The 71,904-nt window shown below is 46.3% G+C and overlaps 1 protein-coding gene across 1 annotated transcript; it reads left to right on the forward strand.

Annotated features, from left to right (window-relative positions):
• The first annotated feature begins 3,177 nt into the window (after nucleotides 1–3,177).
• dag1 (dystroglycan 1) lies at nucleotides 3,178–58,327 on the forward strand. Its single transcript, XM_026166564.2, has 4 exons — nucleotides 3,178–3,666; nucleotides 31,958–32,643; nucleotides 54,063–54,524; nucleotides 54,720–58,327. Exons 2-4 carry the CDS (start codon nucleotides 32,236–32,238, stop codon nucleotides 56,559–56,561), a joined length of 2,712 nt encoding a protein of 903 aa, XP_026022349.2. The 5' UTR covers nucleotides 3,178–3,666; nucleotides 31,958–32,235; the 3' UTR covers nucleotides 56,562–58,327.
• The last annotated feature ends 13,577 nt before the right edge of the window (nucleotides 58,328–71,904 follow it).

Below are 71,904 nucleotides of genomic sequence, written 5' to 3' on the forward strand. Positions count from 1 at the left end.
CTCTGCAGGTGCCTTCACTCTGTCCATACAGCCAACACAAGCAATGCAGGCATGGAGACAAAGCCTCCGGCCCCACGCAGACGCAGTTTAAAGGGTTTTTTTTGAAAAGCAGCTCAGCTTCCTCTCTGAAAACATCTGCACAGATAATATTTATGCTGCAGAGAAGCTCTGAAATCACAGGGCTGCTTTATTCTCATTTCTTCGCCCCGACCGACCAGCAGAGCCTGGATCTGCTGCATGTTGCTTCCTGTTAAAAGAGAGTTCTTCCTCCTCACTCTCACCAGGTTCTTCTTATACACAAATCTCTCGTTAAGTTCTAATATATCGACTCTGTCTCTGCTTCAAACATTGGATGAGCTTCTTTGACTGTTCAGACATCATTCTCAGCCTCTGCATCTTTTTGTCAGCTCTGCTCATGTGCAGCAAATTGTTGAGTTAAAGTCTCAGGGTGCAGCCCAGGAGCTCCCGGTGTGCCCATCGCTTCAGTAAAGAGTCAGGCTGACTGAGATTGTCTCTGCCCTTCAGAGACCCTCAACATGAACTTTTACTGAGAACAGTTGACTCCTCATCCTCCAGCTTCCCTCTGCTAATGTGCTTCAGTTGTTTTCAATAAACTGCATGCTCAAAAAGATGTTTTGTGTCACTCCCATTTCTTCTTGTTGCATGTTGAAGCTCTACTCGGAACCTTGTTGAGATCCAACCATGCAAAATATGATTTTTTTTAGTTGCCATTTTTCAAGTGGTCTTAAACTTTGGATCTTTTCTATTAGCCTGGCCATAGCTCTGCAGCTAGCCACCAGCTACCTCATCACTTTACGTCAGCTGAGGTCAGGGTTCTCCCACCTGCTCTTCAGTTTTCTGTCTTTGTTTACGCCCAAAGTGTTGGCGGAGTGTGTGATTTATTTCTGATCAGATCATTTTCCTGGAGTGGGACTTGGAGCGTTTTTAGCTCTCTTTGGTGCCTCAGAGTTTGACTTATTTGGGAAATGGAGACGAGAAATGGTTAACAAACATCAGACAGGTGGGTATTGTCTGGATCTGTCATACAATAGAAAAATAAAAGAAGCTGAATTCAAAATATGAGAGGATTTGGTCAAAGTTAAATGTCAGATATTATCTTGTTCATTATGAGCTGTTAAGACTTAACTGCGTGCACAGATATCGACAAGCCCTGCACGATGATTATTCACATCCTGGATCAATGTCATAAGCGTCTCAGCTCACCGGAGGAGGCGTTGAGTCAACAAATTGATTATTTGCTCATGATTAGAGGGTGAACGCTTCACAGATAAAGACAGAGAACAGTGTGGAAGCTCACCTGAGGCTGCGCTGCAACAGGAGGGAGCCAGCCAGAGATCGAGCAGGACTCTCAGTTAGTTTAAAACTGTCACTCATCAATCAGCACGTTTCAAAGTTTAAATCCAGGGCTGTAAATAAAACTACAGTTTATCATACATGTATTTATTTCCAGCTGCAACATTGAAATGATGAACAGCTTAATGAATTCATGAATAATTATAAGGCAACAATATGCACATGATTCTAAATAATATATACTTTTACTTTAGGCGCTTTTAGTATATTTTGGTGCAAACAGCATCTCCACATCATTTACATTTAACTTCATATATGCAAGTGTGTGTAGTTTACTTGCTAATATTGACTTATGGCCTTTTCATCCACATCACGGAGGATATTTTTACATACATGTTTTAATAATTTGTTCTTGGTTTTTCTGAGTAAGGATCGTTTCTGCAACACCAACAGAAAGCCCTTCATGTTCTTTATGTAACATCGTAATCGTTTCAGTTATTGTCATGTTGGGATTGTGGTGGACGTGTGGCGTCGCTCTTACAGACCAACACGACTGAGACTCCCGCAGAGACTCCAGCGTTCATGTCGAAGAAAAACGAGATCTCTCAACGCAAAACAACAAGAAGGGAGGCCCACAACACGCCTGTGTGTGGGAACTGATGCATAACGGTGCGTTTCAATAATTATGAGATAGGCCATCAAAAGGGCGACAGTTTGAAGGATGACTGAAAGAAAGAAGAGTGCGTGGAAGAACAGTGATGATTGTAGGCAGAAAGTGAGAAGTAGGAAAGGTGAAGATGCATTTTTTAATATTAGCCTCTGACAAACAACCTCTGTGTGATAATAATTAAAATGAACGAACTAATGAAAACTAATGTAAAATCAGCAAAATCTGCTCCGGAGACCAGCTGGAGCGAAACTGGACTGCAGTGATGAATCTGAACAAACCAAACCTCAGCGTCTGATTCGCTCCTGCTCAGATTTCAGATACTGTTTATATGTTTGCTGATGACACACAGGTGTACTTATCAGTGCCTAAATCCGCTGCAACAAAAGACTGAAGTCCACCTGAAAACCAGAATCTCCAAATCAGGACCGAAATCCTGGAATAGTTGCGCGTCTGAGTTTCGTTTAGACGGAGGAAAACTCGCTCACGTGTTGGCGTTCAGCAGGTTCAACCACAGCAACGCGCACATTCACAAAGCTGTGTCGCCTTGCTGTGTTTCAAAGGACAGACTTGAAAATCCTTTCACTGGTTTAAAAAGCACGAGCAGACCAAGTTACGTTTCAGATGCGCTCGCACATTTCCGCAGGCTCAGTTTGCGCTCCCACGCTGAGAACCAGAATCAGCTTGTAGATCTTTGCGGTGTGAAACGAACTTCCTGAACACCTCACATCAGACTGTGGCTTTATTTGTTGTACATTTCTATTTTTTCTTGTTCTGTCCTATATTTGATATGTTTCCACGTTTTTAACTTTTGGATGTTTGAATTAAGTTCACTAGAATTTGGAGTCGCAGATCTTAATCTTATTTGGATGTTGTACTTCATCCTTTGACTGATTTGTAATTTTACTGATTAATAACTGTTTGAAAAATGAAATGCAAACAAACTTTTATATTTTGTATTTTATTTTGAAATCCAGTTCCTATCTGGTGTATTTGTCTGGTAGATTTGTGTTACACACACATTTGGCTTGAAAACTAAAGAACTAATTATAAAACACAGAATAATAATAATAAGTGCTGCCCCCGCGCGCAGGCCACTGGTGGAGAGGTGGCGGCGCTGAGGGGAGGGTGGGGGCAGCTTGGAGGGTGGAGTAATTCAGAGAATGCGAGACACTGCCCTCCCTCCCTCTCTCTTCACTCCTCCTCCTCCGGGTGGAAATTCATCCTTCAGGCTGGGTAGCGGACATTTGTGAAGAGGACGTCGGGAGTGCGGGACGCGGAGACTCGGAGACCCGCGGTGGCAGCAGAAGTTCTACCGCCGGGTTTGGTGCTCTGCGGCTTCTGAGCTCCGCGCACAGCGGCGTGATTTCCGTCTTGTGCTTTTCCGGTGGCTCTCAGCTCTTCTCGGTTCCTCGGATTTTTCCAGCTGCCGTGCCTCCCTCAGCTCCGGCGGTGTTCCACTCGGAGCTTTACGGACATCCGCCTCTGCTTCGTGTGCAACTTTGGAGATCTGACACCGACACACGGCCCGGTTCGTCCGCTGCACTCCGGAGTGAACAGGAAGGAGGTAACCGGAGCTCCCCGTCGCCTCCTCCGCCACCAGCTCCGGTGTGACCGCGGCGGCAGCAGCAGAGAGGGAAGCGGGATTAATGTCGGGAGGACCCGGACCCACAGCAGCGCTCACGGTCAGTGTGTTCTCGGCTCTGTGCGTCACCGCGCGGCGGCTCGGCTTCCCGCCGGTGCTTCCGGTGTGTTTAAGTGTGAATATCGGTGCGTTCGGAGCGCGTCGGCTCCAGCACGCCCCGGAGCCCTGCTTGTCCTCGGCTCGGGCTTCAGAACCGAACAGGTGCTTTTTAATTCGGGGGTTGGGGGGTGCCTCTTTCTAAAACGCCTCTCGGTCACAGTCGGGCTTATTTTAGGCGTCATGTGTGGAACTCTGCCCCTGACGCGGACACAGCGCGGCAGTCAGGGGCAGCGTTCCTCGGACACTCGGACGGAGGCTGAGCGGCTCGCTGACCCGCCGGCTCCCCTGCACCCTTCCCGGGCTCTCTCTCTCTCTGCTGGGCTGGAAGTTGGCCGAAGTGCACCAGGCGCGTGAAAACGTGCCGGGCGGCGTGGACGCAAACCTCCACCTCATCAGCAGCTCCTCGGGACTGCGGGGTGAGCAGCGGGGGGAGAGGTGAGGAAGGTGCGCACCGCAGGGTGTTTTCGCCCGACTCTTCTTCATTCCTCTCACGTCCTCTTCGCCATGGAGACGTTTGACAGTCTGCCGCGGCGCGGGGACGTCTCCTCTGACCGGGGGACGGCGGGGGGAGGGGGAGTGAGGGGGGCTCACACACTGCTCCGGTTCAGTGATGGTGTTGCTGGACTCATCAATCAGTCTGTTAATATTCACGTCGTTATGAAATAATCCTGATTTCGGTCATTTTTAAAGCAGAAATTTCCTCCTGAAAACTGAATATTTTCGCTTTATATCTAAAAAGTGGCGCTTCCATGACGTCATTTTCTCACCGGTGAACGGTCTTCTGGTCCAAGCTGATCGGTAGCTGCAGTTTTCGTGAATTGCGTGAGGCGTGCAGAGGTTTTAACCACGGGACGTGATTGGCTGCTTCACGCCAGCGGAGCAGGAACGCGTCCGTGTGCTGCTGCTGGACCCCGAGCGGCGCGGGCTCTGCACTCGGTGCACAGCGGGTTTATTTCAGACACTCTGCTGATCCAGGCTGACCTCAGCTCTGATCTGCTCCAGTTATCTGTTAAACTTCTTCACTCTCAGCTTGCTTTCTTCATGGTTTTTTTTTTTTGGTCCAGAGTAATGTGGCCCCTCTGCTTCACAGGCCCTACATAAATTAAGGGGCTGTGCTGTTCAGTAATGGGTAATTTGGAGGGTTTTGAGCGGTCCCGTGGGTGCTATTACTCTCTGTCTGAAGCGGGAGCAGGCCTGGAGGTCCACCTGTTTTCCTATTACCACCAATGGAAGTAGATCAATACCTCCTCAGTACATCACCATGGATTCTGTTCTCTTCTATTCTGTCGAGGCTTCAGTGACGCAAATCAGCCAGAGCTGCAGCTGAGCACACTGTGTGTGTGTGTGTGTGTGTGTGTGTGTGTGTGTGTGTGTGTGTGTGTGTGTGTGTGTGTGTGTGTGTCATGTTGATGGGGCTGGTGTGTTTTGTACACATGCCGACTTTAATCCTTCACACTGAGAACAATGTTTGTTTCCGTCTGAGAGCCGGAGCTGATCAGCGTCATGGTGGCGATGAGTGTGTGTGTGTTTCTACACCGGACTGTTAATTTGTTCACTGTGTGTGTGTGTGTGCTGACTCTGACGTCCAGCTGTGAAAGTGTGTATGTGCCCATCGTTTGCTGCTTTCCTTCCACGTGAGGCCGTTTTGTGGACACTGTGGATGAAAGTCGTTTTATTAGGCAATGATCAGATACATTTTTCAGAAGTCAATGTACAAAAATGAGGCATGCACTGATAGGTCGCCGTGCTAGTAAACAAAATGCATTTCCTGATGTGAGTGGGTGATGGGTTCTGCGGTGGGCCTGACTGTGGATGACGGCAGACTTTCAGCCTGTAAACGTGTCTGTTAGACGCTGACCGAGCTCACAGTCACATTTTTAAATGTCTTGTTTTGTTTAGCAGTTTAACACCTGCTCACGATCGTATTGGACAAAGAAAAGTCGGAATATTGAACGTTTCCTCTGTGAAAAGGCTTCAGTTGGATTTCTGTAGCACTGCAACACTACAGCGAGAGGGTTGTGCTGTGGGTCATGACTTCATCAGTTTAATACTTGATTTGTTTCCTCTTTCAAACATGAAGATGAAGTAGTGTGTAGAAACGTGGACATATCTGTGAAGATAGTTGCAGAAGCTGGCCGTGGTTCTCCACCTTCGAAGGGTGGAGTTCCTGTGTTTCTGGCCTGAGAACGCCTCCGTGTCTCCCCAGGAGAGCTGAGGGAGGGCGGGGTGTCTCTGATGCCCGTGAAACCCCGATGCAGTTTTTGTGGGAGTAACGTAGTTGCTTTGGTCCTGGGCTCTGGTTGTTTGGGATTTGCACCCCAGACTGTTTCTCCTGGCTCCAAGGAGCTCCACAGGCGTGTTTATCTGCATGAAGCTTATGTCAGCAGTTTTCCTTTGGGTGTGTGTGGCTGCCTGCCCGTGTTGCTCATGTAGGAGGGCAGTTGCTGGGGTTGGGTTATCAGTGATTCTGCTGCTGTCGGGTTTGGTTTAACTTCAAAAGAGGTCGTAGATGCTGGTTTCTTTCTTTTTTTCTCCATTTTTGCCAGTGACCTGCTGCTTGTTAGGTCCAGATGTGGACCTGTGGTGCTGAGTTGTTTCAAACGCAGTCAGATGTGAACATGTGAAAAAAAGGCAAACGTGTTCACCCAACTGTCCCCGAGCGAGAAAAGCTCTAAAAACCAGATCAGTGCATCCGGCAGCTGCAGTAAATAACCTGGTCTCCTCTTCTGATGAGACGCCACGCGCACTCTGAGCCGTCATCGGTTTGTCGGAGAGCTGCAGCGGCACGGCGAGGTGAGAAACGTTTTGACGTCTCTGTCTGCGTCGGGGGAAAGATGCCTTTTCCTGCTCTCCGGCTGCTCCTCATCACATTTTCTCTGCTTGTCCTGTAGTAGGCGTCTCTGCGCTGACCCGTAAGGGCGAGCGTTTGCTCTCGCCTCTGAAATGCCCCCCAGCCTTTGTTAGAGACGCTCTTCGGGCTTGAATGACCTCTCGGAGCTGCTCGTTGCAATGATGAGCCTAATAGATGTGGTGCAGGCTTCGTGTTTGGCCTGCTGTGTGCTGGCCCACTGAAACAAAGCCTGCTGGCCCGTCTTTGAGGTTTGGAAAGGAAACCCTGGAATTCCACTTTGGGTTTTGGGCTCTACCCCCCCTTACATGCTTACATAAGCAGTAATGTGCTGAGTAACTTCAGACCAAGGGGCAACCTCTGGAGCAGAGAAATGAAGGCAGTGTGCAAACTAATGTTCTCCTGCAGCGAGCCAGTCTCTGTGGACTCCCGTGTTAAAACGTCCGACTTTACAGGGGGAATAAACATGTTTACAGCCTGCTTCAGCCTCTCTGGATAGCTTCTCCTTCATAACAGCTCTGAGTGGGGCCATCTCTTATTTTTATTTATAAGTCGTCCACTGCAGGAGCTCCTGACTGCTTTACGACCCCCTCCTGCGTCGCAGCTGCCCGGCATGGCGGTGCACGGGGCGTTTATGCAAAGATAAACCTTGCAGGCTCATTTTTTTGTCTTTGTTTCTGTAAATCTGACAGCAGCAATGGTTCAGCCAAACAGTCAGTCACACTCCCCTTCCTCCTCTTCCCGCCTCTCTCGCAGCATTTCTTCTGTCTGAGCGAGTCCCCATCTCTGAAATCAATATCATCCAAAATAGGATCGAGTTCTCGTGTTATGAAAAGCCTTGTGCATTTACAGGATGATGAGTCTAATCTTTGGCTCCCTGCTTTTCAAACTTTTGGGTTACGAGAAGGAAAGGGAAGATTGGGTTATTTTTTTCTATTTTTGAAGCTTTGGGTTGAAGGTAAAGAAAACGTTCTGTGGAATAAGCCCGCTTTATCACGCCGGGAGATGAGCTTGAGATCCTTTAGGCGCTTTCCCTCCTCTCCTCCTGAGCTCTCGTGGGCTAAAATAGGGGGATGAGGCATCCCGAGTGTTACTGTGCCCACAGCTGACTACCCTTCTGTCGCTGTGAGTCATGCTCTCGCCACGACTCGAACACCACTTGTCGATGCGCGTTTGTCAGAACTCGAAAATAAAATGGTCATGAGATGTTTAAAGAGCCTCGCGGGCTTTAGGAGGCGTGGGACGGCGAGGGCTATTCTTAGCCTGAGATAACAACGGGGCTTTGGTTGGCGAGCAGATTGAGGGGTGCGAAGCGGGCGAGTGCTGCCGAAGCTGGTTTCAGACACCGGCCTGCAACCCAACAGGCCTGCTGCTTTGTCTCTAGCTGCTTCCTTTATCATTAACAGTCGCAGCTTTCATCCGGCGTAAGCGCTTCATCGGGCTTACAGCGTTCAATGCAGATCCCGTCAGTCTGTCAGGGCTCACGGGGAGTTTCCTCCGTCTTCAGCTGCTGTTCTTCCCACGGACGGAAGATCATTGTGGTTAATTTCAGTCGCAGAGTGAGAAATCGGTGCTGTGTCAGTGACTGTAAAAGTTCACAGCCATTAGAGTTGACTTAACACTTTTGGATATTTCCGAACGCTCGCTTGGAGTCACACCACACCACCAGAACACCCAAATCAACACCTGTCAGCTTTAAATAATCAGCACTGGAGTTGCTGGAGTTCAGAGGCTGGAAGTCATTTCAGGCCCAGCGCATTTTATTTCCTGCTTGCAGGATTAATTGATCCTGATGCCACTAATATCATCAGAGAGGAGCTGCAGTGGGGCGATGGTGGCAGGGGAACTCGTTTGTCCTTCCACGGCGAGCTCATCTGTGCGGATGCTCGCTGACTAATGTCACACATGCTTGAAGTGAGGGCCGTGTTGACCCGGCAACAGGAAGAATCCTCCACCGTCCTAAATAAGGAGGGGGAGGAGCTGCCCAAAGCTTGTGCTCATAGATCAGCGTAGGACTGCCTTCGCACTCTGCTCTCGCTTCGCCATGGCGCATTGCTACAGCAGAGATGCTGTAGATGCTTAAAGTCCTTCACTTGGGGCGGCCACTCCTCCTCCCACGCTACAACCACCACCTCGGCTTTGGAGGTGTTACCTCACATCGTAGTCAGGTCACACTTGGCTGGAAACCATACTGGTGAATTTTAAGTTCGATTACAGCAGAAATTCACAGTGACGATCTTGTTTCTGTTACTGTAGTCGCTTCACTTAAGCCCTGCATCCCCCTCCACGATCCTGCCACAGCTCACATTCATTTCCTGCTTTTCTTATTTGCTTTTGGTCGATTTGCAGTTTAAGTTCAAAGACATTTACAGAAAACAGCTGAGATCTAAATGCAGAGCAAAGCGTGGAATCGATGAGCCTTATCTTTCAGACCTTTACTTGTAAATGAGTGGCAGCGGCGCCGTCCACAGGTGAGTAAAATGTCCCCTGAAGCCTGTTTGTCACGTGCACGTGCGGCTCTGCGGATGCACGGTGGCAGCTTCTTGCAAATCTGACATCGGCTGCTGCAGAGGGAGACGGAAAGCAGAGCCGGTCATAATGAGCGATGCTCGGCGCGGCGCTCGGGCCTGTAGTTGCTGATATGGATCCATTTTAGAGCTCAGCAGGGGGCGGACGTCGATCTTGTAGTGCCGCCTCGGCGCTCGTACCTGTGGAGCGCTGTTGTGGCTCATATTTGTTTGGATCAGTTGCCGACGTGCCTCATGAACATCAGAGGTCAGAATCAGCTCCTTGTTACTTCCTTCTGTTTGCCCGGTTGCCGTGGCAGCAGCAGATATCCCAGTCCCCCCCCCCTCCCTGTGTGTGCTCACATGTCACACTTCTGATTTGGGAGGAGAGAAAACAGGGTGGCAGTTCAGTAATTAGTTCTGGAGCATTAACTGCTTATCAGTGGGCGCTTTTATTAGCCCCCCTGTTTTGGCTGGTTAGCCTTCTGGACATGGAGCCAAATGGCGCTCCAAGTTGTCCGGTCAACCATGGAGGAATTCCTCCGCCGTGCCAGAACCCTCGGTGCCGGGAGAGGACCTAATTGTGATTCGAAATCGGTGTCGACACAGCGGCCACACGCTGCTGCGTGATTTTCACCGCCGAGATGGAGTCTGATTAACTGAAATGCTTCCAGCAGCGAGCAGATAGAGCGATAGGACCGGAGCCTGGGTGGTGCCGTTTGATTTGCTGGGCCAAGCATTTTGTAACCATCAGGTCGACCCGTCTGGGGTTGGGGCTGCTTTTTGTTTCACAGAGCAGAAGATGTTAGATGTGAAATAAAGTCTGAAACACGATAGATTTGCTGTTTTTCTGGGTCCAAACTGATGAAAAGTCTTAAAGGCTGGGAGGATAATCGTACACAAGCCCTCGGTGGCTTGGATGTCAACAGGAAACACCAACTTAAATACCGGACAGTTTCACAGCGTGTTCATGTTGAGCAGATTTTAAATCCATAAAGAAAGAAGAGTGTGGGAGATGCGGACCTTTAGCCCACACAGGCCGAAGGTTAATGCTTCAATATTAACTGGACAGATGCTCATGGACTCAGAATTCATATGATATTGAATATTTGTGGGTCATCTCCTGTTTTCCCTCAGTGGTGACCCATCTGGAGTGTCCAATCCTTTCATAGGATGGATGGAATAATTTTATTTCCAACACAAGTGAAAAAACCCGAGAAAAGAAAAACTTAAAAACATCGAGTTTTCATGAAATACACAATGTTTAGCAGAAGTTTACACTTTTTCTGTTCCCACCCCCTTATTTTATATTCCAGTATTTACACATCAATATTCAGAATATGACATTATACAGTCCACACATGTTTACTATATACAGGCTACACTCATATATGCTACACTCATAAACTCAGCACCCTGTGGTTAACACCCACTATGTATAATGTTTGAGATGTAATCTGTGAAAGTCTCCTACTGTCGGGATTACAGTTCGGCTCGTCCAAACAGAAGCTTCCAGACGTTAAACCAGCACCAACCTGCGCTGCAGGTGTTCGGTCTGGTTTTAGCCTCATGCTAAATCGGCACGTGTTCAGAAACTAGAAGACCAGAAACGCTTTCATGGGAAACGTGAGAAGTTTAGCGTAGTTTGTGGTCTGTGTCCACTCGCCCTGATCGCAGGGGATCAGTTTAAGCTTCTCATTCAGGCTGGAAAACATCAGTGAAAACAGGGGATTGTAACCCAACCCAGTCATGGGCGGGACGCCACCTGGTGGATGTTTCCCCAGCACCGCTGTCCAACGATGAAAGTTCAGTTTAATAAAACCTGATTGTAAAAGTGTTTCTTCGTTTCTGCTCCTTCTTCTCTGCCGGTGATCTTCAGATTTTCTGTTTCTTGGAGCGGCATCGGTCAGGTTTCCATTCTCAGGCTGCTGTTTCATGACGTGCAGTAGATCTTAGTGAGGTGCTGGAAACAGGCTCGCATGTGTGGACATGTTGCTTCAGGAATTCAGCTTCAGCCATGGAGAACTGCCCGTTAGCTGGGGGAGCATAAAAGTGCCAAACAGACACAAATGTTTGCATGAACTCAGTTTTACTTTGTTGACGATGTCTGTGATAGCAACGTGCTGAAATAAAAAAAGATAAGCGCTTGTTTGCTTATCTCGTGTGTGGTGTTAAAAAAGAGACTGTTATCAGGCATGTGCTGCTGCTGCTGCTTTGGAGACGATTTGCATGCTTTATTATTAAAAATTAATGAGTGTGGTGCAAGTGTGAAAGAGGAACCAAAGAAATGACACATGAAGAGGAAAAGCAGCATTTTTCACATTTGTCTCCGGCGGTGGAAACACATTTCCTCTGATGGATTTATGCTTCTTCTGCTGCTCATTTTTTTTCTGCTGCACTCCCTCTCAGAGCATTTTTTTTTTGTATTAATATGAAAGCTGCACAAAATTAATATTTTGGACACAAAAGGAGATGGCCTGCTTTTATCAGCAGAGAGGGGAAACAAACGTCCAGTCATTGGACGGTCGCACAATTTCTCTTTTTCTTTGGGGGGGGTTGATTTTAAAAACAACGTCACAGCGTCACGCCGAGCTCTGACTGTGACGTGTTGCTCTACACCGATCAGGGATTCATTGATCAAACAACCAGGAGAGTCATCCATAATGGAAACGATCATTGGCTCCATCCCCGAATAAAGATTTAGAAATGAGCTCCACCTCTGCGAGTTACAGCAGTAAGATGCTGATTACACACTGATGCATGATTAATGATGAGCTAATGACACAACGCGACTCTCAGCGCGACTATTTTCCTTCATTGAGGTCGCTGACTTCAATTAAATTTGTCTGATTACACCTCAAATTTTGGCTTTAGTTTAAAAGGTGTGTGTGTGTGTGTGTGTGTGTGTGTGTGTGTGTGTGTGTGTGTGTGTGTGTGTGTGTGTGTGTGTTGTTGACTCAGGCAGACAGCTCGGCCCTTCCACCTGGCCCGGAGCTTTTAAAGCATCAGCGACAGACAAATACAGCCGGCCGAGGAAATGAGACGTGAGAGAAGCTGACATGTTAAATCTAACAGTCAAACACCACCCGGCCAGCTTCACACCTGCCCCTGTGTGTGTGTGTGTGTGTGTGTGTGTGTGTGTGTTGTGCAGTTGGTTTCTGAGTAGGTGACTTTACTGGCGTGAATTCAAATGTGTACACACTTGCATACATGCATGCACACACACAGGAGTAAAGACTCCAGACTGCAGAGATGCATTCTTGCAGGAGGAGAAGAAAGACGCAGCGTTTAAACGTCCGTTTGCGTGTTCGGCGATCAGTTCTTCAGTTCCAGTGACGTTTGGATGAACGTGTCAGTTAATTGGCTACAAACTCTCAGCAGAGAAAACTGAAAAAACATTTTTTCGCTGTTCATGAGATCTGTTGCTGGTTGTGTTCTTAATAATCACTTCAGCATTATTGCTATTAGTGCGTTAGTGCTGCAGTTAATGGTTATTATGCTTAAGACTCAATTATTTCTCTCAGATAATCAGATTAAGCTCCCGGAGCCTGAGATCCTGATGATGGCTTCTTCTCTCTGATCAACAATCACAGCAAAGTCAGATTTATTCTTGGCAACAATACCGGAGTTAAAAACACTCAGAGAGAACAAAAGCTCTCACAGCTCGGCTGCGCAAACAACAGCAGTGCAGGCTGCAGTCATTAGTGCGCATTAAACATCTTTAATATTCACAAATGAGGCTGATGTGAGGAAACCTGATGGCAGTTACCAGCATCAGCCACCAGCTTTTCTACTGATGGGTATCAAACACTGAGAAAAGATTATAACTAAAAGATAGGACGGTAAACTCACGCGGGCTGACTGCTCAGCCCGTCACAGGCATGATGGGTAATTCCTACTGTTTCCACAGATTGTATTAAACATCTGGACTGTGGTGTCAGTCTGCACCCCAACAGGTGTGTCCACGCTGCTGTCGGCTCTCTGCGCCCCTAAAAGCTTTAAAATATGCATCTGAACAATGAGAGGTACACGACGGTGCCACAGCCGGCCTGATGCCCTGCGATGTTAAAGTGTCATTTCTCTTAGCTGGTACAAGAACTGGTCAGCTGTGACGAGCTGTGGGTGGACACCAAAAGCAGAAGGTCGAAGTTAGAAGCATGAGCTTCCTCTGCAGGACGTCTGGGCTCGGCCTCTGAGGTGAGGAGGCTCCTCCTCCACATCAAACAGATCCAGCTGTGGTGGGTCAGCAGGACCTCCCAGGTGGGTCGTTTCGGGGATGTCTGACTGGGACCCTGAGGGCAGACTCAGGACCTGTGGATGGATTAACCAGGAAGGCGAACCCTCATCGCTCTTTAAGAATAGAAATGTTGCACATCGGCGTCCATCGCAGTTCCACCGTCACATGTGCGTGACACGGCGGCAGCCTGTGATGAATGACCAGGTGTTGGTCTGAAACCAGTGAATCAATGGCTTCAAAGTTTATCAGTAATATTTTTTGGCTAAATTGTCTTAACTTTATCAGGTTCGTCGATTTCTTTACAATCTGCTTTTGCGCGTCTCCGTCAGTGAACGCCGCCACCGCTGCAATAAAGCCTGATATTTCCTGGATAATCCACTTGTGTGATAAACATAAATTTGGCGACGACTGCAGAGACATTGAGTTTCAGATACATCCAGAAGCTTCCAGCTCTCTGTTAAAGGAGCTCGCATTTCTGCAGCAGGAAGTAAACATGAAATGTGTCACGGCGGATGAATGCTCATCTCCGAGCCTATTTGCAGATTTGTGTAACGGATCAGGATGTCATGACTCACCCATTCATCCAGTTATTCGCCCTCCTTTTCATCCACCCACCCTCCCATCTATCCACACACTCATCCACCCATCAAGCCGTTTATTCTCTCCACCCATTCATCCGTCAATCTGTCTTTTATGACAGGCAGTCATTCAGGGGACGAGCGCTGCCGTCTGCCAGCTCGCTCTGATGATTCACGTCCTGGAGACGCCACGGTGGCGGTGCATGCGCTCGGCGTGTTTGTTGGCGGGCGGCGGGGATGGAGGAGGAATTTGGGAATGACAGTGGATGTAGTAATGGGATGAGCTGATTTATTAGGACTGCAGAAAGGCACGGCAGAGGGTGAGACAGGGAGAGAAATGGGGTTAATAGAAAGCCGTGGCGTGAGAGCGGCAGAGAAAATGAGCACAGAGGTGGAGGATGGGTGGAGGTGGTGACAGCAGGAGGATGGGTGAGTCGAGGAAAATTACACGAGGGAGCAGATTATTGCCTTTGAGCATCCTTCCAGCGCTGCGGACCTCAGGAGGACGGTATTGTTGACGTCGCTGCCGCTTCAGAGCGTTGCACTCTGATTGGCCGATAGCCTTCAAGGGCAAACAGACTGCAGGTGGAGCTCACACCCAAACTCCCCGCTGTTCGCGATGTGGCGGTGGAGTCTTATCGACGCCACAAAATCTCGCCGCCTGCCGACTTTCAGAGAGAGTTTAAAGCAGTTTATCAGATCTAAGAATCATCTGAAGACTTTTATTGGAGGCTGAAACCTTTGCTGGAGTTCAAACTCAAATACCCTAACCCCTAGCACAAAGGTAAATGGTAAATGGCCTGTATTTATATAGCGCTTTACTAGTCCCTAAGGACCCCAAAGCGCTTTACATATCCAGTCATCCACCCATTCACACACACATTCACACACTGGTGATGGCAGCTACATTGTAGCCACAGCCACCCTGGGGCGCACTGACAGAGGCGAGGCTGCCGGACACTGGCGCCACCGGGCCCTCTGACCACCACCAGTAGGCAACAGGTGAAGTGTCTTGCCCAAGGACACAACGACCGAGACTGTCCGAGCCGGGGCTCGAACCGGCAACCTTCCGATTACAAGGCGAACTCCTAACTCTTGAGCCACGATCGCCCCAAGGTGAGCTTCAGGACGATGATCTCTGCTGACGACAGGAAATGAGGGCGGTCCAGCTGCTTGTAGATGGTTATGGTCTCTCTTTGTCTGTAAGGTTGGGTTTATGAAACCTGTTCTCCATCATGTGATGTGATTTTGGTGTTAAATGGTGCCTTTACTGTCAATCTGCATCTTCTCAACTTGTTTTTAATTGCCTGGAGTCACGACCTTTGTTCAGGATGAGATGTTTCTCGTCGTCCTTTTGGTTTCCTCCAGTTCAGAGAATCGCAGACTGAGCCAGTCGTATTTGGGAAGGAGTGTCCCACTCTAGGTGATAACATGTGTAGCCCTTTAAGTATGTGAAGTTATCGTGGCACTTATTAATCATTCAGAGTCTAAATACTCTGTTTGCTCAGAACACAGATGTCTCGACATTTATTGGTCCATTGTTTACGCTTTACTGCTCACGTTAACGATGTCGTATATAAAAGGATTGCTCTGAATTTTAAGAGTTATCTGTACTTATGAATTCAAATTTCACCTGTTTCCTTCTACACACCTACAAGAAGAAAGTTGACTGAAAGAGGTGGAGCTAAAACGCCTGCACTGACACTCAGTATAAACCAAAGAAGGATTATTTTGAATGGTGACTCATGCAAAGCTGCTCTAGGAGAGTCCAAGAATAAAAACGCGAAGCAGGAAATGAGCAGAACCGGTCCCATCCGGCTTCTGACACGTTTCTGCGTCAGGTTCAGACTCAATGTTTTTGTATCCTGGCGTCACCAGTGGTGGATACTCACAACCCAAAACAGTCCCTCTCATACCATCCCAGGAATATTATCCTGGGATGGTATTCCTATACTGAGGTAAACGACAGCTGTTGCTGGGGGGATGGAGCCGGTAACGATAAAACTGGTGAGGAGAAACATGAGTGTGAGAGTCTGTTTAGACCTCAGGATAACGGTGATATTTAGCGTCACGTAAAGCAGCGAGTGTTGTACATCCAACAATCGGCTGTCTGTGTGGAGGGATTGCCGGCAGCAGACGTACTGCTGCATGCAGAGATAGCTGCTCGCTCCTGCCCTAATGACTCCCCCTCTCTCTCTCTGCCGGCTGAAGTGGGTCTCTTGAAGTGCAGTCCTGTACATCCCGATAGCACAGAGCAAACAATGGATGTATTGGCCGTGCTAGTGAGGGTGTTAGCATCTCAGAATAACAACGAGTCGAGAGAGGACGCTCCGGTTGAATTACTGCACTTCAGAGAAAATCCTCGCCGTCTCTTCCTGCTCTATGAACAAACACGGCGCAGCCGAGCAGCCCGTCTTTGTCTTTACTTTTAAATTAAAGAGGGCAAAACAGATGCTGATTAGTTTTCTTTCCACTTGGTAAAATTAGATCTGCTCCAAGTGCCAGAACTTTATTCATGCATACATATCTGCTAAGTATGGCAAGCAAAAAGCAGGGGTTCATACAAACAAGCAGAACGTTTAAAAGTCTGTGTGGTTTCTTTGAGGGGGGGTTGCATGCTTCACTGTGCAGCCGTGAGGGGTGTGGAGCTCATCCTGAATGTTCAAACAGAATTCATATCATTCCAGCCGAGCTGTGCTGATTACAGGCCCGGCTCTGCAGAGGCTCAACACCTGGTTTGAGGTGAACTTAAATAGGAGCTCTGCCGTAAATCCACCTGATGTCTCAGGACTTAAACGCAGAGCAGATGACGGCAGAGCGCCTTCAAGTTTACTTTTTCCTGAGATCTTAAAGCACTTTGAAGGTTCCAGAAATGTCTCAGGTGATTGCTGGTGTGTTTTTTGGAGGTTTTACTGTTATTTTTGTGCCTTCGCTGGTAATCATATATATTTAGCCATTATCTAAATGTTCATTTTCTGGATTTTGCATAAAACAAAGTCAAATGGTTGGCGTAAAATCCTCGAGACGTGCCTTGTGTGTGCAGAGGACTTAAAGAAAGCCGAGCTGCAAAGACTCCATATCTCAGATCCTCCAAACTGTCACACTATAAGTAACTGAACCCAAATTACACTCCAATAACTTTGCAGACGGCACAAATTGCCGACTTTGAATGAAGCCAGCGTGAACGTCGTTGTTTTATGAAGCACTCTGCAGTTTTATGACTTGTTTTCTTCAAGCTGCAGGCAGCCGTCACCTACAGTTAAGAAACTCTTTGTGAAATTAGGTTTTTCCTTTTATTAAAAAGAGACGCATACAGCTCAGTTGGATTGGATTTAAAAAGGCTTCATTTTGTTGCTCACGTGGCAATCTGCAAACACAAACACCTGTAGTAAATACACGAGGGGAGGGGGGGATCAAACAAAATGAAGGCACAGATTTCAAACCCACCGACCGCACATTTTAAAATTACTCATTTCCACCTCCATGTTTTCTTCTTGGACTCTTCTAGAGCAACTTTGCATGATTCATAGTTCAACATAATCCTTCTTTATCCCGTCCTGGTCATTCAGCCAATCAGTTCATCCTCTGTCTGACCTTGTAAACATGCAAATATCCATCCTTGATGACATCATGCAGAGCCAATCGTAGAAAAAAAACTGCTAATCTGTCTGAAGGTGACGTGATTATTAGAAACTCTGGCTGTGTTTGAGCAGCAGGTATTTGACACGACCTCGTGTGTCTGAAATGTGAGAGTAGACCTCTGCATTTAGTCTGCCAGCAAACATGCCGAGCATCATTCACATCCTGAATTCTGCTCTGTAAAAACAAACTTTCTCTTATCATTCAAAGCTTAAAAAGAAAGAGCACCGCCCAAAAAATTAAGTCAAATGACTGCAAATTGCAGCTGGCTCCAGCTCGTATGTCTTTGAACTGAGGAAGTCATCGTTCGAGAGCCCGTTGCCGCTATGTTTGAGCTTGAACTCGAGCAAAGGTTCCAACCTGCGGTAAAGAATAGGTGAGCTTGAGCTCGGGGTCTTTAAATGGGAAATAAGAGATTCTTCCTGATTCGAAAGACAGACGAGGATTCATAGTGTTAGTCGAACCTTTGGTCTCAAAGTCTGTCCTCGTGCACCTGGAGCATTTAAAGTCCTGTTGTGCCTCTGCAATGGGCGTGTGATCCTTCAACTCGGTCATTACTTTTGGGCAGAAATGACAGATCTGGTGAGTCGGGCGGCCGGTGAGCTACGATTGTTTTAATGTGGCCAAAAAAACTAACGACATGGATTGTGGCACACATCTCGGTTCAGTCATTTCCTGCTGTTCTCCCTCAAGAAGCTCAGGACGTCACAGTAGATTAACCCAGTGTGTGACGGGAAACTCGCCCGGTAATGAATGTGAAAGCACTGATGTTGATAGACCTGCTCCCACGTTCTTCCTTTGGTACGCAGGAGATGCAGTGATTTAATTTCAAGACTCTGCGGCTCTTTGGAGTTTCTTGTTTTGACTCTTTCTTCGTGTTATTGTTACTGTTATTCCATCTTCTCCACGTCAGTCGGTCAGGCCTTCAGCTGCTGCCATTACAAACTCTGCCTTCTCCTTTTTTCTGCGGAGCATCTAAATCTCCTGATGTTCAGGCTCGAGCCTTCAACCTTTCAGTCAGTGCCAGGCGCTGCCTTCTCCGCGTCCTTCCCTTTAGTGTTATCAGTTTCTCCTGTTTGTGGGCACTTATTACTTTTTCTTTTTTGATAACACAAGTGCAACGTCACCTTCACAGAACCTTCTGCGGCACAGTGCTCTTAAATCAAAGCACGCCGAAAGTCTGCAGAGAAGATCACATTTTAATTGACTGATTAGCATCAAAGAGGCTTTTTTTCCACTTCACACAGAAGCTGCACAAAGGCCGAAGTTGTTGATGTGATCCAAAGACCAAAGTAGAGACAGGAGAGCAGAATAACCAAATTACCAACCTTGAATTGTCTCTTTTTAGTTTTTACCTGCACGTCCGAGTTTTGAGTCTTGAGCCTTTGTGTTGCAAGTCTCTGACCGTCTTTCTTTTCGGGCGTCTTCAGAGATGAGCTGTGCTCTCACACCTCCTCTAACCTGTTAGCGGCGTGCAGTCACGGCTGTATCAGCACCGATGGCGTGTTCTCGTCGGTAAAAAATAAGCCACGCTGTCGGCGACTCCGTGTTCTCTCACATGTTTTCATTTGCAACAGTTTAGAGGGATTTCAGGTTTGATTCCTCGTGACATTTACCTAAGTCCGTCTGCGGCGGAGCGTCCGTAACATCCGCCACTGAGAGGAAAAACAAAAATGGAGTGATAAATATCAGCTGGCCGTCTCGCTCCATTGGGCTGAGATACATTTAGTAGACGGGGGGCATCTTTAACCTGGCAAAAAAATAAAAATCCACACCGTGGTGCCTTTAAAACCCTGCCAGCCAGTTGGAGGTCACATTGCTCGGGCTGTAAGGCTATCAGCCGTGGCCCGCTATTATCATAGAGATAAAGAATGGGGCCTCGAAGCCGAGACGTCTGCAGTGACCGTGGAGGGAGCGAGGGGAAGGGAGGTAGACGAAGATACGGTCTGGCTGCAGTGAATTATGTCCTTTGGGAAAAAAAAAAAAAAATTACCGGCTGGCAGAAATGTGAGTTAGCAGGCGAGCGAGCGGCGCTCTGGCCGTATCGCTGAGAGTACAACGAGCTGCACTCGCGAGTGACTCAGTAACACGCTGGCAGGCTGGTGGAGTGAGTTACTGCTTCCAGCAGATTGAACAAATTAATAAATGTTATTGATCACCGACCTGCTGCCTTTGATTGACAGAAAAGTCGATTTTTGATTGATTTCTTGTTGTTTTTGGACTGAAACATTAAAACCACCTCCTTCATGTTGTCTAGAAACCGAACGAGCTCTAACCCGCTGGGCCGCAGAGGCAGGAGGGTTGGGTGGTTGGACAAATGTGCTTGCTATCTTTGTTTCCCAATAAATATTGTGAATAAGTGGATGAACTCCAGCTCCACCATCTTGGACTGCTGCTGGGAGCGCTGGTGACTTCTCCTAGCAGAAACAAGTCTCCACCTGTTAGAGGTTCTGGTTCGATTTGGCAGAACCGGGACTAATGTTGTCCACTGCAGTCCAAGACGGTGGAGCTGGAGTTTGTCCTGCAGTTGGACTTGAAACAGCTGAATGGCACTGAGGAGAGCACCGAACGGTGACCTGAACATAGGGAAGCATGATGGGAAGGATTGGTGCTAGCTGGCTTGCAGCTTTAAAAATAAGAAAAAGAGGATTTTACATTCAAGTCAAATCAAATAGTTCTTGTAATAATTTTAGCTCTTCATTCCCACGAGCTTTGGTGGAGGCTCTGTTGGGTAAGCCATCTGCATGTTGGCTCTTCTCCATCACTCTGATCATTAACAGCTTATGTTTTGTTTGCACATCAAGGGGCCTACAGGTGGACGGTGACACAGGTGGTCTGCTAGCTTCGCCTGAACTGGACCTCTGGTCTGTGTTTGTGCTGTTGGAGCATTTTTGATGACATCATCTGACCAATAATATGGCTGCTGTGAGATCACTGTACTAACAGGATCTGAGCTCCAGTTTTGGTGAATAAAATTCATATTTTTGGATGTTACTGAGCAGGTATCTGTAACATGGTCCTGGTATTTATGTGTATCCCACAAAGGTACTGCAATGCAACAAGAGAACCGATGCTTTGTCCTTCACCTGTCAGTGGCTGTTGGCAAAGAACTCTGTCCAAGTGACCTTAACTCTGGCGTCAACTGTGTCTGCAAACAGGAGCTGCTAGCAGAAACTGTTATTGTTGCCAATTTAACATAATGTAACCACGCACAGACAAAGAAAAGGGGAGGAGTTAAGCTGCAGAAACATCATTCTGCCTCTGTGCATGCCCTAAGTCATTATGGGAAGTGCAGAAGAGTAATAATAGGCGTGTCAAAGATCTGTTGATATAAAGTGACACGCTCTGCTCGCTGGTCAAACGCAGATGTTTTCCCTGCGTTTGCAGGTCTGTGTGGTAATAAAAGCAGATTTTTAAATTGTCTCTCGGTGCAAAAACGTGCAGCTCGTTCTGTAAGTAACAATGCACGGCACGCTTGGCTAATAATACTTGTGTAAATAAAGAGAGAGGAGGGGAACAGCCCGGGGGTTTACATGAGTGTGTATGCAGCAGGCTGGCTGTCTGCGCTGCTGCCTGTGTATTTATAACTCGGCAGTGGAAGCCAGATAGGACAGGCACGGAGATGAGAATTGATGACCTGCATCAGCTGGGGATGGGAGGAGATTCCTATCACTGCAAACTCATCGCACACTGATGCAGGTAACCACACAAACATGCTGTGTGAGCGGAAACCGACGGCGTACACACAGGAAACGCGATGGCTGCTGCAGTAAGAAGGTCACTGCGGTGTGTGTGGAAACGAGAGCTGTATCATCAGACGTGTACCTGCTCACAGCTGACCCAGATTAGGCCCGTTTTATGTTTGTGGAGGAGGAAGGAGACGTGTTTGCAGTGCGGAGCTAAATGGAGCCTGTCAGAGGCGTGAAGCACCCGAGGGCTCGTCAGTTTGGGAGTCCACCGTGTACCTGACCCGTTTTAACTAACCCAGAAAGAAAGTAGAGCCTCGTGCATTAAAGTATGTTTACAGGTAAATATGTTAATACCTCCTTTAGCTGGTCACCAGGTTTGACTAGCTGACAGCCACTGAACTTTCAAAATAAGAGCAAGAAGATCTTATTAATAATATTAATAATGATCACAAATTAATTTCTTTGACTTTCTCAAAGTAAACTTCAGTGCAATCACACGTTTTTTAATCATTTTGTTTGTTGCCTCGTTTCTCTGCAGATCCTGACCCTCAGCCGGAGGTTTCTTCCTGTTAAAAGGGAGTTTTTCCTTCCCACTGTCACCAAAGTGCTTGCTCATAGGGGGTCATATGATGGGTTTTTCTCTGTATGTATTATCGTAGCGTCTACCTTACAATATAAAGTGGTGGTGTTGTGATTTGAATTGAAAATAGATGTTAGATGACGTCAGCTGTTTAACGTCTGATCCGTAGAAACCAAAGAAAACGAGGTTGTTGTTGCTGACCTGCAGAGCTGTCGTCCCTCTGCAGTAAAAGCCTCGCCTCCGGGAGGCGTAGTGCGTCCAGTGAGTGCTTTTGTTTAGTCTGCGTGCAGAAGGAAAGTTTGTTTGTTATTACTTTAATGGTGCAATCTGTATGATTCCTCTGAAAAACAGATCGTTTGGCAAATTAGAGCAAATTAAGACCTGCTGGGTCGTGTGCTGTTTGCCTCTGTTTTCTTGTAGAAGAGCAGCCTGAGACGTTTACAGTCAGCCCTGGATGAATGACTCCCTCTAAAGGTTGCACTAAATTCATAATTCACAGCTCTTCTTAAATCAGTTTTCCTCAGACTTTTGGACGCATTAATCCGACGACTGTACGACAAATAACAGCTCTTTCTGGGAGTGCGAGTCGCACCGTTTCATCTGTGAGCGCGCGTTCCAGAACCTTCTCCTGTAACGTGATTCATCTCAGAAAAGTAAAGTGACGCGATTATTCATCCGACTAAAATAGCTGAGTGGATTGTTTTTCTGAATGACGAGTGAAGGTCAGACAGCTGGTCCACGGTAGTGCAGCGGTATTTAAAGTCGGCTGTTCCTGGAGTTTGTTTAACAGTGAAGAAGAAGAAGGAGAGCTTCCACACGGCTTCCTTTAACCTCTGACTCACTTTAAAGCTAAAAATAGTCGCCGTTGGCTTGTTTACTCGTGCCAGAGCTGTTGAAGGGAAAGAAAGCCCAGCGCGTTTGGAGGGAGCTGGATGGCACCTGGGAGGGAAAGTTCATGGATTGAAGCACGCCCTCGGATTAAAGAGTGCAGATTAGCCAGGGTGTGTGTGTGTGTGTGTGTGTGTGTGTGTGTGTGTGTGTGTGGCATATATAAAGTCTTGTGTTACCCAGCTGTCATTTTCAGTCAAGCTAGCAACAGTAGCCAGCTGTCTCACACACACAGAGCTGTCGGTGTATCTCAGCTCTTTGCTGGTGGTCTCAGCATGACCAGGAACACACACACACACACACACACACACACACACACACACGAGCTCCTGAACATTCAGGTTTTATTTCCTGTTTTAGCTTTAATGATGTTAAAATGATCCTCATCCTCTGGCTCGTTGGGGCTTGTCATTAAATCTCTCTGATGTTCTCCGAGGATTTCTGGTCCGTCTGACCTGCATCAGATTTTGTTTCCCCCTCGTGGATCAGTCGAGCTTCCTTCTCCACAGCTGTTATCACATGTTGCACTGCAGTCCTGAGTCTTTTCACAGTTAGGTTTCGCAGTCGGTGCCGCTCCAGATCCAGATTAGTTGGTACGTGTAAAAGCAGGGAGGCGAGCAGAAGCCCACAAACTGGAATGACCCCGCAGCTCTGATCCAGCAGCAGTGAATCTCCATCCATCAGGCAGGAGGGCGAGATCTGCAGGAGTGATCCCGACTCTTCGATTTATTTGTCTGTAAAAGTCGTACGAACACGTAAAACATTGAAATGCAGCTGCTGATTGTGGTTCACTCTGTCACTTCACATCTGAAACTGAAATTTGTGCCACTGCTGAACTTTGAGCCGTGAACACGTCTGATCAGATGTTCGATGGTCTTCACGCTGGACCGTGTTGCCAAAGCGACCCAGCTGAGCTCTGTCCAAGTAGCTCCCTCACCTGAACCACATGCAGTGTTTCCTGCAGCGTGACGCGGACGGTTTCCCGAAAAATACGCAAGTTTATGTGTGAAAATGGCTCAAATCCACCTTTAGGCTGTTCATAAGTTAATTATTAGAAACTTTGTTGGTGTCAAATGTGAACATCCAGCAGGAGCAGGCATGACAGGAAATCAGGACAGCAGGATGGATCTGCTTCAGAATCGCAGCAGAAACAGGCCGAATGATAACAAGAGAGGAAACACAACTCCAGAGGTGTAATGGGAGTGAAATGTAATTACTCTTCGTCCTACACATTCTTTAACAATGATTATATTTCCTACTCTGCCCGTCTTTCTCACTGATTGTTAATTCTTTCATATTCCATTTTGCAGCCATTGCAATGTTATAATTAGTTTACGGAGATGTGCAAAGCATTGCCGCATCTTCCCTTTATGAGCCGTTGGCCTCATCACACACACGCTCTCTCTCTCTCCGTCCAAAGCCTATGAGCTTTGTAAGCGGGCGAGCGAAAGCGCTGATGCTCCGGCGTTGCAAAAACACGACTCTAATCAAAGTGGACGTGTGTTTGGCTGCGTTCGCAAAAGAATTCCCAGGATTCTTCCCGCTGGGTTCCTTCTCAGTTATTTATTTATTTCCAGCTTCGCCTCAAATTAAATCCTCATTTTGACAAAGTTGAAGCACGCTGAGACCTCGGAGGGATGGGCGGGGGGGCGGTGTCGGCCCTCTGCATCATATGGACCCGATTCTCAGAGCCCGGGAAGCCGGCGTGGTCCTTTCATCCGGGCGAAGGTCACGCTGAGGTTTCATTTCTGTTCTGATGAGACCAGAAGGCGGATGTTTTGACGATAGGCGGTGGATGCTCTTGTTTTCCACGACAGGATCATCCACCGCCTATCGTCAATGTAGGAGGATCTTGTTGTTGGAGATAATAAATGGCGCTCCGCACGCTGCAGGTTGCCCGCCCACGTAACCCCAGAGGTTCCCTGGGTGTGTTTGTGGAGACCTGGGAGGTCCGGAAAAGCGGCCCCTCCCTCGGCTGTGCTGTTTTTTTGTACGACGTCCTTCGTGACATGAACGTTGGCACGAATCTGTTGAAGCTGTAAATTCTGCTTCAGCCGCAGTTTCCACTACACCCACGAACGACACATCGATTTCATGTTACCGGCTCCAGTTTCTTTTACATATGCATGCACATCTGTGCAGACATCTGCGCCCAGTGCGCTGGCTTCAGGTTGGATGGCGTTCGCGTCTGGCCCCGCCCGTCGCCTGCTGTTTTCTTGTCCTTCTGTCCTGTTGTTCCCGCTCGCTCTCAGAACTCTTGTTTTATGAGGCAGGTTCACATCTGCTTCCAACTGTCTGTCACACGTGGACATTCAGCGACTCACATATCAAAGCCGGTGTGGCCGAGGAGCGGCCGGAAATTGCCGTGGGGAGTTGTTATTCCTGTCGGTTGGATTTGTGCTTGTTCTTCTCATTTCTCAGAATTCAGTGTTTTTAAAAATCCGTTTGTTTGTTTGTTGAAACGGCGCTCTGACTCCCACAGCTCCGCTCTGATCTCCTCTGTGTCATGACACAAACTTATTTATTTATTGTGGAATTAATACGTTTAATTCATTCGCAGCTCTCAGTGGAGCAGTTGGGGGATCTTTGGTAAAGCTGCTTTATCATGTATAATCATTTCTTAAGTACTTTTTAACCTCTAACATCTGTTTTCTTAAACTCTGTACACACAACTCATTTAACAACAACAACAAAAAATGAAATCATCATAAAAGATTTTTAAAGGAAACCAACTCTGTGGGATTAGAGCTGCAGACACTCGAATGTTTCTCATTTCTTTGTCTTCAGGCACATTAAACTGAATTTTGGGGTTTTTTACTGAACACTGAAGCCTGTACTCAGCGTTTTTTCTTTTACTCTAAGTGGGACTTCCATGTTTCAACAAAAGACCCAAAACTACAGTGGCCCTGAGAGGTCAAATGGACTGAAACTTAAGAAAACACCAGCAGTAAGAAAAACACTGCAAAAGCACACAAAACACAACGGAAACAGGAAAAAAGAAAACAGAAATAGGAAAAAAATGATTTCCAAAAGCACAACCAAAATATGGTAATATTTAATAAATATGCAGGAACTGAATTGCGCTGGGAGTCACTTAAAATAAGTGGAGGATCTATCTAAAAAAACAAAAAAAAAACAAAAAACCAAACATGAGAGGTCAGTGTGTTAGCCTGACTGTTAGCCTAAAAATCTGTCATCAGTATTACATGAACCATGACATTAAAACACACTTACCAAGCATACTTTGGTTCCTGCAACTGCTCCGTCCGGTTATTGCCTCCCTAGAAACACTTACCTTGTGCTTTTGGAAATCAGTTTTTCCTGTTTCTGTTGTGTTTTGTGGTGTTTTTCTTATTTCTGGTGTTTTCTTAAGTTGCAGTCCATTTGGCCTCTCAGGACCACCATACAAAGCTCTCAGCTGAGACAGTAAACTCATCAGGAAAGTGTTGTTAAACTTGGAAAGTTCGGCTCTTTTTCTCATAGACTTTTATGCAATCACAGCTTTTTGCAACCAGCAGTGTCGCCCCCTGCTGGCCATTTGGAATAATGCAGGTCTATTCTAGCTTGCAGCATTGACCTTTGACATTCGGGTCATTCCATAGAAATCTGAACAATTTCCCCATCAGCTGACTGTTTCATACAGTAACTTCAATTTTTTTTAATGTAGCCATGCAAAGCTTCACCTTCATAGTTTTTTTTGTGTTATTTCTTTGCTTTAGCATTAAAGTATGAGGGATTTTAAAAACTTGAGTATAGGACCTGAATGGATCGATCAAGTCCAAAATATCATGCAAAAAATTATGACTACGGTACGTGAGCGTTTTGATAGTTAAGCACAGCTGTACCAGGATCTTCTCCTACATGCTAATGAAGGTTTACCCACAATGCACTTTTGTGAAGTTTTCTCCAGTGAATTATGAGAAATGGATCAAAGATCCGGGGAACCCGGTGGGTTTCTTCTCCTGGGTGGAGCATATTCAAACATCGACCGACCCCGTGATGCAGACGCTCACCACCGAGCACACGAGCAAAACTGTGCCGAGCAAACTCTGGTCTTTAGATCAAAGTGTTTGAAACTACTTCAAAAGTCACGAGGCTGTAAAAATGCTGGATAAATTAATACGTGTGAACTTTGACATACCGTGAATTAAATAAAGATGCTAATGTTATTGATACTCAGGTGATTCTGAGGGTTCAGGTGGCCTCTTGCTTTTCATGATTTGGACGTAGCTACGAGTCTCTGGTTCTGCAGCTGTGTTTTGTACACCCGTCATCCACCCCGACCACCTGCTGATGGAGTTTTGAATGCAGTCTTTCAGGCTTGCTGTGGAAGTTTGTTTTCTCACACTTTCTGTTGGTTTTGTGGGTTTGTTGGGAGAGTTTTCAGGCCGAGCTGGTCAGCGTTGGCACTGCACACAGACGCACTCCTCGCCGCCTTATGTTCTCGCAGATGGCCCATCGGCTCGCCTTTAGCAGCAGCTAATGGTGAAGCGGCCCGGAGGGTGGATTTGCATTTCTATTATTCTATAGCTGGAGCTTCTTCCTCTTGTTCCAGTTGGAGCCAAGCTAATTACAAATGTAATTACGAGTGGGAACGAGGATTAATTTGAATGCTTTTTACAGCAGATTTTAGAGGAAGTGCAGATTGTTGAGTCACCGAGGTCCCCGTTTGGCTCTCGATGCTTCTGCTTTTGAAACTCATCCATAAGTCACCAATAATGAGGCCTAAATTATCACAAAGACACACGCGTCCCCCTCTCTTTCTCCCCCACGCTGTAACAGAACAATGTGGACTCCTTACATCCTCACACCGGAAGAATAAGCTGCCTCTGTTTACACGCTGCAGATCAGGCTGGATGAAAGAAGCGCTTAAATAGCTGAAATGTGCCTAATCTCCGTGCTAAATATCCAAATCTCATTGTAAAGGTAAACCACGCCGTAATCCCGAGTTTCGCTGGGCGCAAACATAACCTGTAGTCTCGTCCCGAGGGAGCTCTATCCGCCGCTCGGTTTGTTGTATCAGTGGGATGCAGAGGCGGGGGGAGGGAGGTGGGGGGCGTTGAATGGTGGGAATATTTGCGTCCCGCAATGGCGTCAGTGTCACCTGTCAGTCTGGGAGCTTCCTTAGGAAGGTGACCATTTTTAGAGGCTCTCCCTCTCGTTCTGTTTATCACGCTGCTCTCGTCCTGTCTGTGCTAATAATAGAGGCATCAGCTGTGACTTTGGGGGATTGAAAGGTGACGGGAAGGAGGGAGGGAGGCAAATGGACATAGAATGAGGAAGAGACGGGAAGAATTTAAAGTGCCACTGAAGTGCTAATGTTTCACCGCAGCTAAGACGCCCGGCTCTCCGATTAGCTGCCACAGAGGGATGCCTTTCCTCTAATTGGCCCCTGTGTGGCGTTTCTGTGTGCTCATTGGTTGCTCTGAGGATTTCCAATGAAGGAATGTCCTCTCAGGTTCAAACAGGCGCTGCTCCACGTTAAGACTTCATGTTTGGAGGCGATTCAAAGTACGAGCCACAGTCGGTTTTATTAATGAGGACCGTATGAAGACAACCGGTGCAGGTTCACATCTTTTTACAGCAGATTGATACAAATTAGTGGCTCTTGTTTTCAGTTCTTCCTTTCATTTTTATTTGAATACTGCCTAACCCTCCCACCCAGCCATAACCTTAACATGCAATGACACTGCGATCATCCTGGCGCCGACACTGGTGGGAAAACAAACTCAAACACAATAGATGTCGTAAAATGTGCAAAACGGAAGCTTCGGGATTCCAATAAAGAAGACAGCCCTGTTGAGAAGCTGTTTGAGACCTCCGGCTGTTACCATGGGCACGCCAAAGCCGGGCCATGACCCGGAGACGCAAACGGCATCAAGCAATCCACATAACATCCTCACCAGGTTCCCTCCACACCTCAAAGAACAGCTTCAAGTAAATCTGAAAGACTAAAATAGCACATCTGTGTGTGTAGCCGTGGTTACAGGAGCCACTGACTTTATTTTGAAAGCACTTTCCAAGATCCACGTTCCAAAGTGCTTCATCTGAATTTCAAAATAAAACAAGCTTTGATAAAAGTTACAGGAAGTGAAGATCCGGTGAAATCAGGACTGCTTTCTCGAAAAGTTTGATGTGAAAGAAGCGCCGGACTCGACCGACCTGGTTTCCAAAGGCAGATTGTCTGAGAACCTGCAGGCTCTGTTTGGAGCTAATAGGTCAGCTGTAGTAAGAGCAAGGCTTTAAATCTGAGTCGAGTTGTACAAATGGTGCTGGGTACTGAAAGTACTACCCCACCTCCTCTTAGAGATGAAAGCTTCTCCCTGATCTGGACCTTAAACGTTCAGTAATCAGTGACGAGGAGTTTTAAGGCAGCTCGTTTCAGTGACGTCCCTGTTTATCAGACAGAGCAGCACAGGAGCCATGTCTTCGTAAAGAGGTGATGACGTCAGATATTTTGTGGTTAGACTCAAGCCGTCTCTGCCCATGGAGTCCCTCCCCGCTCTTCGCGTGAGGAAGAAGAGCGGGGAGGGACACCCACCTTTTTATTAACGTCGGGCTCTCCAAGTTTAGACTTTACTGGCAGCATTTCACATTTTGTTCTCAAACCGATGATGAATCATCTGCCAGACCTCTCAAACGTCCCACTCCCGCTCTGCTTTTAGTTCTGCATCCCACCCCTCACCAGTCCTCACCCTCTTACTCTGTTACCCCCGCCCCCACGACTGTCACTGCCGCTCAGAAGAGCAGCAGCAAGTGTCCGGTTAGCCGTTTATTTATAATAGCGGGAGATGGAGCCAGGTCTGGATGCTTATTCTGGCCCCTGAGCAGCGGCGGGCCGGATGTCGGGCTATGTTTCGGTAAATGAGTGTTTGTTTTATTGCAGTTAGTTTAAAAACGACCAAAGAAGCAGAAAACTTGTGCTTTGATATTCTGATCATCGTCTCCGGACCTCCAGGTCGGTGCGTTGGGTAAACATTACACCGAAAACCTCATCGACTGCAGGAAAAACCCAAAATGTTTCTGGATAAATGTCTGGGCTTTGGGCTTGTAGTGTCGGTTCCACGTTTGCTTTTTAAAAGTGGATTTACTTTGACATCCCTCTTAGAGATGCGCCCGCATTCCTCAGCAGCCGGCTGTCATTACGCTTGCATTAGTTTGGCTGGTTTTGCACAGTGTTGCCTCATTTCTTTACATCCTGCAGCTGCTGTGGTTTTACAAGGAAATAAATTCACCTTCAGGATTCTTTGTTCTGTTTTCAGGAAAATCAGCAGCTTACATAAAGACAGAAAGGCTTTCGTGTTGAACTCTGATTTATGAAAGCACGCAGCAAGCGCTGGAGCGACACCATCTCCGGTTCAGTCGGTCCGACCCCGATGAACCCTGGTTCAAGTTACATGGTTATTTGGAGTAAATAAAACAATTTGCCCAACATATAGATGATGTGGAGGGGAGGCTTCTCTTTGATGGTTTTGACCAATCAGGAAGCACCAGGTTCTCAGTCTGAATCCAGATTTAAACCCGAGATGCTGAAACCAAGAGCTGCCGTTTCCTTCCCTTCTTGGCTGTCTTTGCCCACCTTCCTGCCCACCTGTGCTACAACGCCGGGAGGTGGGTGGAGCATGTTTGGGGGGCGGTGTTGTAGGTGTTGAGGTAATGGCAGCTTTCTGTCCCGCTCAGAGTCAAAGACTTCTCTCTGTGCCCTTCGTGTCTACGTGCCTCTCTTTCTGTGCGCTGACAGCTTCTCTTCATCCAGCTCGCCGGCGCTTTCACAGCGACGCTCCCCCGCCATCGTCAGCCCCATTGTCATGCGATGAATAGAAAGGCTGTGTTTTTGATAGGTGAGTGAGCGCCAGGAGGGAAAAGAAGAAGAAGAAAAATGGTCTTGAAGGTTTTGGAGATGTGAGAAAAGGCGTGGCGTAGCTTAATGCTCTGGAGGGAGGACAGGAAGTGTTTGAGATGAAGAAAGGCGTGTGAGGACAAAATGTAAAACAAAAAACATCCTGAAACAGACAAAAGCAGCGAAGGCAATCAGACGAAGAGAAACCGATGACAGATTGAACAGCACAGAAAAGCAATAAGGAGGAAGAGGAAGCGGGAGGGATGTTGCCTCTGGCGCTGCAGTTGAAGGGACCCTATGTGAAAGCGAGGGGGGGGGGTTATCCACGGTGGCCATCTTGGACTACTTTCAAGAAGCCTCAGTAAAACTTTAACGCACCAGAAGTAATTCCAAGGAGCTTCAGTGGAAATGAAAACATTTAAAAGTAGAAAAAGCAACTCGACTTTGACAAAGGAAATGTCGAAATTCCAGTGATTTTTCCTTCCCTCGCTCCGGATGTTGACTCGTTGTAGAAAAGCTTGAGCAGCGGGGGGAACGACACCGTGGCGCTCCTGATTAAAAACAAAGTTTTGTCCAAAGGTGATGCACGCCGAGGGCGAGGCGGCGACAACAAAGGGTCCTTTGAGCTGGTTGAAAAGCTACCTGGGAGGCCGGGTGTTGTTGTTGCCGGGGAAGTCCTGCGGTGATTTCACTCTCTCCAGCGGGCATCTGCTACGGGGCAAAGTGGAGTCACGGCGGGGGTCCCTCTTTCTCATTCTCGCCCTCTTTCTGTCTAATGAAAGCACTCGGGGGAAATCATTTGTGTTGTCACAAACACACACACACACACGCTCAGGAGGGGATCCTCTCCGCCATGAAAGAGCTGTATGAATAACAACCTCTGAGTTCACCCTCCACGCTCACAATGGACACACACACACACCTACACACACACTCAGTCTGACCCTGCACACAATAGAGAAGGCATGCATTCATTAGGAATTCCAAGAAGGCTTTGACTGGTTTGGCATTGTTGGCTAATCCAAGGTCCCACCGTATATCACCTTCACCTCCCCCTCTTGGTTTATCCATCTCAGCCTCCTCTCCCTCCTTTCTCTCAGCGCTTTCATACTCCTGACTCGACTCGTTGGATAACTCAGCAATGAGTGATTCAAGTGTGTGTGTGTGTCTGTAAGAACTAATCAGATTACTCCCCAGCATTGATAATATTATTCCTCCTTACACCCTCCGTGCAGTCCATGATGGATTTCTATCAGCAATGAGATTTGGGTCGCACAAATCGGTTTAAGGTGCCGAACTTGTCGTGAGATTGACTTTTGATGGAGTGTGAGCTTTGAGTTCGGCCTGTTCGGGTTGCGCTGAGTGTTTTTCGCCCCTTGTGTTCAAACTGCTCGTCTAACTGTGCCTTTCTTGTGTTTCCTCACAGATCTCGAAGGTGCTCGGCACAATGGGACTCGTAACCCTCTGAGGGGCGAGCACAAAAGACGGAGAGGAGCAGGAATAAAGCCGAGTGAAGAAGAGGAGGAGGAACAGAAGAAAGAGAAGATTCTTCCTTGGTGCTGGAGAGGGAGGGAGATTTGTAAAGAGGGATTTGCTCTGTCTGTCGGGGGTGCATGCTCCCCCTGAGCCCCCCACCCTCCCACTCGGACATCCTCCTTTTTATTTTATTATCTGCATCAGTGACGGTTCGACAAAAGGTGAAGAATGCGCGATAAACAAAGTTTGGGCCGGCTCGGGCTGAGCAACGGCCTCGACGTGAGACTACCCAGGACTAGAGTCGTGCTGCTGGGCGTGCTGCTCACCGTGGCCGTGGCTGCGGAGCTGGACATCGACGTGCTTGGCGGCATGGTGTTGATAGAAGCGGGCGGAGAAAGCGAGAGGTTTGACGGAGGCAGAGGCGAGCTCGAGGCCTCCATGCACTCCTCGCTCTTGCAGGACTTCCAGGAAGTGACAGAGGGCGTCGCGGCGGCGGACGTTGGCGAAACGGCAGCAAATCAGCAAAACGCAGCTACGCCCACAGCCTTCCCCGACTCTTCAGCGGTGGTGGGTCGGATTTTCCGGATGAAGGTGCCAAACAAGATGGAGGATGTCTACCTGGGTGATATCGTCAAGGTGAATCTCACAATCGCACCACGTTTGATCAAACACGCCAAGACGTCTCACTTTAAATACATTCTGGTCTTACTTATGAGCTTATTAAAATCCTATGTTCAGGTAGAGCTGGGCGATATGAGATTTTTTCATATCACGATATGTTTTTTTCATTTCAGGCGATAACCATATCTATCACGATATCAGCCAAATAACTATATTTGTAAGATTTAAATGTGCCGTTGCTCACAAGTAAAATGTGAAATAATCAGCAGCTTGTTTTTATTTAAATATTTATTTCCCATAATAAGTTCAACAGGGTAGATGTACTTAAGGAACACGAGACTTTTTCAGATAAATAAAGGCAAATATTGCAAACTACACAAAAGGCAGCCGCTAAAGCGTTTAAGTTTCAAAATAGAACAAACGAAACAGACTAAATTGTCAATTCCACTTAGAAACAAAATATTAATTCTAAAAATAAATCTTAGTTTGTTTTACAGAAGAACAGACAAAACTGACTAACTTTTGTCAATATCAAATAAACTGAGAACTAAAAGGAAATTCTCGATCTCTCCTTGTTGTATAGCTTAGCTTTTCAAACAGTTTTAACAGTTACTTTATTCTGACAAAAGCCGAATGACGAATTAGCGCTTCCAGCCAGAGACTGAGCTGCACCGCTTTATTGTATTTCCAGACTTGCTTTCGGCACAATTTACAGTGAACGCTACTCTGTTTGACTTGAAATAGCAGAAATACCTTCACACTACGGAACTTCTGTGGCTCTTCCGTTCGACAATCTCTCCGGCGTTGGAACCATCATCTGTTTTCTCTTCGGTAACCTTCGGTCACGCTCTCGGTTGATTTTTCTCTAGTCGGCGCACTCTTTTCCTCCATTACCCAGGCGGCACGGCGGCTGGCTGCTTCCCAAACAAATACACATGTGTGGCTTGGCACTTGTGCTGTATGTAACAAGTCACGTAACAAGTCGCGTAACGTGACGCTGCGGCTGTGATTGGTTCGGCAGGTTTAAAGTAGAAGCTCAGAATAGAATAGAATAGCTTCATTGTCATTGCACATGTATCATGAAATCATGGATGCTTCATGCCAACTGACAGCGGGAATAAATAACAAGCAGGAGAAGTATGTCCAAACTAGAGGAATACATGCAAAACAAGCAAAACGGCACTCACAGGAGAACATCACTCACACACCACAGAGCAAGTATCAGAGGCCAAAAAGCTTTGGGGAGTCTAAAAAATCCAAAGACTCAGAGGGACTCTGATTTAAAGGGGGGTAGCTGCTGAAGGGTTTCTGGTTATAGGCTGCAAATTTGAATGACTTCTGTGAGTGAAGTATGAGATGAATAAGACCATGTCCAGGTTTTAGTGGAGTACGAGGCTGTTTCAGTCCAGCTCTTATTTCGCCGGCATGCTGTCGTTTTTAAGTGACCGCGTCGTGGAAATAAACACATTTACGTTGTGATTTAACAGAGTTTCCAAGTTTTGGAGATTTTTTTTGAAAGGTGCAGCCTTAACCTCGTCTGTCAATACTAAATGTAGTTCGGCAGTAAATCAGACTCCACTGGAAAACCTCACAAGAAGCAATACTGTGATGTGGACACAGTGGAGTGGATCAGCTTCAGTCATTTAAAGGAAATGAAATTCAATTTCATTTATACGGCGCCAAATCACAACAACAGTCGCCTCAAGGTGCTTTATACTGTAAGGTCGACCCTACAATAATACATACAGAGAAAAACCCAACAATCATATGAGCCCCTGAGCAGCACTTTGGTGACAGTGGGAAGGAAAAACTCCCTTTGAACAGGAAGAAACCTCCGGCAGAACCAGGCTCAGGGAGGGGCGGGGCCATCTGCTGTGATTGGTTGGGGTGAGAGAAGGAAGACAGGCTAAAGACATGCTGTGGAAGAGAGACAGAGGTTAATAACAGATATGATTCAGTGCAGAGAGGTCTGTTAACACATAGTGATAAATAAAAAGCAGGTGTGCGGGTCATTCGTGCTGATTGTTGAGTGAGATTCTTCAGCATCATCCCTCGTGGGTTTGGCATCTCTCAGGCTGTTTTCACATGTGGACTCTGGATGGTGTCAGGAGGATCTGATCCTCACATAGTGTGATGTTGCTGCTTCTCACGTGTAAAAGACAACAGCCCAAATGGAGGGGAGAGAACAGGTGAAAACCACTCTGCTGATGGCTGGACTGCTCTTCAGCGAGCTGGACAGTTGAACACAGTTTCAAATCCCTTCTGTGAGTGGGAGTGGGGGAATGTCAAAGCTGCAGTGTGACGGCATGAGCACCTGTTGCAGGACGTCTTGGCCTTCTTGCGGCTGACGTTTCCTCTTTATGGCTCTGTCTGGATGTTTGGGCTCATTTTGCAGGGGGAGTTGAGACCCATCACACGCCCTTCTGATGATGCCGGTCCATGGCTAAGACTCTTAATAAAGTGCCCCAAACCTTCAGCATGTGCAGACACAAAAAACGGACCGCCTCTGGGTGGGTGCTGGTTACAAATGCTTCGTGCTGAGCAAATAGGCCAACTGCAGATGAACTCTAAAGAACAATCACTAAAAAATATGTCCGGGAAATGAAGCACGCGTGCGCCGTTGCTCAGAACCTTTCCCGAGGCGCCACATTTCTGAGGCCATTCACAGCAAAATGCCCTTTTTTTAATTGCACCGCATTTTCCACAATAGCCAATTTTCTATAATATATGGCCTCATACCTGAGTGCAGCGTTGCCCTCCTCTCTCTTTTCTTTCTGTTTCCTCTTCTTGTCCCAGTTATTCATTCTGTTCCCTTAATTCCATTTATCTTCCTTACCTCCTGCCTCCTTCTTCATCTCCTTCTCTCCTCCACCCTCTCTCACGCTTGACGTCATCGCCCTCAGCTTCCCATCCCTCCTCGTCATCCACTCATCTCTCTGGGGTAAATCTTTATATTTCCTTCATGCCGTCCATTCTTCTCTTCGTCACCTTCCTGCTGTTCCTCCGCCCCTCGCCATCTTTCTTCTTCTCCCTAATTATCACTTTTAAACTTCCCTCCTCTCCCTATCACCTTCCAGCCTTTCATATCCTGTTGCTTACCCCCTCCCCTCCCCCTGCCTTCGTATCTCCATTGCTTTTAAGTCCGATCTCTGCCCTGCACATCCTTCCCCCGTCAGCCTCTCCTTTCTTCCACCCCTGTCAAGTCACATCAGATCATATCAATCAAGCTCCCCCAGCAACGAGCGGCACGCTAATTTACTTTAAACCGCCTCAGTAAAACTCGGCACATTTGCACACAATCCGACTTTGGAAAGATGTTTTCCTGCACATGCGGCACAAAAATGTCAGAGGTGAATTTTGGGAGCGATGTGAATGATTCGCAGAAGTTCCAAGCAGTTTATTTCATACTCGGTGGGAGCTTCTGTTTAGTGTTTCATTAGCGTTAATGTTCTTTTACAGCTTACGGATGAGCGATCTAGGCCGTTTGCTGAACTCGATGTGGCTCTCTGAAGAAACCGGGCGCCGCGTGCGTTCTGTCTGGAAGTTTAAGGGAATATGACGCAGATTTCATGTGACAGCTGAAATAAACCCGCTGGGTCAGTCCCCTGGTTTATGTGGTTGGCTTTTTCCTTCTAATCTAACGTGAGTTTGGGAGTCGGTGCTTTCCGTTTCAGCCTCACCTTTTCTTCCTCTTCGTCTTCTTCTGACATGCCTTCTTTTTTTTTAATCATTCTACTCATCTTCCTCTCACACTTCCCATCACAATTTCCAGCTCTTCTGTCTCCTCGCTCCCACCCCTTCTCCCTCCATTTGTCCCGCAGGCGAAAGCCGTTCTTCCAAACCTGATTATATCTGTCACACTGGAAGCTTTGGGCCTCTATTAGAGCCAATAGGAGCAGACAGCGTGGGCAAATAAGCCAAAAAATGGAAGAAGTATAAGCAAGGAAGAACGGAGAGATGGGAGGAGAGGAAGAAAAGACATCCTGACCTTAGAAGCTGCAGCTTCTGTAAAATTCTGCAAATAAAAGGTCACAGATTAGATGTGGAGCACGAGATACGCCGGCCTGCCGAAGCGCCCTCGTGAAGGAGTCGGCACCTTCGTCCTGCGCCGCTCTCAGACTTTTAGCCGAGCCAAGAAATCCCCACGACTCTAACAAAGTTTGTTTACCTCCTCCTCCATTTCTAATTTCAGCCCTGCACATCCCTTCCCCGCTGCTGCTCTGTCCTCAATTACAAATTTCAACACTTTCTCCCCGCCACCCCCTCCTCCTCAGATGTTAGCCCCCCCCTCAGGTATTTCGAAGGTCGGCGCTGAAGGTTGTGGAGCGAAAGGCCAAATCAATTTTTGTGCTTGCCGTTGCACTCATACTAATGGCCTTTTCTTATGAAAATCTGCCAGAGTTTGAGAGGTCTCCAGCTCCGTGACAGCCTCGCCTGCTCATTCACCTTTAGCTGAGCAGATGAATGCATCAGTGAATGCATCGCCATTTAGCCTTTCATACCGCGTAGAGATGAGGGTTCTCAGCCGGGTGGGCAGGACATCAGCCTCAGAGGAGGTTTTAAAGAGGTCGCAGGGTGATTTAAGAAATACAGTATAAACCTTTACAAGTGCACGTTATTTATATTGAGTGATATCTCTGAGAGCCGTAGCGTTTCCCCGTGCTGCTGCAGCTGCCTAAACACATTTCTGAATCCTTTTTGAGGTTAATGTGACACCGTTTCTTCATCGAAGGGTCGCGGTGAGATATTAGGTGATAAACTGAACGGGCCAGTACTGATCTGATATTGGCCGACGGATGGCTGCATTGGTTAATGGATTTCAATGCACTTTCTTACACTGAGTCATTATGAAACAGAGAAAATGCAGCTTTACAAGCTTTCTCTGAAGAGTCATTTAGAGCAGAGGTTCTTATATTTTTAATGGCTGATTTAGGAAACTGACAAATGATTGAAGGCGATGTACACAGTTAGCTAACAAGGAAGAGATGCAGATCCCTTTGGTGTTGCGTCTGGAGGACCATTTGGGCTAAAATCTGCCATTGTGTGAATAGGGGAGCATCTAAGGCTGCGTTCACTCTGCAGGTCTTGATGCTCAATTCTGATTTTTTTGATCAAATCAGATTTTTTTGTCTGCTCGTTCACACTACAAATAAAATGCGACAGCAAACGCGCTCTAGTGTGAACGCTCAAAGCGGCCGCATGCGCAAAAGAAGACGTCACACACGACGCGCTCTGTTTAGACCCAGAGCAACAATATTGTTTGACTGATGGCCCTTAATATAAAAACTTCGGACTTTACGTTTCCCAATTTTTGCTTTAAGTTATTTTGTTATTGACATAATAATGATAATGTAATAATAATGTAAATAACCTAATAATGATCCTTGTTGCTGTTTTAGAGGAGCGCTGCTTCAAAGGATAGCTGCAGATTTCTGTCAGAATCTGCAGATTATACAGTACAAATAAAATGTTCACGTTTCTCCAACGTTGTCCTCTCAGCAGTTTCACCGGATGTCCAGGAAGCGTTCACGATGTCTTCTCTGGCGCTGATAATTGGCGTCTGTCTTGTGTCGGTGACGTAAAAGACGGATTTAATGCGACATGACCATCAAACAGCAGTCGCTTTCTAAAACATCAGATATGTATCGGATTCAGTACCACATACGAAAGTGACCCAGATCGGATTTGTGCCGTTCACACTGTCACACCATGATGGGATATGGGTCGCATAGGGTCAAAAAAATCGGATTTGATGCGCTTTCGCCTGCAGTGTGAACGCAGCCTAAGACAGCTTCATCCCGCTTCTGCAGGTATGAAGCTCAAACATGCTTTAAAGAACGCACATCATTAAATTGCTGCCCTTCCTCATCCTCGGACCAGCTGCCGTGCTAAACTGTTTTTCCAACTCGTGCAACAAATGCACATGGTCAGTCTTGTTATTTCAGCTGTATCTGTTGCTATGCTGGTTTCCAGCTGGCATGTTGGGGAGCTCTCCAGCGGGTTGTACCATCAGGGAGGTCTGAAAGCTGCTAGAACTTCAGATTCAGACACTGGCAGCGTTGAAACGCGTGTCCAGTCTTCACCGATTACCTGTTTGTGAACACACAGCAGCGAGCGGCTCTGAAGCTGTTGTTGGCGTGTTATTAGACAAATGTTTTTGTACCTGAGATGAGTTCAGGAAAGTAGACAGACATCTGCTCAGCTCTCCACTCCGGGCAGATTCGTGGCAGGTTAACCTTGTCAGAGTGGAGCGATTTGAAAGCTTTTGGAATAGATGAAAAGGTTTGGACGATGTGTGCAAACTGCAGAGCGCCCAAACAGAGGTGGAAGAGGAGGTCTTACTTTTCTTATTTTGGATGTTATCATTCAGAGCGGCTGGAGAGCCAGAACCTTTGCGATCGTGGCGTCTGCGTGCAGGTGCTGCTGGGACTCGACGACCCTGCTGTGGTTCTCTCTGCTGTTATTAATGGAAGTGGCTGGAAGTTTGGGCTTTCTGGCCAGCAGATGAGCACTCTCCATTGCCTCATTACTGCAATTACCAGCGTAATTAGCTGATTGGCTGATGGGCTCGCTGGCAGGCAAAGCACGCTTACCCGCTTTTCCTTTTTTTATTCCAGGAAATAACTGACGCTAGCTGAAAATTCTTTTGTGCTTCAGTTCACGGAAAACGAAAGAAGCCTATGTGGGTATTCATCTGTTTGCCTGTGAGCAGATGCTGCGTACTGCTCTGTTATCTCAATGTTGTGATTGTGCATGAAGATTAAAGACAGATACTCACAGCTAACCCTTTCATAATTACTTTGTGGAAGGACCCCCACCCTCCCTCCAACACGCCTCCACTCCCTGCGTCTTTGTCCTCCACGTAAAAGCGCCTCAAAGCAAAACTCTGGATAACAAACAGTTTATTTGGTAAAACGCTGGTCTTGCTCTGCTTGAAAGATCTGAGCTCACACCCAGAGGAGGAGGAGGAGGAGGTGTGAGCTGGAGAAAGAGAGAGTGAATCACTCCGACACATGCTCAGTGTGGACAGTGTTGGGAATCTCTTATTCAGTGTTACTAGAACTACTTCAGTCAGATGGATGGTTTAGCAGGTGACCCTCGTCAGAAGTCTATCTGTATTTTTCTACCATTTATCTGGATCTGGAGTCGAAGCAGAGATGCATCAACCTTGCTTTCCCCGTCCACCTCCTGCACCTTTGACTGCTGCCCAATCAAAGCACCGAAGCCCCTTTGGTCCCTTCTGCTGATGGTCAGGGTTTCAGCAGCAGCTTTTAAACCACACCAAGTTATGGTTTGCACTGAAAGCCAGTGCATTCATATCAGCCGCTGCACCGCCTGATAGTTCTGCTGTTGACTGTGCTGCCAAGGAAACGCAGACTGTACACCAAACAGTCGGGCTTGGACAGCTTCTGTTGAATATCAACACTTCACCGAGTTCTTTTGATTCCTCAGAGGCATCCGATGGAAGACAAACCACTGCTCAGGAGACCATCAACTTTTATTCTCTTACACAATACTTCTAGAAGGGTGATGCGTCCTGCATGACACGGTGCCACGGATCTCAAAATGGTGACGCACGCTTAACAGTTTTATTACCCGCTACGCCATTCTACTCTAAACAACAGTGTCTCAGTAACTTTCTCAGTAAATGATGGTCCCCTGTTGTCTACTTTTTCGTGGGCGAGAGTCTACAGCTTTCTACCACTGAAGGACACGGAGTCTAATGCCTTTGTTTTTCAGGGCCGTGTCCACTTAATACTACACTATATGATTAAATGGCATTTTGGTTAATATGAGACTCGAAATTATTTGAAGTGCCATAATGTTAACACTTCGTACTGTTATAGCATGAACCAACGTTTCCAACAGACGACACAGTTATGGGCTCAACATGGTTCTCTGCTGGCAGACTGTAGGGAGCGGCTGTTACCGCGTGGAGCTGGTGTCCAAAAAGATCCCGTTAGTTGGCAACGGTGGGAAGATTTGGGGGAGTCTTTTGTTGCCAGTGGCTGATTCAGCATCACCTGATCAGCCCTTTATCAAAAGTTTGAAGCCTAATCTTGAAAGTAGAGATAGTGTCTGTCTCCTGAAACCAAACTGGAAGCTGGTTCCACAGAAGAGGGGCCTGAAAACTGAAGGCTCTACCTCCCATTCTACTTTTAAATACTCTAGGAACAACAAGTAGGCCTGCAGAGCGAGAGCCAAGTGCTCTGTTAGGATAACGTAGACCTCTTAGCACCATTTTAGGCAGTGATGTTAACTTCCTAAAACCGGAACTCTTCCACGGCATGCATTTTTAATTTCTCTTTGATGTTTGGGGTGATTGATGAATATAAAAACGAAGAATTACCAGATATTTTTTCATCCATCCATCCATTCGCTTCCGCTTATCCTCTTCAGGGTTGCGGGGGGTGCTGGAGCCTATCCCAGCTGTCATAGGGCGAGAGGCGGAGTACACCCTGGACAGGTCACCAGTCTGTAGCAGGGCTAACACACAGGGACAGACAACCATTCGCACTCACGTTCACTCCCGCATTCACACCTGTGGGCAATTTGAATTAATCAATTAACCTATCCCCACAAGCTGCATGTCTGCATGTCTGTGCAAACTCCACACAGAAAGACCCCGGCCTGATGGTGGTATTGAACTCGGGACCTTCTTGCTGTGCGGCAACAGTGCTAACCACCGTACCACCGTGCTGCCACATATGAGGATATTCATTTAAAATTTCGATAGAACAGTAGCAGTATAACGTCCTCGTAAGTGGATTCAGGCCCTTTATAGAGCAAAATTGAGTATTTTGGTCTAAATAACCCAAAATGTGACGTCCACATATGTGTACGCCAGCTCCAAGGAGGTTAAAGCTGGGATTCTTTAGGCCTGTCTCGTCATCTTCTTGGCGCTTCCTTGGGCTCGCCGTGCTGCTGTAGGCTGAATTTGAGTCGGGTGCGCTTCTTCCCGATGACACGGACTAGTGGATCCAAATCTAAACAGCCAAATCTTCAAGTTTCCTGCACACATACAGCAGAATAAGTGGCCGCACACTTGTAGATGCATGCATATTTGCGGCTGCGTGTTGCTGTGTGTTTGCACGCAGGGAGGAAGCGGCTGCGTGCGTGCGGTTGTCAGAACACATCGACTCGCTGTTTGGATCACTCCCCTCCTGATGAACGGAGACAGTGGCTTGTTGTTGTTAACGGCGGCTCCCTCGGGGGCATTTTGGTGGGAAAACTAACTTTCTCTTCTCCTCCCCGCTGTATCCTTTTCCCTCCTCTCAATTAGATCTCATCCTCCTGCCCCCCCCCCCCCCCCCCCCCATCATTCGCCGTCTCTTTTTCTTGTTAAATTTCCACCGCTCTCTGCCCACGACTGAAGGGAACTCCCTTTCTTTTCTGTGCTTCATCTTTTTTCTTCCACATCAGCAATCTGTCTCCCATTTCAGCTACTGCAGATTAGCTTGCAACACAAGCACGAGCAAAAATTATTTTTCTTTCTTTCCCTTCTCTGTAATTTTCTCCTTTTTTGCCAGACTCCCTCTGCATTTTCTTTTCGATGGGTTTTAAAACCGCAGCCGTCATTCTGTTATTTCCCCTTCTTTCCATTTGCTTCCACGTCTCTTTACTCACAAAAACTTTTCATTCTGGCTCTCGAGGCTCTCCTCTGATAATGGCAGCATTGTCACTCTTTGTCGCGGGCCTCTCTGCTTGTCCTGCAGTCTTTTTTTACAGACAGGCTTACATTGTGAGCCCCTGTAGCTCCGGAGCTGTTAGCTGGCAGGATAGCAGTGGAAAACTGGTATTAAGAGAGCAGGAGGGAGGAGGCGACCCAAAGATAAAAACACACCAGAACATATGAGTCACCCTAGCTGTAAGCTAGCACGGTGCGATGGGTTTACTGGCACCGGGACGGCGGTGGCCATGTTGCTATGTAATTAAACATACAGCAGGCGAGGCTTCTTGATTCATATGTTCCAAATTATATGCTCCCACAAATTCATTCACAATTTGATGGCTCTCAGTTTAAAATGAGGGTTTGTGCGCTTCACATTCTGGGACTCTCCTGCTCATAGTGTCAAGCTGCTTCTCTGCTACTCACATTGATGCCTTCATGTCAGTGTTGGGTTTCAGGGCGTGATTTCCCTTTGACCTTTAGCACATATAATTACTGCCAAACAGCCACCGTTTGACTCCCTAACCTCCCAAAGAAAAGCACGGCAGAGAAAGATGGAGCTCATTTCAGTGGTTTCGTTTCTGAAAGTAAATAACGTCGCCGGGAGGCATTTTTTCAGCAGCACAAGCAGTGTTTTGGTGTGTGCCTCCGTAGCCAGGCAACCACGGCTTCTGGACTGGCCGGGATCCTCCTGCATGCTTGGTTGTCGCCCAAAGGGGGAGTGGAGCTGGAGCGTGGTGGGCTGCTTTCATTGGTTTGCCAGGCTCGGTGAGCCGAGCCATATTTGGTGTGTGAAAGTTACAGTGGCAGTTTATTTTTAGACGCTGCGGTCTTAGATTGTGTGTTGACTGCCTTAATAAGTCAAAGCAGTAGTGATGCTTCACTGTGTGCACAAAGTTCGAAAAGTACGGCATCGGCCCGAATGTTGGGCAGAGTCTCACTGAGGTGCCTGCAACCCAATCAGGAGAGAGTCCTCGTGACACGCTATCAGCCTTTTCAATCAGCTGAAATCACTCCCATATTCACTGTCAGCAGGCAGCTTCCTCCACAACATGCAGGCTCTGTCGGCTTTTGTGGTTTGGCTGCTTTGCCGAAAAAAAGAAATAATAGCGCAAATTAGATTAGAAGACCAGATCTGCTGGGCCTGAGGTTTAAACCCAAACCATCCACAGTGAGAGAGAACCAATCGGTGTACTATTCCTTTTAATAGAATACAATAGAATAGAACAGAAAAGCCACTTGACACCAGTCAGTGCACCTGACAAACATAATGGATTTACTGGCCGTCAGACTGACAATGTAAAAAAAATCAGTACATCTAAATCTGAAATGTATAAAGTCCATTAAAAATATCCAGCATATTTACACATAAGACTATAAGAGACAGTTGTCTCTGTACTTTAGCCGTACAGGATGTTAGAGCAGGGTGTAGAAATATGTCTCATTTAACAACATCAAGGTCAATTTGGAAACAAACGCCAGACGTCACTGACCAATGGGTGGCTGTGCATATATTACAGTGGTCCCTCGCTATAACGCGGTTCACCTTTCACGGCCTCGCTGTTTCGCTGATTTTTTTGGTGCAATTTTGCACGCTTTTTTTCTCATTGTCAATCGATCTCGTGCTGTGTGTACAGTCCAGAATGCGTTCAGCTTGTCAAATTTACATAAATCTTCGATGCTAGCAGTGTGACTCTGAAGTGCTGCACTGTATGTTTGTAAGTTTTCTCGCCAACAAACAACAATGTCAACGAAACGTTTTGTACCATGAAAGGCATCTGCGGTAGGAAGATGCTAACCATCGCACAAAAAGTTAAAGCTAAAGAAGGTAGAAGTTATCATATTTTTTAAGGCGCACCGTAGGGCTGGGCGATATGGCCTAAAATATCTGCTCGCTAGTTTCCACCTAAACATTTCATAGCATGTTCTGACTGAGAGATTTTTGAAACTAATTCAAACGTACAGCTCTGCTACCACTTCCAACATAAATGAAGACAGAAAACTAAACAGCAGTGATGTTTGTAGGGTTACTGAAGTTGGGCTAGCTGCTATATAATGTTGTGCTACGTGATTGCTAGTGACACAGCTATGTTAGCATAACATTAGCACAGTGAAGCTGGAGGATGAACGCCAACTTTTTTTCCACACTCACACAGAAAACACTTGGCAGCCAATCGTTAAGGCTACAAATACCCCAGAAAAACATGGCCTTAGATTTCAGTACCCAAGTACCCCGGTGTGCTCTGTTCGGTCTCGCTCTTCCAACGGTGTTAATATAAACAGGCTGAAATCTCGACTTGGAAGGAGGCCGTCCGTGTCGTTCCTCTCATCTCAAACCGATCTTATTTCTGTCTCCTCTTCAGGCTGCAGCATTCAGCGTCACCGCCGCTTCAAAAGAAGGACGCTCTATACCGTGTCTCTCATTATCCCCGAGCACCGCGTTTCAAATTTAATGGCTGGTGTCAGCACTAAAGCTCGTTAGCCGGATATAGAGGGCTAATGTTTTATTCAGCAAAGAAAAAGGGCGTAATTGCTGACCTGGGGACAAGCGAGGCCTCGGCCGAGTCCGTCGTCTTTAAGGACGCGCTCGCTCTGTCAGGTCTCCCGATGAAGACGGCCGGTGGGAAACTGAGTCCGTCAAACAGAAGAGCAAATCGAATTGTGGTTGAGCTCCTTTTATTCACATCTCAGAAGAAATGATGGGAGCGTAACTTTGTGTGACGTGTGCTTAATTGTCCATTTTTTTCCCTCCATTGTAGCCGTGTCACAAAGGATTTAACAGCGTTCTTATTTGGCCCACAGCGCTGTCTTTAGTTTACTCTTTACTGTGAATCACTGCTGAGTCTCTCGCTCGGCTCACTCAGGACTGTAATGCTGTGAGCACCGTTTTCTCTTTTGCTACTTTTTGAGATTTTATGTCATTTTTTAGACATATTTTTCCAGCTGATGCCTTAAATCCCAGCCGCTGACATAATTCAACGGCGAGACGAGCGTACACGTTCAGCAAATGTGACCAAGGCCATGTGGTCATCTGCGGCTGACGCAGGACACGCCATTTAAGCCGCTTCAGCGTGCTCCTGCAAGCCACTTTGCAACCCACCTCCACCCCAGGTGTTTGCTTTGTGTTTGGCAACTTTTTTCAGTGAAAAATGGAATAACTTTGTGTCATCAGTAAACAGAATAAGACTGCTCGAGTTCAGTAATGAACGGGAAGAGTTTACAAGATGCAAGGTGAGGAAAGGTGAGGTTCCAGGAAAGATAACAGGGAGAAAATAAATTTAAGAGACAAAGATGGAAGATGGAGAGAATTGTGGAGACGGAGGTACCATGTCATTTTAGAGGACGGCTTTGGAGAGCAGATCTGTTTCATCGGCTGACAGATATTTAGGCCAGTCTCTATTCTGAGGTATTTGTGTTCGAGCGCTGCAGAGGAAGATGAAGATGTGGGTGTGTGTGTAGGTGTGTGTGTACTCCTGTGCTCTGCATTCCTCGTGAGGCTGAGAGTAAAGAGATAGTGGAACATTTTCTACTGCTGAGGATAGTGTGTGTGTGTGTGTGTGTGTGTGTGTGTGTGTGTGTGTGTGTGTGTGTGTGTGTGTGTGTGGTGAGTAATTGTGGTGTGGTGGGGCTGCAGCATTAGTCAGAGCTGAAAGTGAGAGTCTGCGAAAACCGAGCCACACGCTGAGACAAGATAACAAACACACACGTTTATTGTTTTTAGCACACAGTACACGTGCATGCACATTATATGCAGCGTGTGTGTGTGTGCACGCAGTCTTTCATTTTCTTTGCCCTTCCAGCTCAGCTTCTCTGCTCTCACACACACATCTGTCTCGGCTGGCTTTGTTTACACGGTTTCATTTTCCTCGCTCGCGCGTCCGGCGTAGCGCGGTAGGAAGCTCGGCTCTGTCGTGTTTGCTAAGTCGAGCCTGCTCCTCGGACGGTCTCTGCAAAGGCCGCAAGCTGTGCGCTCGGCTCCTCGCTCGCCTTCCACTCGTCCTTGTCATAACACGACACACACTCTCCTGCAACCTTTTTTCTCGGCCGCTTCACACACTCGTCTTTTCTCCTCCTGCAGGAGCGGCTGATGCACGCACATCTTTCTCTTCCCTCCCTTTGAATCTCTCACCCACACAGCTGGAGTCCCACAATGGCCGGCTTCTGTTGGCTCGTTATTGTAACGGCAAGAAAACGGAGAGAGAGGGATAGAGAGACACAGGAGGAGAGCTTTGTGAGCGTGCCGCAGGCCTTGGCGGCCGGGTTTTCCACAGTGTGTGTGTGTGTGTGTGTGTGTGTGTGTGTGTGTGTGTGTGTGTGTGTGATATAAAGAGCGCATACTTCAGCACAGGTTTTGTAGCCCAGAGCCGCTTCATCGTCATACTTTAACGGCTTTATAATAGGCGCGTGTGTGTGGTTATGAGTGTGTGTGACGTGCACACACGTGTGCGTGTAACTGCAAACTTGTGCGCAGCAGTCGCAAACATTTTAATGACTTCTTAAACTCCCACAGCCCATAATGTCTTCCTGATGCCGCTGACTCCTGTGGATCCCACATTGATCCTGAAATAGAGCCTGTTAATAGGAAGAGTATATTTTTCCTGGAACGTGTTTCATCTGTGGGAATCTACACCCCTGTTTGACTTTATGACCATGAAGTAAACCCACCTTCCACAAACATGCAGAGTTCTGGGTGTATATTTTTATGTTTGAGGATGTATTAATTCAATTTTGGTTTATAATGCAGGTATATATAATTTATAATAATTGCATATTGCAGCTGTTATTGGAGAAATGCCGACATTAACACTTCTCTTTTTAGTTATACTGAGAATGGAAAATCTTGTTTGATACCTTAAAGCTTTCAGCAGATTACAAACCAGCACTGTGTCTAACTTACCTCTGTAGCTGTGTGTAAATCTGTGTTTTTTTCCACGTGTGTGTTCTGTATGATTTTCATTGTTCGTCCGAATTCGCCAGCAGGAACTGCAGTACTGATCACATGTTTGTGCAGGTAACAGTCCCGTGAATGAGCGCTTAGAAAATCAGAACAAAGGGTGGTATCAGTTCAGTTCGGTTATTTCTACTAGAATATAGAATATAATATAATAATATAGAATATAATAATAGAATATAGATAGCCTTTATTGTAAAATATAAAACTAACAACAAAACACGAGAACTGTTGCCTCATGGCGCTGTTTATTGTAAGGTAAGGATCCTACAATCATACAGGGAAAACTCCTACAATCAAGCACTTGGCGAAAGTGGGAAGGAAAAACTTCCTTTTACCAGGAAGAAGCAGTTCCATTGATGAAAAACGCCAAAGATGATGGTGTTCTAAGCTTAACTGAGGCTCAGACTTGACACTTAATAAACGGTTCCAGGAAACCAAATTATTGCTAAAATACTGCCCGGCATAAGTCACAGAGGTAGAGCAGGTTGGTGGTTTGATCCACGGCTGCTCCCATCTACATGTCGAATGTCCTTGGACAATATTACTAACACCAAGTTGCATCCATCAGAGTATGAATGCGTGTCATTGGTGGATAGAAAGGACTTGAGCACAGATGCAAGTGCTTGTATGAATGGGTGAACGAGGCATGTTGTATGAAGCTGTGTTAGAGTCATTCCAGTTAAAGTAAACGGTCCCAAATACAAAGCTGTTGCCTCCGGGGTAAAAGTCCAGGGTTCAGTCCTCGCTCCCAGGATGACCTCCTGTTGTTGGACGTCTTTACTGCCGTGCTGCTGTAGAGGCCGAAGCCTTTGAGGTGTCAGACAGAGGTGCTGTGCAGATGCTGCGCTCAGCCTGGCTCAGTCCCGTGTGGCTCCTGAGCGGTGCCTCGTCAGACCCCGTCACCTATAACAAACAGTATTTCCAGGAGTGCAGAATGTGTTTCCTGTGCCGCATGACAGAAGGACGACTGTGGGGAAAAAGTCCACAGTGACCTGTGTGAAAATGGCTTGAGTGTTCTCCATAGTGAATTTGGAGAGCGGCGTTCGTATCGAACTGCCTTTAAACCCATTTTCCGATCTCAGAACTTTTCCATTTTAAAAACTTGGTTGTTTTTTGCGATCAAGCTGACATTTGGGAGTTGGACAGCTCGCGGCCCTCGCTGCTCATATATTTCCAATTCCTTGACTGCACCGCGAGAGTGTGAGTGTGCCTGCTGTGGACGGGGCCTCGAATTTTTAACAGCAGAAAATAGGCTCTAAGATGGATTTCCCCCCATAAACATCCGCCTGCCTGTTGGCCAGCTGAAGCCCCCCCAATAGCTCGTCCGTCCGTCTTCATATTTTCCACTGGAAACCTTCGACTGTGCCAGGCAGCCATTCCCATCTTGCCCTCTCTCCCTCTGCAGGTTTCCTGCAACCCCCCCACCCGCCTGCTCTCTGAATGCAACCTTTCTCACTCGCCCCACGCTGAGCCTTTCACCTCGCTCTACTTCTCCCCTCTTTGCATTTCCTTACACTCCTCTGCTCCCCCCATCATTCCTCCTTCTCTTCCTCCCTTCACGCTCCCTCTGTCCTCCTTCATCTCACTCTGAGGTTCATTTCGCCCCAAGTCATCATATCGCATCACTGTGCTCCCGCTGCACCTCCTCATCCTCGTCCTCCTCCCAAATATGAGGCTTATCTGTGGAGCTGTCACCAGGTCCGCCGTAACAATGGACTCCTTTCTCGGCGTTCGCCTCTCGCTGCGACAATGAGCTGCTTTCTTTCTGCTGCGAGACTCGACGCCTCCTCGTAATATGTCCATGTTTAGGAGATCTCTCCCTCATTTTCTCTCTCATTATTCTTGCTTGACCTCTCGTTTTCTTTCTCTCACTCATTCCTGCTTCCTGTCTTTGTCACTATCTCAGTCTATCTGCCTCGCGCTCGCTCCCACTCTTGGACTTCTTTGAAAGAGCTCTGTGATTGCATTTTTCTCGAGGTAACAAAAGTGTGTGTGTGTGTGTGTGTGTGTGTGTGTCTGTCCAGTGTTTCATAAAGGCGGTGTATCTATGTGCCATATTATCAGGTCATTAGAGCGCCGGGTGTGAAGAGAGTGAGGACAGAAGTGAAGTTAATTATGTGTCACACCACCTGTGATCGTTAACACGTGTTACCTGTGTCCAAATCCAGGGCGTGGCTAATGCAGGCCACACCTTCACAAGCCAGAACCGGGTGGGACGGTCTATAAAAGCGCTGCTCCTGTAGCGTAGCGACTGTGATGCTATCAACGAGGGTCCTTTTGGTCAGAGAGGACATGAAAACCTTTGTTTACTCTCAGGCAGAGACGCTGCGGCCCGTTTACAACAGCTAATGTAGGTCATAGAACATAAATAATATAACATGGCCAACATTAAAAATATAATTCTATAAAATATATTCAATTTCATTTCATTTAAAAATGACTTTAATGGAATGAAAACTCAAACACTGGGCTCGAACTAGAAGTGCTTCGTTAAAGAGCCTGCTAGTGTCCACGCCTACGTGCCAGAGGTCAGAGGGGGTGTTTCAAAATAAAGCTCATGCCCTCTGCACGTCAGACACACTGCGAATACTCTGCGATCCGTCTCTGACTTTTTGTCCAGGCTGCGTCTCTGAATGAGGAAGCTGAGCCTGCAGAGCGAGCGAGCCCGGCGACGCGCAGGAAAAAGAGGATGATGCTGCTGATATGCGATAACGTCTCCTCGTGTTTCATGGCTGTCGCTCACACAGACTTCAAATACATTTTCTGCCTAGTTTGTTGCAGCTGATAGTCATGGTGGCTTTGTGGCTGACGCATGTGTCAGCCACAAAGTTGGGACTTGTTTCAAAGACGATGAAACAAGTCCCAACTTTGAGATTATCACGTATTTGGCTTTAATTAAGTCTTTTAAGTGGGGGGGTGGGGGGGCATCCACACCTCTGTCTGCATGTCAGTGATTCGGTCTTTGAATCGGCCATAAAGCACCAACGTCATCATTAAGCATTAAGTCTTTTTGGATGCAAAGGAACTCTCTGCTGTAAAGTCCTCGAGCATTTAACCGAAGCTCTGAAAGGTTCTCATCCTGCTCGCTGCTTCGGTACGTCCGTACATCCCTCGCCTTCACCTTTAATAATGTCCCACAAAGCGGTTTAGCGCCCTCCATTCTCCTCTGCAGACCAATCCTCCCAAAGTTTCCCGGCTGGTTCAGAGGAGCTTGGGCTGTAACCTCGCCAGAGGTGCGTGCTAAATGGGAGGAAGAAGGGAAGCCAGAGTAGCCCGTGAGAGCGCACGATAACCTTTAGGGCCAAACATCAAACTCCTCTGCGCCGCAGACTTGTGCCGGGAAAAGATGTGAAATATTTTTCTTGACATTTTGAGAGGATTTGATGTATTTTTCATGTTCTTTTAGGGAAGCGGGAAACTCCACGCTCTCTGCTGGGTTCATGCAGGAGTTAAAAAGGTGCTGTTGTGTTCTGTTTTAACGTACGCCGAGCCAGGAACGCTGCCTCGGAGAGCAGCTTTGGGGAATGTGCTGTGGAGGGGATGCGCTTACCCAATCACAGCTGGAGTCGGGCCTGTGCCGCTGCCGTTTTAGTGTCAGTCGGGTCAGGAAGATGGGTTTTTGGGGTTTTTTAGTAAAAAAAACATCAGGTTTGACTAGCTTCATCTGCCGTTTGTATCCACACAGCTAACGGGAACAGCTGGCCTGCAGCTTATCATTCAGCACCACCTCTCATTGTCATCTTTTATTTTCTGCTCCACTCTCGTCACGTTCTCCCGACATGTCTTCACCCTGTGGTGGATGCCTGGTAGCAAGCAGCAGGAGCTTTTTATATTTCACCAGGATTTTTCCTGCATATAAAAATGCATATAGGAAGAGAAGTCCTCAGAACTGAGATCCACAATAAACTAAAGTGGAGATGAATTTACTCGAGCGCCTTTTAATTGTGAAATGTCCAAAAATAACAGGAAACTGCCAGAAAAAGCTACACACAAGTCCAATTCACATCTCAGCCGAATCAGTGAATCGCTCCATTTTTATTTGCTAATATCTTAACGCTTGTTGGGATCATGTGAAGAATGAAAATGTTCTGCAGCCGACCCGAACCTGTAATCACAGCTCTGATCATCACACGAGAGGAAAATGAACTGTTCCCTTTGTGTTTCCTTTCATTCATTTCTTGAATTTGATTCATCAGCAGCTTTACTTTTCAAATTAAAGTCTCTTCAGTGAATTTGGGATCAAACGCACCCCCAAAATGAAGAATAAATCATTTTTAAACTTCACATTCGTGCTTCAGTCTTTTAACTTCTTTTCAAAATTGAAAACTGAAGTCCAAAGGAAGATTTTAATAGACGAACGAGTCCCAATGGATGCTGTCCTACTGCCTGATATAAGAATTAAACCAAAGATTATAATTTGATTTTATGCTTAATCCTCAGGGAATAAGTCATATAAATTTTTAACTTTTGTCATTTTTTTTACCTTTATAAGAATTAAGGATTTTGAATAGTTTTTTTTAACCTGCAGTACCTTCACAGCCCACCAGGGAGTTAGTCAAAGTCAACTTTATTTGTCGATTCTGCCACATGTACAGGACATACAGAGAATAGAAATTGCGTTACTCTCAATCCCTAGATAAATAGCAAATGAGTTACATCCCTGCAGAATAAGAAATGAGATCATAAAAATATAGTAATTACTAAAATTAGGTTTACTGAATATTATTTGTTTGAATGTCTGTATAAAGGGTGATATGTTTATTGGGGTGCAACGGTTCCTTTGTGTTTGTCTGGACCTGGGGCCCAGTTTGGTGTTACTGGGGCTCCGGTACGGTACTAACACAGCACAGCAGTGAGTTTTTCCTGATATAGGCCTCGATAAGTGAAATGATCACCCGTGTTTTTTCCTCACACTCATATTTAATTAGCAACTCTTAAGTAAGCGATCATCCTTCTGCTATTCGGACACAAATTAAGCAATTTACCGAACAATTAGAGACGAGTTGGAGGAGATCGCTGCCCGACAGTTCGCCTGTCCTTCGTCGTCTCTTTGTGATTTAATTTGCAGCGCCGTGTCAGAAGGCGTTTGGTTTGAAGTTCTGTCTTTGGAGAACACTTTGTGACAAACTCAATCAGCCGAGGAAGCTGAAGATTTTTGTTTCTTGATTTCCAGCCGTTGACCCGTTCTGATATTTTTGCCGTCTCTGCTGCTCGCCGCGCAGCATCGCAGAAGGCTGCTGGTTTCAAACAGCCTATGTTATGAAGCTCAAGTGTCGGTTATAATGGGCCCTGTCTGCTTTTCTGTAATCTATAATTATGTGGACAGAACTGTATCTATAATTTGTTTTCCTGCAGTAATAATTTTCGAGCTGAATCGTGACATCCAGAAATGAGCTTTTATCTGGCGGCGGGGAAAAGGAGCATCAGATTTTAATTGTGACACTTTGAAATGACAGAAGGAAAAGGAAGGCGGGACTAAAGAGGAGAGCATGGCGATGCAGAAAGAAAGGGAAGTAGAGTGAAGTTGACGGGAAACTGAGGATGAGAAAAGCAGGCGAGGCAACAAAGAAAAGGCAGGAAGATATAAATAAAATGACTGGAACAACTTATTTCCACTATGTCCCTTTGCTGTTTGCTCTGCTTCTGGAAAAAAGGACGAGATCCAAGAGTTTGCCAGAGAAGGCTTGAGGGCGCTTATCCAGCAGGGGGCGTGAAGGGGGGTATTTAGGAGACTTGTTGTCCACGAGGGGGTAACTGGTAGAAGTCCAGCTGCTGGCATGCTTTTGATTTTTGTTGAGGTGGCCACATGCGCTGCACCTCTCATGGAAAATAGGCTTCTGTGTGTGTGTTCGACTGTTTGCATGGCTGTGTGTGTTTGTGTGTGTTTTCCCCCGGCGACGCCTGTGTGCTGGTTAGAGCATTAATGATGTGTCTAGGGAGCGTTGCCTCTACATAATTTATCAACCAGGATTTATTAGCCGCAGAATTAACTTGTAGGGGCTGGTGGAGGGTCGGGGGCGGGGAGGCGGCGCAGGATGCATTCGCTCTTGTTTTTGAATTTATGTGCACGGATGCATTGTCAGTCCCCTGCGATCCATTTCTCTCCATCAGCCTCCTGCCATGTGGGCGTCCCCAGCCGTGTAATTGGCCGAGTTATTTTAATTTTAGTCGGGTTTAAATTACAATTCTGTTGAGTGTGTCCATATGCGCTGAAGGAGGAAGGCTTAAACTGGATTTATGGTTGACGTAGGGGTTATGTTAATGCAGACGCTGATGACAAACTATGATTTATATTTGAGCATCGACATTTGTGGTTGACTGCTAGCGGCACGAGCACCGAGGGGCCGTTTCAGATTTACACAAAGAAGCTACGTTTACATCGGGTTCGTTGCAAAATTGAAGTAGAGAGGTCCCAAAACTTTCATACCTGTCTTCTGATACTGTTAGACTACTGTCAAAGCTGACCAGAAATCATGTTTGATTAGAGCCTAAACCTGGGGTGTCCAACTCCAGGGCTCGAGGGTCTGCAGGTTTTAGATCTCACCCTGGGTCAACACACTTGAATCAAATCATTAGTTCATTACCAGGCCTCTGGAGAACTTTTAGCCATTTAAATCAGCTGTGTTGGATCAAGGACACATCTAAAATGTTGCCCACCCCTGGCCTAAACCAAACCACATCATAGTACATCTCCAACTCCCCTTCCAACCCAGTTTTTTGGATATTTTGTAGCTACATGCTAAAACCGTTAAGCTAGCTAATATATATAATTATCTGGCTCTTTTTTTTCCCCCCTCTTCTGTCTTCCAGATTACAGAGATGGGTAAGGACTCGCTCCCAGAATGGCTGCACTGGGATGCCAGCAGCAGAATCTTGCAAGGTCTACCTTTGGAAGAGGATAAAGGTGTTCACTACATCACCGTGTCCATCTCCAACCACACTAAATCCTCGTCTTCTTCAGAGGTATTTTCCATTGCAGTGCACCCTGAAGATTGCCTGGATTCAGATTCAGCTCAGCTGACGTCTAACCAGGCGTCCACTGAAAATGACGTCCAACAGTTCATGTGTGGGAACGAGGAACCGGTCACAGTGCTGACGGTGATCCTGGATGCTGATTTGACAAAGATGAGCTCAGAGCAGAGGGTAGAGCTTCTGGATAACATGAGGAGCTTCTCTGGTGTTGGGCTTCAGTACATGAAGATGCTCCCTGTGGTCAACAACAGGCTGTTTGACATGTCTGCGTTTATGGCTGGACCTGGGAATGCCAAAAAGGTGAGTGAATAGTCATTTCACTCTACTAGCAGTACCCCTCAAAGCTCTTTTCTGAACTGAGCAGTTTGTGTCAATTTGAAGGGCTTCTTATAGAACAAAATTAGTTACCTTGTGCAGCTACTTATAAATAATTCTAATAGTCACCAATGGGTTGAACTGGTAAACATCTAATCAACATTTCTGATGTCTCTCCAGGTGGTGGAGAACGGCGCTCTGTTGTCCTGGAAGCTCGGCTGCTCGCTGGACCAGAGCACAGTCCCAGATATCAACAGCGTCCAGGGTCCTGCAAAGGAAGGCACAATGTCAGCCAAGCTGGGTTACCCCGTGGTGGGCTGGCACATCGCTAACAAGAAACCTCATGTCCCCAAACGAGTGAGACGACAACTAAACAACACTCCGACGCCTATTCTGGTTGTGCCTCCTCCAACAACTGCAGTGGAGCCACCAGTGCGAATTATCCCAACCCTCTCCTCTCCCTCTATTGCTGCACCGACTGAAAGCTCTGCCCCTCCCGTGAGAGGTCCCGTCCCGCTTCCGGGAAAGCCTACTTTTAGAGTACGTGACCCTATTGCTCACACTCCGACTACGGGACCTTCCCAGCCAACGAAGGTCATGGAGTCCACCAGCAGCATTGCTATCCAGCCGAGCATGACCAGGCCTACCTACGTAAAACCCACCGCCACACCAGCCACAGCCTCCACACCCACATCCACCAGAAAACCTACCAGGAAACCAGGAAGGAAGCAGAAGACAACCACACCAGCATTCAGAACGCCAAAGACCCCCACAACAAAGTCTCCTATGACCACCACATCACGCACTGTTCCAGATCCATTCAACGAAAAGCCCGAGTTAAGGAACCCCATCGACCAGGTCAATGCATTGGTCGGCACTTATTTCGAAGTCAAGATCCCATCTGATACATTCTTTGACAAAGAGGATGGAACGACAGATAAGCTGCGATTAACCCTTCGACAAAACCATAATGAAATAGTTCCAGAGGACTCCTGGATCCAGTTCAACACGACCAGCCAACTCCTGTATGGACTGCCTGATGTCCAGCATGTGGGAAAACATGAATACTTCATGCAGGCAGCTGACAAAGGTGACCTCAATGCAATTGATGCTTTTGAGGTACGCGTAAACCGCTGGCCAACCAATGACAAAACGCCCGTTATATTTACGGCACGATTTGAGGGTGAGCCACGGTCTGTAACGAACAACATCCACAGGAAGATCCTCCTGGTTAAAAAGCTGGCATATGTCCTCGGGGACCGCAACAGCAGCACGGTGAGTCTAAGGAACATCACCAAAGGGTCCATTGTGGTGGAGTGGACGAACACCAGCCTGCCTCAGCATCCATGTCCAAAGGAGCAGATCTTAGTCATGAGCAGGACGCTGGCCAATTCTGACGGAAGACCCTCACAGAGCTTCAAGCACATAATGGACCCCGAATTCAAACCACTGGACGTCAAGGTGAAGGGGAGGGCAAGCTGCCGAATGTATTCCTTCATCCCACCAGGAGACATCGATATCCCAGAACCTCCAGCTGTCACTCCAGCTGTGGGATCAAGCAAGGATAGCGCAGATGACGTCTATCTCCACACGGTCATTCCTGCTGTGGTGGTGGCAGCAATATTGCTAATAGCAGGAATTATTGCAATGATCTGCTATAGAAAGAAACGAAAGGGCAAGCTTACCATCGAGGACCAGGCCACCTTCATTAAGAAAGGTGTGCCGATTATCTTTGCAGATGAACTTGATGATTCCAAGCCACCTCCATCCTCCAGTATGCCCTTGATTCTCCAGGAAGAGAAGCCCCCACTTCCACCCCCTGAATACCCCAACATGGCCACGCCAGAAACCACTCCCCTAAATCAGGAGCTGCTGGGGGAGTACACGGCTCTGCAAGATGACGACCCCAACGCGCCTCCCTACCAACCGCCTCCTCCCTTCACCACTCCTATGGAGGGCAAGGGCTCCCGTCCGAAGAACATAACTCCCTACAGATCTCCACCTCCTTATGTGCCGCCCTAAGACTTGATTAACCCTCCCCTGATAGGGCGGAGGGTGAGGATGCCTGAGGAACTCTGACAGTTTCCTTTCTGGTGTTCGTCTGTCTGGACATTTGCAGGGAGTGATGACAAGAGGTGCTATAGTACAAAAAGGCTTCAAGCGACTTTGGTTTGGGATGGGTCGGGGCGCAATGATTTGGGTGGGCTTTACAGTGCACAGGGAGGGACTACTGTTTTCGTGGTAGCCCACCTACTACAGTGGCCTAAGACGAGCAAATTCTCATCACACTGGCTTTGGTTCGACCAGCTGGTCTGAAGCAACAACTGGGAGACGTGCGCTCCCATCCCAGCATTTTCTTTTCTCCCGAGTTTGGATACTGGATTATTTTTCACCTTTTTAGCCCAAGATTCTTTTTTCTTTTTCCTCTGGACTGAAGTGTTTGCCTAACTCTTCTTCTGCCTGGCTTTTAAATAATGCGAGAAGACGGCGTCCTGTCATCAGACCGCTGCAGGCGACAGCTCGCATTTTTAATAAAGGGAGACAGATCCTTCGAATATGAGAAAAGCTATCGCGAGGATCTCAATTCAGCCCTGCAGACGACACAAGACAATAGGAGGCCGAAGTGTGTGCGTGAGTGTGTGTTTGAATGAGCGGGCGTGTTTATTCAGATTCAATACGGTTTGCCTTTTAACACTAGTTGTCTGTTTTTATCCTTATTCACAATGTGTAGTAAAGATGAGAATAACAAGGTAGCCTAAAAAGATTTAGAGAAGAAGAATAATTTTTGTTTCATTGGTTTTGGGTTTCACTGTATATCTGGAAGACGTTATGATAGATTGTTATATTTTTTTGGAGGTCGAAGAAATGTGGAAGAAAGGGACTGCCTCACTAAAATAACCTGCAGGAGCTTTGTATTCCTGTTTGTTTATATATATGAAACACTAATATCACAATTCAAACATGAACCTTCCTCCCTTCAGTACAGCCGACAGACTCAATCAGATGGAAGCAACAAAGAAATTTAGTTGACAGGTTGACGAGATTTGGAGATCAATTATTAAATGTAGCAACACAACTCTTGCCCTTTTGTACACACCTCCACGTTGTATACTAACAGGAAGAACAACCCTGCAATTTATTTTGGACCAGGGAGAATTATTTTTTTATGTAACGAGGCAGTTCTTCTCTCCACTCGGATGGGGAACGCCACGCGGGACTGTACAGATAATCCCATTCTAGATTTCACGGAGGAGACGACGGAGGCCGAGACGCGGATGCGATTAGTCACCGAAACAATAAGATCACGTTTTAATTTTCTTTTTACAAGAGTTTTTGATACAGCCTCAAATCGATTAATGATTAAAACGAGAAAATGATTCAAGATTAGTCTTCTGTGATTTGTAAAATCTTAGCTTAGAAGTTCAATTATTGGTTCAGTTATGTACTTTGATTTTTTTGTCATGGGTCACATGTTTTAACGTTTTATTTTACTCTGTGTGTGTGTTTGCATTTAAAGTGTATTTCCCACTATTCAAGAATTGAATGATCCATATTTTATGTATTCACAACTTTTATTTCTTTATGTCCTTCTGTTTGATGATGAGTTCAACTGAAAGTGACCCTTTGCAATAATAATGTACGCTGCGGTCGACCCAGCAACGGGTCGACGTAGGCTCGAGTGACTCGTACGGTCGTGATGTTGTCGGGTGTGCAGATGCCAAGGCTTTTATTTTTTGCTTTTGGAGTGTGCATTGTAATAATAAAACCAAGTGGTACCTTAAACAAAAGCAAAATCACCCCTTTCTTCATTCTGATTTAACTCATTTCTGCCGGGAAAATATTTTCTCCCACCCTGACTGATGTTTATGGATGAGATTTTTGGTCACCGTCACTTTTCTACTGCTCCACTTAGCCTTGAATTGATAAATCAATCCGTCTGAAGTCCACAAGAGGTTTTACCTCCCTAGACAGCTCGCTGCCTGGCAACCATCTACGGTCTTTGGACTCACTGGAACGGTTGTACCGCTGTCCTTTTTGTACTAAATTATTCTGCCATTGAATGACTAGTTGGACAATTCCGTTTGAAAGCTCTTCCCATTAAAAAGGCTACGCAGTGAAAACAGTCTCTCAGCTCACTCTGTCTTTCCACACGCTGCATACAGATAATTTGCATTGATTACTTGGAATATTGATTAGATGTAAACAATTTGCCAGCTCTGTTGTCCCTCTGCGATAATTCACGACAGAGTTTAATTTGGAGGTAGGGGAAGCGATGATCGATGTATTCCCGGGACGTCCGTAGATGCTGAAATGGATAAACGGGTCGTACTGATGACAGAGATTAACGGGGGATTGATCTGGGTTTGATTGAGGCAACCCGTGAGGTGGCTCGGTGTGCGCATATATGACAAGACTCTCGACCTTTGAATTAAAATGAGCAGCATGGTCATAAAAAGGGTGAAATTGACGGCTCTTTAGCTGCAGTATCTCTGATGACCAACGAGACGGCGAAGAGGTTTCACGACAGCCCCCGAGGATGGGGGTCAAGGTGAAGACTCAGACCTCACTGGGCAAGCAAAGAAGTGTGAAAGGCTACTGGCTTCAGTTCAAGTAGCCCAGCACAGTCTCAGAAACGGGTTAGACTGCATCTTAGCAACATGCTAAACAAGCTTAGCAAGCTGGCCTTTCCATTTGGATATTTCACACAGGTAAAAATTACACAAAGGGGAAGATCTGGACCTAAATAACCCTTAGACATTCATCTGAGCGCAGCTACAAGGTTAGTGGGCTAAAGTGCCACAAAGGTGCCCCTGGTTTTACCTGCTCACTGATCCCAACCTGCTGCAAAGCATCTTTAAAACTGTGCTCACACCTGTTCTCCTTCTACGCTTTGGAGTTACACCCCTCTGAAGACGTCGGCATAGGTCATACACTGCTCATTAATACTGATTCTGATTGGAGGAGAAACAAGAGTGTGACGTTTACAGTACGTTATAAAATGGAGGTCATTTAAAGAAATACTTCGTGTTCAGGTGCACGGTACTGATCTGTGGTACTGCCGTGACTCCTGCCAGAGGCCCTGAAAAAAGTCACACTGAATTTAGTCCAGTGTTGTAGCTGTAACGCTAAAGAGAAAAGCAACAATATTCAGATCATTTACTTATGTAATGAACTGTCATATCAGCAGAACTGTGCGGGTTGTGCTTTTAATTTAATCGACTTTCACAAGCTCAGCGACACAAACGACTCTCCAGAAGCACCGTCAGTCATCCCGCCGCAACAACACCTGTCTCATTTCCTCATGTCTTAGCACCTCCTACCTGAGCTGAGGTGGCGAGGCAGCAGGTACAAAGAGAGAGACATCCTCACCTTCATTTAAAGCGACGTCATTTGTGTCATAAATAGTTTTGTTGCAGCTCAGCTGCAGCTGGATTTATGATAAGAAGTGGAACAGTGCTCAAGTTTTATAATTAGAGACACTTTTAATTAAATTCACAGCATGGCCGGACGTGACAGATGTCACACAGAAACGGTGAAGGGCAGAAAACCTGAAACGTCTGAGGCACACCCTCGCGATGCTTCTTAGTTTTACGTGTCGAGGAGCTCAGACTGACTTCAGGAGGAAACGCAGACTACGAGCTCCCTCTGCTCACAAACACAGGAAGCTAAACCTGTAAACGTGCAAGAAGGGACCATGAACCCATTCAGAAAGCATTTAAAGGCCCATTCCTCAGCTTTGAGATCAGCATGTGCATTACTGTCACTTTCCCTAAACACATCTTGTGATTTTCCCTGGTTTCTGGTTTTAGAGTCACGAGCGAAGGGGCTGATTTTCATTTCTTTTACGTGCATAGTTTAGGTTTCTCTTAACACTCTATTCTGATCTGAAGGATGTATCCTTTATATCATTTTCAGATTTCATCTACATCACAAAAAGCACACCCTGGTTTGACAAGAAACCGTTAACAGCACGGGGAAAATTTCCCCAGCAGGTAAAACTGGATCGGACAGAATGGAGCAGGGGAAACGCGTTTTTGCTTGAGTCAGCCTTCTGATACATGATTAGTTTTCTCTGGAGTTGTGACAGACTTTATGAGATGTAATTTCAGCTGACTGAATCTCTTTTTGTCAGTAATTGAACGGTCTCATAAAAGGTACAAGATTGTAGCTTTTGACAGTTTTTCAGGGCTTTGTTTGAGGAAACATTATAGCCACAAAGGCTTCACTATCACACTTCTTTTGCAGGGAAGGTTGATTAAAACTCTCGTTGGCCACACAGGCTACAGCTGAATGCAGTCGAGTGCACTGGGTCTCTATTAAAGGTGTGTGTGGGGGGAGTGGGGGTGCATGGAGTCTGATAGGTGGGTGGAAACTGTGCAGCTGAGGATCAGGACTTTAAATTGGAAATAAATTGACAATCAATCCCAGGAAAAGTCACTCAGAAAACAATTCAGCTGGTCTGCTGCAGCCTGGCTATTACCCGTGCGGTCATGAGGACTGTCCACGATGACATGCTCCTTCATTACAGCCTGACCCGCTCAGCAGCGTAAGCATGAAGCGTTTGAGTCCCCAAGGTCATTCGCTGATGTGCAAACCACAAACAGATACTTAACGCAGGCTGAATATACAACTGCAGAGCTGCATTAGTGTGTTAGCGGCTAAATGTGCACACTGGTACCAGTATAGTGTCATCCCGTGCAAACATGAGCAGCCTCAGTCGATGAAGCAATGCTCTGCTTCTTCTCCGGTGAGTCCCTCGTCCTCTGGTTTCACACCAACTCAGACAGCGAACAGCAAACGTGGTCCCTGCTCGTCAACCAGGCCTCCACCTGCTGCAGGTTCTGGTTGGAGTGGACCTCCATCCTCCAGAACAGATGATGTCGAGGACCACCACTTCACTGACGGTCAACCAGCTGTCATGGAAACAAACCAGGAAGATGTGTCAGCAGGGGTTTTCAAAATAAGAGCAAGAAAATATTCATAAATTAGGATGGTCTTTCTCTCAGATGCATGACAAGTAAATAAATACCAAATTAGTTCTGAATAAAAGTGGTGGTGAGTTCTAAGGATCACGCCTTAGAATAAAAAACTGCTAAAAATACGAGAGCAGCACCACTCCATCGTATTTTTAGCAGTTTCTTCTTTTTATTGAGGAAGTTATTTTTTCTTCTATTTGTGAAGTTTATTTTAGAAATGGAAAAGAAAGGATTAACGACTTGAATAATTTAAAACGAAGATAGTAGCACCATGTGAGCTTTAGAGACAGTCTTACCTGCGAAGCATCTTACTGAACAGATAAACATGGACAAGATGCTAACCCCATGTTTGCCTACTGGTGGTGGTCAGAGGGCCCGGTGGCGCCAGTGTCCGGCAGCCTCGCCTCTGTCAGTGCGCCCCAGGGTGGCTACAATGTAGCTGCTATATAAATACAGGCCATTTACATATATCTGTGTGGGGAGACGGGGGCATATGCTGCACTGGTCCCCCCTTTAACTTGATTGCCATCATTGATTTTCTCCCATAGATGCCACTGAACCAGAGTAATGCTGATTGTACTAATTGTAAATGTACTTCAAGTGTTTATGTTCCAGTGGTAACCTACACACGTGTAGTTGAACTGTGGGATGAAGTTGGAGTACCTGGAGAGAAGCCACACAGGTAGAGTAAGAACGCTGGTTCTGTTCCTGAGTTTCTTCCTGTTAACTGCACTGAGTTATGAAGCCAAATTAAACCACAGCAAGTAATGACAGCACGTGGTATAGATTCAGTAAGGTCGATGGTAAAACACGAGGAAAAACTCAGGCGAGCTAATCAGAATGAGAGTTCATGTGGGCTTAGGTTAACTGGGAATTCTAAAATCACTGAGAAGAAGAACATGTTGGATTTATTGCACTCATTAGTGGACATTGTTACACACAGATGATTTGCTCTGGTAGCGACTTTAACAACTGATTAAATTAACACTATTAAAGTTATTCAAACATGAGGCGATTGTGTTAAATACACCCAAGATGCTTACATACAGTATCTCACAAAAGTGAGTACGCCCGTCACATTTTTGTAAATATTTTGTTATATCTTTTCCTGGGACAACACTGAAGATATGACACTTTGATACAGTGTAAAGTAGTGAGTATGCAGCTTGTACAACAGTGTAAATATGCTGCCACCTCAAAATAACTCAGCATACAGCCATTAATGTGTAAACTGCTGGCAACAAAAGCGAGTACACCCCTGAGTGAAAATGTCCCAACTGTGCCCGAGTGTCAGTAAGTTGTGTGGCCACCATTATTTTCCAACACTGCCTTAAATCTGTTGGGCACAGAGTTCACCAGAGCTTCACAGGGTGCCACTGGAATCCTCTTCCACTCATCATCATCACCTTTATTTATAAAGCTCTTTAAAACAACCACAGCTGACAGAAAGTGCTGCACACCTTCCATTTGAGGATGCCCCACAGATGCTCAATAGGGTTTAAGTCTGGAGACATGCGTGGGCAGTCACGTACCCTCAGTAGATTTAACAAGGCACTGGTCTTTTTGGAGGCGTGTTTGGGGTTGTTATCATGCTGGAATACTGTCCTGTAGCCCGGTTTGTGAAGGGGATCATGCTCTGTCTGTATGTCACAGTACATGTTGGCATTCATGGTTCCCTAAGTTAATTGTAGCTCCCCAGTGACAGCAGCACTCATGCAGCCCCAAACAATGACATCCCCCCACCATGCTTGACTGTAGGCAAGACATGCTTGTCTTTGTACTCCTCACCTGGTTGCCACCACACACCCCTGACACCATCTGAACCAAATACGTTTATGTTGGTCTCATCAGACCACACGTAATGTATATCCGTAGTGTATTATCTTTAGAAGAAGCTTCCTTCTGGGACGACAGCCATGTGATGCAGTGCTAACCCCCCCTCAACCTCTGCGGAAATGCTGCCGGCACTCATGCATCTGCTTTCAAAAGACAACATCTGGATATGACGCTGAGCATGTGCACTGAACTTTTTGGGTCGCTCACAGCGAGGTTTGAGTGGAACCTGTCCTGTTAAACTGCTGGATGCTGTTGACCACTGTGCTGCAGCTCACTTTCAGGGTGTTGCATCATTCTTCTCAGAGAGTTCAGGCCATGATGTGCCAGGTTACAGAGGATTTGGCTCAGCTATTTGTGTTTAATAACCAGGGTAGGGATCTATGTCCCTATCCTGAGCGAGCTGTGGGTAGTGACCGAAAGAACGAGGCAAAAATGAGCTTCCTCCGAAGGGTGGCTGGGCTCTCCCTTAGAGATAGGGTGAGGAGTTTGGCCATCTGGGAGGGGCTCAGAGTACAGCAGCTGCTCCTCCACATGAAAAGGAGCCAGTTGAAGTGGTTTGATGTCTCCTGGGTGAGGTGTTTCAGGCATGTCCCACCAGGAGGAGACCCCGGGGCAGAACAAGGAGATGCTGGAGTGGTTATATCTCTCGACTGACCTGGGAACACCTTGGTGTTCCCCCAGATAGTTGAGGAGGTGGCTGGGGAGAGGGAGGTCTGGGCTTCTCTCCTTAGGCTGCTTCCCCCGTGACCCAGCCCTGGATAAGTGGAAGAAGATGGATGGGTGGATGTTTGTATTCTGGTTATATTGCAATCAACCAAGGTTTTCAGGTGCATTTGTCATTTTGCAGTAACACCATCGTCCTGCTTGCCTCACTGTCTGTGGAGGAATTTCTGTTTCAGAGCTGGACTCTTAATGTTAGGAAGCAAAGGATTTGCGATTTTTGCTGGTTTATCACAAACAGCCAGCTTGGCCCGTTCAGTCTCAGAGTCATAGGATAAAGTCAGTTTGATGACAGCAGTGGATAAGGAAGTGAGGCACTGCAGTCTCAGAGTTCATCCATCTTTCATGCACAGCGAGTGGCATGGTGGCTAGAACTGGTCCTCTAGAGTTGCTTAACCAGCTGCATTTCATTAAGCAGAGCTCATGTGGAAGAACTGAACATCACTTATTGAAGCAGAGTGTTTGAGTAGTGACCTGCTGATCAGATTCAGATGAAACTACATAGCAGAGAGGAGCGCCAGCATTAACAGGAAGTAAAGCAGAGTCTATCAGAATCAGAATCAGAATACTTTATTGATCCCTGGGGGAAATTATTTTTTGTTACAGTGCTCCATTTTAAACCAACATTAAGACAAGACAGACAATACGCTAACTAAGAATAGTACAATATATACATATATATACATACATACATACATAAGTCACTTATAAATAAATAGTTGGAAAAGAAACATGTGTAGTTGTAGCAGCAAACAGTGTGTTAAGTGGATGCGTTGTACAGGGAGATGGCCACAGGCAGGATGCATCCACTAGACACCACTGCTGGTGGTGGAGATGAAGTAGGTGGAGAGTTGGGTGAAGATCTCTGGGTAGTCATGATGAGAGAGGACAAGAATGCAGACAGACACGTGTCTCTCGCCTGAATATTCCTTACTGAATGTATTCATAAGCTTCGTCAGAAGATTCTGGTTCAATGAGGCTCTCACACCTTCGTGTTTGTTTGGAAGCTGTGCAGCTGTGTGCTGATCATACAGCAGACAGTGCAGGGAACGGATTACATTTAGAGACAGTTTTCCTCATTACTGAGCTGTACCTGTGGCTGTTTGTCTGCCCAGTGATCCAGATCTGTCCATCTCCGTGTGATGTGTGGACAGACGCTCTCGGAGGCGCCGCGCTCGCCTCGTTCCCAGCTATTCTAATGGAACACATTCTGCTTTAAACTCCTTTCCATTCACGCGTCTTGTCACGCTGAGTGTTCTTGACCTTGCATCATCCAACAGAAGGGTGTGAATAGAACCCCCCCGCCCTCCTTCCTATGCTGCGGCCCCCCACCACCCCTCCATTGCTTTGGTAAATCACATAATGAGCTCCTGTCTGCTGTTTTCTTCTTTCCACCATTTTTTTTTGCTCTGAAATGCTGCACTGCTGACAAGTTCCTCCCCGTCCTCTTCAAACCCATCATTCTGAGTGTGTGTGTGTGTGTGTGTGTGTGTGTGTGTGTGTGTGTGTGTGTGGATGACCCATTTTGAGAATTACACATAACTATAGAAGACGTGATATGTTTTGGTTGACAAGGAAAATGTGTCTTTTCTTTGCACCACTTTTCCACAACACATCAGGAGCATACTCTCAGTTGCCAGTTTTTTTGGCGCTCCTCGCTAAAATGAATGCCGACGTTTAGAGAGCTGCTGACTCCGTGTGGACGCCTCTCTGGAGGCTGCAGTTTGTGCTGCTGCTAAAATATTTTACATCATAAGTGACTGTGTCCTTCTAACTTACAGCCTGAACCATGTTTGCACATTTCTTCTTTGCTCTTTGAACATATTCAAATTAAAATAAAGTTATTATAATAACATAGCTGTTTAGTTTAGCAGCCCCTTTAAACACATTTATAACGTTTTGCTTGTTGAAGCACTTCAGTCTGACCTATGAAGGATGAACCAGTCCTCAGTCTGCACATTACAGACAACTAATAACTCATTTTAAATCTGATCTTTAGAGACTTTGTTACGAGCGGACAGCTGCTCCTCCTCCACATCAAAAGGAGGCACGTCAACCTCTGACACCTCCTAAGTGATGTGTTTCAAGTGTCTCCAATCAGGTACAACAGTCGTTGCCTCAACGTGCTTCATAGTGTAAGGTTAAAATCCTACAACAATACAGAGGAAACATCTCCTTTGATGGGCTGTCTGAATCTGTTTGGCTTGGGAGGGGGCAAAACCCCTTTGACATCATCATCCCACACAAACAGCAAACGACACACAAACCCCTCCACCACGATAAGGTGGTGACTTACAGAAGACAAGTATAATGATTATATTTTATTATATTTTAATTATTATATTTTAGGTGATGGCAGTGATTGTCCTGGAGATGTCATCTTTAGTTTGTTCAGCCGGACCTTCATCCTCCTCCTCCTCACCATGACCTCTTCAGTTGCGTTGGCCGTGTTTCCCACCATATCGCTGCTGAATAATAAAATGAAAAGTTTAGATTTAGAATTTGGCTGATTGTGAGCTGCTCATCCCGCGGCTTTCCTTCACAGCGTAGCCCAGCTGTTTCAGAGTGTGGCTCGACCTCATTTAGCATTAAAACAAAATTGATCTCACATCTCTTGTTTTTACCGCTGCTGGGTAGTGGTCGAGGTGCCAACTAGGGTTGCCAACTCCCTGAAAAATAAATAAGGGACACCTCGTGGACAGGGCTGGGCGACCCGATCGTCTTCACCCTTCCCAGTGTGGTGAATTTTTTAGGTCCTTTTTTTGTGTGTGAAATTATTTTTTAACCATTTGACTTGAAGTTGATTTAAGCAGCTGCATATTCTTTGTGATATGAACACATGTGAAACAAATGATCATTTAGCCATTTATTTTTAGCTCACAATGACAACATTAACACAATAAAACAGGTCTCCTTCTTAAACAGAAGCCTGTTATGCTTAACTTTGGAGAATATAAGTAAATCTTTCTTTAAAAGAACTCTGTCCTTTTTTTGGGAAAAGGAATTAAATATAGAGATCAGTGACGAGGTATGGCACAAAGTTTGGGAGAATGCTAAATCTCTGAGCGTAATAAAGTGAAGGCAATCCAAATTAAAATCCTACACAGAGCTCACATATCACCTTCTCAACGCCATAAATACAATTCAGACCTTTCTCCGCTCTGCCCTAAATGTAAAATAGAGGTGGGCAACCTCACGCACTGTCTATGGTCCTGCCGGAAAACACAACAATTCTGGTTCCTGATAAAGTGTGAACTGGATAAGATCTTCACCACTGACACTGAATGCAATCCACTGTGTATGCTACTTGGAGTGGCAAACGACAAAATTAGGGGGAAGTTTGGAAAGCAGCACTATGCACTGTTAATATTCTGTGCAAGGAAATGTGTCCTCTTGAACTGGATCACGGACACGGCCCCATCTAAGACTCAATGGCACCGGACGGTATTGGAATATGTGTCACCAGATTTCCTAACATGCAGGCTACATAGTAGGGACAAAAAGTTTTATAAAATATGGGACCCATTTATGGCGTGTGTCGGTTTGGATATTTCTGCTGTTTTCTCACGGGCCTTGGTATGATGCAAGCAGGTCACTGCTATTTTACATATATGTACTGTTAATCGTATCTCATAATCAAAATGTCTGGATTTTCCACTTATTTCTTTGTGTTCATGAGCCGGGTTGCCTGTTTGTTTTGTTTTGTCTGTTTTGTTTTGTTCTGCTATGTTGTTGTTTGTTTGTTTTTTGTTGTTGTTTTGGTTGTTTGTTTGTTTAATCTTGGTGTCAGTGTAAAGTTTAAAACTCAATAAACACACAGTTATACCAAAAGAACTCTGTCCTGCTTAACTTCAAATTATATAAATTAATAGAAAACAATAGAAAGAACAACATTCTTGTAACAGTGCACATTTAGTGCAATTAGAAAAGTGCAAACAGAAAGTCTGTGGAACACCTGTAAACACAATATTTGTGCCTCAAAGGCCTCAACTGTAGCCGGAAGTTGAAGTAAAAAAAGAACAAACTCAGGAGCTCAAAAGCTCAAAGCCACATTAGGTGGAAACAGACTCGTTTTTCCATTTGTATATTTTTAGCTCTTGCTGCAGTTAGGCGTTGTTTGTCGTTCAGTACTGCAGAGTAAAACTCTGAGCAAGACATATCATAAGCTAGACTGACAATGAGCTCACTCCTAATTAATTCAGTAGAACATTTGTTCCGCACATCAGTCCACTTATTCTTCATAAGAGAGAAAATCCTCTCCTCAAACCCAGTGGAAGATGGGATGCTGAGTACAAAGGATACAACAGCCTGGATATCGGGGAGGTCACCTGCTGTTCCCTTGGACTGCTGCTTTTCCTTCTCCTGATGTTCTTTGCTCAGGTGCTCCAGAAGGCTGGTTGCAGTGACACTAGGGGTGGGTTTTTATAATCGATTCATCGATTAAAATCGATTCTGGCTTGGATAACGTAAAATCGATTCATTAAAATCCTGAATCGATTTTTTAATATAAATTTATTTTGCCCGAAATGCCAGAATCTCAGGTGAAACCTCACAAAATTTCAAGAACCACCAAACAGCTAAGACAGTAAATGAGAGCAGGTACACGGCTTCTGCACAAAGACTTAAACACACAGCGCGACCCGCGGATCAGAATCAGTGAGATGTCGCCTTTCTCACGGTCGGGGCTGAAAGCCGACAGCTCGCTGATTCTGATCTGTCAGCGGGTCGGCGCTTTGTGTTCACGCCCTTTATGCGCTGATTCTAAAGCTGTTAGTTTGATGTCTCTCCAAACAACATTGACCGAACCAGCAGCAAAAGCAGATCCAAACTAAGCTTCACATAAACATCGTCATGAATTCACTCTGACTTTTGCTGTTTTGCTTCCACCAGGATGCACAGCTCTCCCTCTCTCTCCCTCCCTCTCTCTCTCTCCCTCCCTCCCTCTCTCTCCCTCCCTCTCTCTCTCCCCCCCTCTCTCTCTCTCTCCCTCCCTCTCTCTCTCCCCCCCTCTCTCTCTCTCTCCCTCCCTCTCTCTCTCCCCCCCTCTCTCTCTCTCTCTCCCCCCTCTCTCTCCCCCCCTCTCTCTCTCCCTCTCTCTCTCTCTCTCTCCCTCCCTCTCTCTCTCCCCCCCTCTCTCTCTCTCTCCCTCCCTCTCTCTCTCCCCCCCTCTCTCTCTCTCTCTCCCCCTCTCTCTCCCCCTCTCCCTCCCCCTCTCTCTCTCTCTCCCCCCTCTCTCTCCCCCCTCTCTCTCTCCCTCTCTCTCTCTCTCTCTCTCTCCCTCCCTCTCTCTCTCCCCCCTCTCTCTCTCTCTCTCCCTCCCTCTCTCTCTCCCCCCCTCTCTCTCTCTCTCCCTCCCTCTCTCTCTCCCCCCCTCTCTCTCTCTCTCTCCCCCCTCTCTCTCCCCCCTCTCCCCCCCCTCTCCCTCTCTCTCTCTCTCTCTCTCTCTCTCTCCCTCCCTCTCTCTCCCCCCTCTCCCTCTCTCTCTCTCTCTCTCTCTGTACTTCAAGAACAGTTTCCCTTTCTTCATTATTCGCTTGCTTGTTACGCACCAGTCTACTGTTGTTTACAGGATGTCAGCCGCTGTTTTTTTCCCTTTTACATTCTTCCAAAGAGAAAACCTCATTTTTGCCGTTCAATACTGAACAAATTTAAACTTTTTAAAATTATGCAAAATGCAAAACGCTGTGTCTCTAATAAAACCGCTGTAACTTCAGAGGTGATGTTCATATGTTGATTAATGGTTTTCTTTTGTTTTTGATGTACTGCAGAATATTTTTATAAAATCCCAGGCCAGGAAAACCTTCATGTGTTTCTGTTTTATCTTCAGCTACTTTGACACAAAGGCATCTGCTGTGACGCTCACACCTGTGATAAAGTCTTGTGTGTGTCAGCTTCCTTTTTATAGATACACAAATATGTAAATGTACTGATCTGAATTATAATATTTCTGACTGTCAAAATTTCCCAGATTTTAATCGAATCGAATCGAATTAAATCAGATTAAATCGAATTGTGGATCGAATCGATTTGGGACCTTGTGAATCGGAATTGAATCGATTCTAGAAATCAGTGACGATACCCAGCCCTAAGTGACACCCTCTTCATAAAGCTCATCCATCCATTCCCAGATCTCTGATGTTGAACTTCTACAACTGTGCCATCAGCAGCGTTCTGACGTATGGATTTCTAGTGTGGTTCCCCAGCTGCACCAAGGCCGATCAGCAAGCACTCCAGCGGGTGGTGAAAGAAGCTGGCAGAATTATTGGAACAAGTCTGCCAGAGATCAGTAATATCTTCCCCACTCGCTGTCTGAGGAGGGTGCACAGTATCCTGCGGGACCAACATCACCCTGCGCGCCACCTTTTCCATCTGCTGCCCTCAGGGAGAAGGTACAGGTCTATACAGGCCAGAACATCCAGACTGGCCAACAGCCTGTATCCACAGGCTGTGAGGCTCCTGAACTCTCTGCCCCCCTCTCACGGACAATAACCATATCCAACTTCTTAATAGCAATGAACTGGTCTGCATTGGTGCATCATATCTTTATTCTCTTCCCCCTCCTGCCCCCCCCCCCCTCTTTCTTAAATAGATAACTATCATATCTGATATCATATCTCACAGTACAATAATATTGAATGGGTTGCATTGTTGTATTTTGTCATGTTTCTCAGGTCTTTGTCTGAATTTCTACGAACATTATTGCTAAGGATTGTCTTATTGCATTGGAGTCACACTGGGTTAAATATGTACACTTGGGTTTTAAGGGGTATTTATTATTTTCTTCTTTTTTTGGGTTGTATGGAAGCCCCAAACACAATTTCATTGTTCTTGACAATGACAATAAATAAATAAATACAAATACATAGAGATGTTTAACCTGCCAATAGAGATGAGAAGTTGACCTGAGTCCTAGTGGCACATGGTAAATAAATGGAAAAAATGTATTATATATGTTTATAACGTTGTATAGCATTTAAACAATACAAGTATAGTTTATTTATTATGTATTTATCCATCCTTATACTAAGTATATGAACTGTTTGAATTTGTAAAATAGTGTATAGAAATTGCATGTTTGTGTATATACACTCCAAACAAAGTTAATGATTATGGTTTTATTTATATATGTTATCTATCAATTGTATTTATTTGTTTCTAACCATCAATAATATTAAAACATCATCATCATTTCACTGGCAAATGTTTTCTTCTTACCTGCCAACCAGTTGAAGTCACGTTTTTTACTCACTTTATGTCTCTTCTATGATGTTATTTCTGTCTCCAACAACATAGGTTACAATTACATTAGCATGACCAATTATGCAAATTAGGTGATGATGTCATTTAGCGACTTTTAGGACAGCCAATAGCGAATTTCATTACTGAGGAGTTGGCAACACTGGCTGGCATTAGCTGAGGTTAGTTCATAGACTGCAGACTGTTAGACTTGATGGATAGCATTAACAACCTGCTAGCTGCAAATAATCATGTGCAGCTCTGAAAGCAGTCTATGAACTAACCTCAGCTAATGCCAGTTAGCTCGGTGGTGAGTAACCTTCAGTAATAGTAATAAATCTCACAGCAATAGTACATTCATATCGTTTTAAAAGGCATGACAATATATCAAGTAATCCAAGGTATTCAGAATACGTTACTCACATTGAGTAACTTAACAGAATATGTCCAAAAAGTTGATTCTGTTCATCTGGACGTAGCGTTTTGTGGGAGAAACATGACTTTTTCAGTCTCAGCTGACTGTAGGTTTCCCCAATCTTAGGGAGATCAGTTCCTTAATCTTAATTATGCAAGGAACTGACCTCCCAGCCCATTGT

The sequence above is a fragment of the Astatotilapia calliptera genome, chromosome 5, assembly GCF_964374335.1.
Source record: "Astatotilapia calliptera chromosome 5, fAstCal68.1, whole genome shotgun sequence".
Lineage (NCBI taxonomy): Eukaryota > Metazoa > Chordata > Actinopteri > Cichliformes > Cichlidae > Astatotilapia > Astatotilapia calliptera.

Excerpts from the sequence above, each read along its gene's own strand:
- dag1 (XM_026166564.2), top strand. The coding sequence starts at position 32,236 with ATGCGCGATAAACAAAGTTTGGGCCGGCTCGGGCTGAGCAACGGCCTC. Across the intron at positions 32,644-54,062 it reads ACCTGGGTGATATCGTCAAG|ATTACAGAGATGGGTAAGGA; the intron begins GTGAATCTCACA and ends TCTGTCTTCCAG. Across the intron at positions 54,525-54,719 it reads GACCTGGGAATGCCAAAAAG|GTGGTGGAGAACGGCGCTCT; the intron begins GTGAGTGAATAG and ends ATGTCTCTCCAG.